At 33.6% G+C, this 70,411-nt stretch overlaps 9 protein-coding genes across 13 annotated transcripts in view; 5 read left to right on the top strand and 4 right to left on the bottom strand.

The window, feature by feature from the left end:
- The first annotated feature begins 10,405 nt into the window (after positions 1-10,405).
- LOC118034990 (ethylene-responsive transcription factor CRF1) lies at positions 10,406-12,531 on the top strand. Its single transcript, XM_035040472.2, has one exon. It carries the CDS (start codon positions 11,064-11,066, stop codon positions 12,096-12,098), a length of 1,035 nt encoding a protein of 344 aa, XP_034896363.1. The 5' UTR covers positions 10,406-11,063; the 3' UTR covers positions 12,099-12,531.
- Positions 12,532-19,886: 7,355 nt separating this feature from the next.
- On the bottom strand, positions 19,887-21,285 carry LOC118034999 (arabinogalactan protein 41). Its single transcript, XM_035040483.2, has 2 exons — positions 21,021-21,285; positions 19,887-20,185 (listed from the first exon to the last, which is right to left on the bottom strand). The coding sequence occupies exons 1-2, from the start codon at positions 21,130-21,132 to the stop codon at positions 20,088-20,090; spliced, it is 210 nt and encodes a 69-aa protein (XP_034896374.1). The 5' UTR covers positions 21,133-21,285; the 3' UTR covers positions 19,887-20,087.
- Positions 21,286-26,877: 5,592 nt separating this feature from the next.
- LOC118035008 (uncharacterized) lies at positions 26,878-27,455 on the bottom strand. Its single transcript, XM_035040494.2, has one exon. It carries the CDS (start codon positions 27,351-27,353, stop codon positions 27,075-27,077), a length of 279 nt encoding a protein of 92 aa, XP_034896385.1. The 5' UTR covers positions 27,354-27,455; the 3' UTR covers positions 26,878-27,074.
- A 3,632-nt stretch (positions 27,456-31,087) lies between these two features.
- LOC118035017 (CMP-sialic acid transporter 1) lies at positions 31,088-34,461 on the bottom strand. Its single transcript, XM_035040499.2, has 8 exons — positions 34,294-34,461; positions 33,814-33,897; positions 33,516-33,730; positions 33,305-33,383; positions 32,890-33,059; positions 32,446-32,632; positions 31,722-31,799; positions 31,088-31,612 (listed from the first exon to the last, which is right to left on the bottom strand). Exons 1-8 carry the CDS (start codon positions 34,342-34,344, stop codon positions 31,469-31,471), a joined length of 1,008 nt encoding a protein of 335 aa, XP_034896390.1. The 5' UTR covers positions 34,345-34,461; the 3' UTR covers positions 31,088-31,468.
- Positions 34,462-39,910: 5,449 nt separating this feature from the next.
- On the top strand, positions 39,911-43,398 carry LOC118035042 (uncharacterized). Of its 2 annotated transcripts, XM_073407902.1 has the most exons (5): positions 39,911-40,149; positions 40,234-40,267; positions 40,385-40,499; positions 40,696-42,796; positions 42,944-43,398. In XM_073407902.1, the coding sequence occupies exons 4-5, from the start codon at positions 40,807-40,809 to the stop codon at positions 43,093-43,095; spliced, it is 2,142 nt and encodes a 713-aa protein (XP_073264003.1). In that variant the 5' UTR covers positions 39,911-40,149; positions 40,234-40,267; positions 40,385-40,499; positions 40,696-40,806; the 3' UTR covers positions 43,096-43,398. The 2 variants fall into 2 exon arrangements, with proteins under 2 accessions (XP_073264003.1, XP_073264004.1); XM_073407903.1 differs by having other exon boundaries at positions 39,911-40,267; positions 40,456-40,499.
- Positions 43,399-43,531: 133 nt separating this feature from the next.
- On the bottom strand, positions 43,532-51,557 carry LOC118035024 (protein SPA1-RELATED 2). Of its 2 annotated transcripts, none has more exons than XM_035040514.2 (8): positions 51,242-51,557; positions 48,730-50,310; positions 48,002-48,159; positions 46,093-46,930; positions 45,514-45,660; positions 44,785-45,051; positions 44,617-44,676; positions 43,532-44,429 (listed from the first exon to the last, which is right to left on the bottom strand). In XM_035040514.2, the coding sequence occupies exons 2-8, from the start codon at positions 50,233-50,235 to the stop codon at positions 44,238-44,240; spliced, it is 3,168 nt and encodes a 1,055-aa protein (XP_034896405.1). In that variant the 5' UTR covers positions 50,236-50,310; positions 51,242-51,557; the 3' UTR covers positions 43,532-44,237. The 2 variants fall into 2 exon arrangements, with proteins under 2 accessions (XP_034896405.1, XP_034896395.1); XM_035040504.2 differs by having other exon boundaries at positions 44,785-45,102; positions 51,242-51,554.
- Positions 51,558-52,534: 977 nt separating this feature from the next.
- Positions 52,535-58,062, top strand: LOC118035055 (uncharacterized). Its single transcript, XM_035040543.2, has 7 exons — positions 52,535-53,822; positions 53,910-53,975; positions 54,767-54,911; positions 54,997-55,215; positions 56,573-56,735; positions 56,822-57,017; positions 57,597-58,062. Exons 1-7 carry the CDS (start codon positions 52,666-52,668, stop codon positions 57,712-57,714), a joined length of 2,064 nt encoding a protein of 687 aa, XP_034896434.1. The 5' UTR covers positions 52,535-52,665; the 3' UTR covers positions 57,715-58,062.
- A 6,963-nt stretch (positions 58,063-65,025) lies between these two features.
- Positions 65,026-68,667, top strand: LOC118035064 (uncharacterized). Its single transcript, XM_035040556.2, has 2 exons — positions 65,026-65,476; positions 65,932-68,667. Exons 1-2 carry the CDS (start codon positions 65,413-65,415, stop codon positions 68,244-68,246), a joined length of 2,379 nt encoding a protein of 792 aa, XP_034896447.1. The 5' UTR covers positions 65,026-65,412; the 3' UTR covers positions 68,247-68,667.
- A 1,625-nt stretch (positions 68,668-70,292) lies between these two features.
- The window catches only part of LOC118035073 (uncharacterized), a 7,305-nt gene continuing 7,186 nt past the window's right edge, over positions 70,293-70,411 (top strand). For 2 of the 3 annotated variants that reach the window (XM_035040563.2, XM_035040567.2), the window contains exon 1: positions 70,293-70,411. This exon is cut by the window's right edge and continues 24 nt beyond it. The gene's annotated coding sequence lies outside the window, so the exon portion shown is untranslated. The other variant, XM_073408198.1, reaches the window with a different exon arrangement.

Raw genomic sequence — 70,411 nt, forward strand, 5'->3', positions numbered from 1 at the left:
TGTTAATTTTTTTTTTTTTTTTTTAATGTTTTAATATAAAAAATAAATTTTAAAAAAATATATTATTTTAATATATTTTTAAACAAAAACACACCTTAAAAAACAACTTTACCCAAACTCATCAACCACCCAAGCATCCATATCACAGCAAGAAAAGAAAACACAATTCGAGCATCATCTTACTTCTTCGTTGTCCGGAAAGAATGGAGCCAAAACCTAAACCAAATATCTCATATATTTGCAAATGTTAACAATACACTAGAACACAATGAATAATTACTTTCCCCGCATGTTTTAATGTGGCAATAGTAAAAAAAACATTTCCCTTAATCGATGTTTTATTTTTTTATTTTTAATATTAATTTTTTTTAATTAAATTATCCTACTTTCATTATATGAATTGCAGATTTAATGGGTTGACCCAGTTAATTAATTTTTTTTTCTTATTTAACTTTTTTTTTTCCAATTTAATCCTTTAATAATGGATTAATTGGGAATTAGACCTCATGTTTTGTTTTATTTACTTTTTATTAGGTTATTCAAGTCTTATAATCCAAGAATAATGCTTAACAAGTTGAGTACTCAGGTTGTTCTTTGTGTTTTTTTAATTGAGTTTTTTTAAAAAAACTTTTGTCATTTAATATTAGATCAGTTAAGAGTTCAACTTTATAATCTATTTTAATTTGTTTTTTATATGGATATTCTGGTCTCGTGATCAGGGTCATAAGTTTTTGTATTTTAACTTCTATTAAATTAGGTTGTTTTTTTTTCTTTCTAAAAGGTTATCCCGATCTCATGTCCTTCAACGTTGGATTTGCTTTATGCTAGGTTGTTCTTGTCTCATGAACCAAATTGTTAGTTTGATAGGTTAATTTCATTGACTAAGTTTTTTTTAATTGACTTGTTTTTTTTTTTTAATTTTGTCATATAATATTGTGTTTAATTGAGAATTAAGTTTCATGATTTATATTAGATTGTTCATGTCTCCTAAACCAGATTGCAGGTTTGGTAGGATAATCGTTGACTCATTTTTTTTAATTGATTTTTTTTTAATTTCATCTTTTAATTTTGTGTTTGATTGAGAATTAAGCTTTATGATTTATTTTGGTTTTATTTTTATAAGGTTATCTCGACCTCATGACCCGGAAATAGTGCTTAACGGGTTAACCCATATTGACTTGGCTCATTTCTTGTGTCATTTTTTAATTAAATTTTTTACAAATTTTATTATTCAATATTGAGTCCGACAGGATTGATCAAAAATTGAGTTGTATAATTTATTTTGATATGTTCGTTAAGGGGTTATCTCAGTCTTATGACTAAAGTTACGGATTTAGCAAATTAATTTGGGTTAAATCATGTTATTTTTTTATTTTTTTTATGAGGTTATCTCGGTCTCATGACCTATGTTATAAGTTTGGCGGATTGACTTTGATTGTTTTTTATGTTTTTTTTATTAATGTATTTTTTAGTCTTATCTTTCGTCTGATTGAGAATTGAACTTCATAATTTATTTATTTTTTTATATAGTTATTTTGATCTTATAATTTAAATCATGAGTTTGAGAATTTAACCCAAATACTTTTTTTTTTAATAAGATGTTTTTTTTTCTTCCCCGTACAAACCAAAGAAAAGGTAAAATGAAGCTTAGTTGTATTTCCATGGGGCACCGCGACCCGTGTCTTTTTATGCGTAGCGTTGTTGTATCTGGAGATACATATTTTAAATCAAACTAAACTTGTTGGTATTTATTAACATTTCAAACATGGGAGACGTGCACATATAGCTTTCAATCTGATTCTTTTCGATCTGAAAATTGCACGTATAAACCCTAATGCATGAAAAAGAAATCAAATTAAGCCCCGGCAAAGGAATCGTGCTCACGATCGAGCTGGAAAGCCAGCCTAGCTTCCTAAATGATCCAGGGTCTCCAAACTCCTGGATTAATCAAAATGTTATGTGCTTAATTAGGGTTTGTCTCTGGTGAAGACAAGGGTGGCAAAAACAAGCTGACCCCCACTCAAATAACTCACTAGTGGATGATCGATGTGGCCTTTGTCGAGTCACCTCATGCTTGCAAATTATATGTGGAATTTATTGATTTTAAGTATTAATAAATATATTCTGGGACTAAAAGATACATCATTCTCTCATCATGCATCCTTCTAATCATTCGACGAGCGAAATATCTATGTTTTCTTGCTGAACATTTGCTAGTGGCGACCTTTAGAGGTTATGTTTGGGTGGGCAGCCATGTTCAATTGACTTCATTTACTCCTCTCACTTTATTGCACTTGATCAAGTCGGGATCATGGAATCTCAACAGCAAATTTTGGTTTAACAAGGAGGAGTCATCTTCTTAAAGATTGCTGGATTATTGATAATTACTCGTTTTTTAGTTTATTCTCAATTTTGTACTGTGATCTGATTAGATTAATGTATGTAATTAACTCTTTGTTTTAGGATTAATCTATTTATATGCTCCAGCTATTGGGAATGATATTCGTTATAATAATGTGTATTTGAACAGTGATATTATTAATAGATCTTGTACCGATAAAAATGTTTAGGTATTATGGAGTTTTATTTTTCTTCAACTTAATATCAATTTTTAAATTTCTTTTATTGATTTACGTTGAATATATACAATCTCTATCGTAAGCTAAAACTAAAAGATAATGATATTGTTAAGAAACTGAATTAGAATTTAGGTTCAGGTCTACATAATATATTTTATTAAACTTAGATATATAAACACACAAGTAATTTACATATCACAATCATAACACCACTTTGAATTACATCCATTTGGAGAATGTTACATGAACAATAAAAAAAAGAAGTGTTTTTGTCTATATATATATGTATATATATAAAAGGAGATGAGATGTTCACTTTTGATGCTTTTAAAGAAGAATGCTATAGTTTTACTGTATAAAATATAGATTAAAATGAGTATGAAATTATTCCTTGCATCTTGCATTGAAATCAAGATGCAGAGTCATCAATGCGACTACTAATTAATTTGAAGAAATAAATGAGAGCAATTGTGAATCGGGCAATGTCCTTGCATTTTAATAGTATAAAAACGGATTAATTGCTCTTTAATATATAGCCAAAGACTTTGTGGTAAGAGTTAAGAGCTCCCATTAATTATTTCTACCTCTGTCAAACATACCTTCAAGCACAACTTGACAATTTCACAACATTATTGATGTGCCTTATATATATATATATATATATATATAGCAATTGAAGAAAACTGTGTGCCTACAAATTAAGGATATATAATTAATTAAACCCAGAAGAAAACTTAGGGTTTTTTTTGCCTACCCGAACCCGGGGCTTGAGGGCTTGGTTCCCACTTTTCAACTACAATCCAACATTTAGCCTGCCACAAGAGATTCTTTATTCTGCTTCCCCTTTTCCTCTTATGAACTTGACTGGTATCTCTCGGGCAACGAGTACTCTGTCTATACATTACAGCTAAAATATATTGGAATTAAAGATATTAATTTCAATGCTTTTACTTATTCTTTTTTATAATATATACTCGTGAGTTTTAACCTTTAAGATTCTCGGAGGTAAATGATCCTACTCCCAACGCTCTCAATTGAGTGTCGGATCATAAAAAAGATTGCAACAAAGAAAATTCTCTTGGACTCAGTAGTTAAATAATCCATGCAAAAAAAGTATTCGAGAGATTTAGGGATTGTTTTGTGAAGCCATGGTTTTTGCTATAATTATCAGCTATGACTGTTATGATTATTAAAAAAAAGTAGTTGATAATGTGCACTGTTTAAATACTTTTATTGTGCAGCACCCTCACAAAGTATAAAACTTTCATTTTAACCTTTAAGATTCTAGGAGGTAAATGATCCTACTCCTAACGCTCTCAATTGCGTATTGGATCATAAAAAAGATTGCAACAAAGAAAATTGTGAAGTTATATATGACCATAAGTCAGGCTATGGACCTGTGTCAATATGCATCAGTTAATGCCTAGTCTATATTTAAGAAACTGGAAAACTGGGCTCGGTGTTTGTTTTTCACATCATTATTTGGACTTCAAATCCAATAACAGGCCATAATTAAGAAAAATGTTTATTATCAAATAAAACAGGAAACACGATACTCTCCCTCTCCCTCAAGTTTCACAAACGTTATGATTATGTAATAATAATCTTAGCTAGAAACAAAGGGTGTCTAGGTCACAGTGTTTCTTGAGTTGTTTAAGAACTTGTTGGGATGTGCTTAATTACTCTCGATGAAACCAGAAAACATCAGGATTAATGATATGGGATTTTTCTCTATTGTGTGGCTCGAAGGTTGCATTAGCATCTAGGAGATGAGGCGCCATTGACTTGAAAGGATCTCTTACTTGTTTTCGAGTCACCGTATAGAAGTTGCAATAAGAAAATGATGAGAGATTTCGGAGTTTGAGAAGGGAAACAAAACAAACATCAAGGTAATTTGTTATGGTAGCAGAAGATAAATTATTAATGAATTAACTGGACTCTCGAGGATTTTGTCGAATCCAATGAACTTGTTTTCTTTTGTTTGTTTATCAATGCCTTCATACGGCCTGTAAATGGACAAAGTCCAAGAAAGCTACAACTTTGTGCTGTGTTTGCGAACATATCCATTTACCTATTTCCCTTTTCTTCTCCTTTTTTTCTTTTTGTCGATTCTCTCGACTCCCTTCAATCCGAAAGCACTTGTAGACTTTTGGTTTTTTCACTTCTATATATTCAACCCTTCTCATTTTGCCTGGTGTCTGAGGGTTAAGTGACAGGAGTTCAAAAGGGGTTATAATAGTGGTCATAAACCATGCAAGACCTGAAAATTACACTGCTTTTTACCTTGAACTGTAGTTGCAGCTAGCCAGCAATACTGCTGCATTAATAATATATACACAAGCAAGTAAACTCCTCGTTGATCAAAACTTTTGTTTGTTTCCACAGCTCAAGCCTGTTCTAAAAGTGCTGATACCGTTACAAGACACTAGTTAGCTTTTGTCGATCCTTCCTATTTGAACTGGCACTGCCACCAGTTAGCTTGAGCCACCATTTTTATATTGCCACATATGAAAACATGGCACATTCAAGCTGCCATGATCACGACTGGTCTATGTGATGACTACTTGCCATTCATAGATAATTAATTAGCAACTGGCTAGTTCTTTTACAAGCTAATTTCAAAAACGTAGCTCTCCATCAAAGTTATGGAGAGAGTACACGAATATATGTCTAAAGAGCTAACCATTGGTGTATAATCCAAGATTTATTACAAAACAAAACGGCAATTGCTTGATTTTCTTCCTCCTCTTGGTCAAAGGCACTCTCTTTAACAAAAATCGTAGCTGTGACAGCGAGTGCTGACCATCCAATCAATTATTGACATCAAAGAGCAGTGTAAGAATATAATAAGCTTTTGAAAGCTTGGACTGTTGCTTACTTGATCGGAACAGAGAATACCTCACAGCACAGCTAATTAAACCATATGAACATGACAAAACTAGGAAAACTTACATTTTGTGATGAGGAGATCCTTTGCTCGTCCTGTTTTGTTTCGATAAATCCAAAAATTAATTTTAGACCACTAATTCCAAAATCACACTTTGTGAAAGATTGATTATTATTATTATTATTATTATTATTACACTCGTGTTTGAGGTTGGTGAACAATCTTCTCAGATTCGACTACATATATGGATTGTAAAATCATTAAGGTTCGTTGGGGATTGCTCGTCTCAGTACGTATAATTAATTCTTGCAAAGCATTTTTTGAGATATGTTAATCTCATGAGCAGACATGTATAATTAAATTGGATAAAAAGGATTTTATTGGATGAAAAAAAATATTTTTATATTATTTTTCCATTAATCAAAATTAAATCTTATCCTTAAATAGTTTTAAGAGGGCAGGCCAACCAATATTGTCTCAATAAAAATACTCCTCACTGTATTAAAAAAGATAATATTGTCAAAACAAAAGCAAGTAGCCTTATTCAGGTTATAAAATTCTAGTTTGATGTGTTTAAACTGGTCCAAAATACTTTATATATTAAAAAAAAAAATCCTCATTTGCTAACAAAAAAAATCTAGAACAACCGATTTAAACATTAAATTGAAGACTCCATTTATTTTATTTTTGCAATAGAAAACAAAAGTTGGAGGTGTTTTTTTTAATAAAAAAAAAAAAGAAGAAAGAAAGGTGAGTCAAGGAGAAGAAGAGGAAGGGAAAGAAAGACGCACAAAACTCTGCTAGAATTGGTGTCACTTGCTTCTGCAAGGTAGCGTTTAGCATAGGTATGTGTACTCAATAGAGAGCGTATACAAACTGTTTGAATTAAAATAATGAAACTTGATATTAAAAAAAAAAAAAAATGGCTGCTCAGAAACAATTGCTATAATAAACAAAGTGGACGAAGCCAATGAGAGGGGGGGGGCTTGGACGGCTTTTTTGTTTGACACTTCCTTCAATAAAATTATTGTTAGTCACATACCAATACGGTCTGGCCCATGGATCGAGGCCCAGTTTCTGGAGTGAGTGAATTACCATGTTGTCCTAGCAAGCAACTTTGTTGTAGTTCTTGAGTACGTGGAGAGAGAGAGAAAAAATTGCTATAAAACAGGTGTCAATCGGACACGTTCTGACCGTGAAAAGTTATAGACTCATGCACCTGTTAAGTTTTTTTATTTTAGATAGGCTAGTTGACTGATTTTCTCAAGTCCAAGCGTCTAAACTCTTTTTATATTGCACTTTTATTTTTAATTTTTAATAAAACTCATTATAATTAAGATAATTAACGTGATATTTAAATATTACTAATTTTTTCATAATTTTCAAATAAAATCATAGCTTTTATGGTAATATTAAGAATTACTTTATGAATTATATATATATATAAAATTATTTGCATAGTTTTCTCATTTTAATTATTCTTCTATATTTTTTAATTCTATCCCATATAAATTACCAAGTCATGATTTTGCATATTTTTAAAATTTTCTTTTTAGATTATGATAATTTTCTATTTAAAAAGATAATACTTTTTTTTATAAGAAAACACATTCTTTTTCAAAACAAAAAATAAATACATGAATAAGAAAAAGACAATTTTGATTGAAGAGATATATTTTTTTCATTCTTAATTCAAACTATTAAAAATTTTTATGAATGTTTATTTTAAATTCCTATAGTTTTTATTTGAATAACTTTCAACTAATAAAAAACAATGTTTTTTTTTTAAAAAAAAATACATGAATAAGAAACTAAAATTTTGCCTAACAAAATATATTTTTTCCGATAATTTAAGTTGTTTTCTTTCTTATAAAAAATCTATTTAAATTGCAACATAACTAAATCAAAATAGATTTTTAAAATTGCCTCATGATATTGCACAAAAATAATATAATTTTACATGAGTTTGGTGAGTTGGCTTAAATATTATATTAAATTTATCGACATGATAGTTGTTGTTATTTTACTAGAAGTACATTCTAAACTTTTTAGCTTAACTAGTTATGCTAGCTAATGGTCTTTAATTTTCAGAAAACATTGAGATAAAAAAACCCTTCATACATAAATAAAGATATGCTAAAAAATGATTGATAAAATAAACAATCCATACAATCCATTAGGTAAATTTTCCATATAAATTTTTCAATAATAACATATGTATTAATTAAATTCACATAGCATCCATATCAACATTTGATGACGGCTCTGAAAACTTTACAAAGATTACGTTTTTTTCAAGGTTATTATGCGTTGGAAAGAGTAGATGGTTGGGTTAGAAAAAAATACATGCGAAACAATTCTTATTTATAGATTTAAGTTTAAGTTAACATTGATGATGGAGGAAAATATATAGTTTCAGGAGATTATGTTGCGTGTTCGCAAAACTTAGAGAGGAGCAAGATGATTTATTTTTATGAAGAAATAAATGACTTGCCTTGGGTTGGTGATGAATGGACCAGATTTGACTATAGATAATGTACGTATATGAGTGTAGCAATTAATTCTATTAGAGCTTTCGTGACTGTTTGGCATTGCGGCCAAACCAGCTTTTCAAAAAAATTTAATTTTTTTTTTGCTAAAATTAAGTGCGGTTTATATTTTTTGGATCGTTTTGATGTGCTGATGTCAAAAATAATTTTTAAAAAATGAAAAAACATTATTAGCATGCTTTTCGGCACGAAAAGCTATTTGAAAAGCAACCGCTACCACACTCCCAAACACCCTCTTCAAAGGGTTCAGATGAATATGAGCTTTTAAGGGTTCAAATAATCATACAAAAACATGATTAGCGTCGAATCAACTCTTGAGAACTTGTCAACAGCTATGAATGGAGAAGCATGCTGGCTGTTTACCACGCTAATGACTGGCTGTGAAGACCTAAAAATTGTTGACTTATAAAGAGAGGCCACGTACGGATGTGCTTTAAACTTTAATAACCAGTTCAGATATTTAATGCTGCAGACTTTAGAAAAAATAATAGTGAAACAAAAAAGAATCTTCTCATGCTAATTTTCCGGGTTCTTCAAATGAAAATTATCAAAAAAATAAAAATTTAATTTTCCTCAACGTTACTGTTAATTACCACTTAATTATATCGACAGCTATATGTTCAGATTTAGACTCGTTTGCACCGCTATTATGAGCGGAAAATAGAAAAAATATTTTTAAATTACCAGTAGCACATCAAAAATATAACTATATGAAAATTAAATAAAATTAATTTAAAATAAAAAGATTATTTTTTTTCAAAACAATCCACTAGCAAGAACATGCATTGAAAGTAGATCTTTACCATCACATCACTCCACTCGCTTTATTCACCCAGTTAGCTAATGGAACGGAAACATTAAAATCATGGAAATAAAATCATCACGTTCCCATTAAGAAAAATCAAGATGCATAGACCAGTAGATGCAAGGCACTTCTCAAGCCGAATGAATTGAAGCCAGCTAATACGACACTGGATTTCCATGGCTATACCCAGCAAAACCATCAAACCAAAACCATGGTTAAGGAAACAAAGAACAGTGACAACCACACATTAATGAGAGTTTAGCAAAACAAATTTACAGGCATCTCCCGAGCTCGATGACCTGAAGCCAGCTAAGATAAAAACATTGGATTGCCATACATGGTCAAGATTAGCCAAAAAAACACTAGGAACCCATAAAAATTAAGAAAAAAAAAAGAGAGATAGAGTTATAAAAAGGCCCCAAATTCAAGGTTGCCTGCCACGTTGATCCTAGCTGTAAAATTTCAAAGGGATAAGAATATATGGTAAGAACAAGTAAAAAACCACACTGAAGCAATGAGCCAGCACTGAGTGTAACGGCAACTAGATCCTCTAATCGCAAAAGACAAGAACATCCCATGAAGGTTTAACACTTTATGAACAGTAATTAAGGGCCATTAAACGGGGTTATTAAAACATTGCTAATATTCTTAGTCAAACGAAAGACTGAACTGTGTGTCTGGTCTCACGTGACCGAGAATCCTCAATTCCAAGACTCTTTAGCCGAGCCTGCAGTGAAAAACACAGCCTGCTATTGGTTGAGCGGCTTGAGCCCTCTCCCCCCGGGCCGACCTTTCCACGTGTAGGAATCCTGCTTCCCCATTTACGTAGCTCCTCGTTCAAAAAATCTTGCCTTCTCATCCGGGTTTCTCTCTACACGACCTGTCGTTCAGTCAGCATCTCATTACTCACTAGACACTCACTCCACCCCTGCGAGGAAACACAAACAGCACAAATCTTAATTTAGACCCTGAACTTTATAGAGACTCCCAGATAAGTCTTGAGCTCTGAAAGGATGAGCTTCTGATTTTGTAGCCATCCAAAAGTATTTTGAAATGTTTTTCAATGGTTTTGAATTTTGAAAGATGATGTAACAGATAAACTCTTGAATCAGATTTTGAATATTTTTAAACACTTATAATCAAATATATAAACCCGCAACAGAAATGAATTGTGGTAGGAACAGATTTTTTATTTCAATTGGAGTCTTAAAAGTTCAAGAACAGTATCAATTGAATCCACTTCCATATACCTTTTAATTTATCTCAACCAAATTGTATGCTTACGAATGAAAAATTATTTTATTTTATAAGTTAATTACTAGGTCTTGTTAAAAATTGTCAAGGACTTTGTAGCAAAGTCATTTGAAAATATCCACAAGCTCAGCCGGACATAAAAAAACAATAGACTGAATTGAAATTTAGTTTATCAAGCGAGGACTAACATGAAGCAAGCCCAGACAAAAATTTTGGAAATTAAAGATTAAAAAATTAAATAGGGATAGCGGACCGGGTTAATGGGTGTTACGGATTAATTGGGATCCTATATAAAAGAGCTGTTTTGGTATCCACCCACAAACTCGACTGTGCTGGCTCTCTTATCTCTCCCTCTCCCTCTCCCTCTCTCTCGTTTCTTGAATCCTCCCATTTCCTTTCTAGTACCAAGAAAAACACTTTGTGTTCCTCTGATTCCTTAACAAAATCTCCTCTTCACTTCCTTCTCTGAGTGATTGTGTGCAAAAGCAGTTTGTCTGTACAACAACGGCGGCGGCGGCAGAAGAAGGCAGTACCGCTGGTGATTCTAAACATTTTATTCCTTTATTATTCCCTTTCTTTTTCTCTCCGGTAAAGCTACCAACTTTCTTTCAAAGAGACTTTCACTTTTGCTTCTTTCTATTACTGCCGTAGTTCTTGGTGTCTCCTCTGTCTTTCCCTTTCAGTATCACTCCCTCACTCGCCATATGTTCTCATTTCTCTACTCTTATAGCTCTTCCCGGTTTAGTGTCTTTAAACAATCCTCTTGTAACTTTCCTTGAAGCTTCTCTTCCTTCAATAACCACAACAGGGTCTCTTTATATCCATCTCCTACCTATCTTTCTCTTTATTCTCCTCGTGTCCAGTCTCAAAAAGAATCTCTCAATCTTCTTTTGGGTCTTTCTTGTATTCTTGCACCCGTCCTTCCTGTATACTCCCGGCTTCATTTTCCGTGCTTTGCCACGCGATAAAAAAAGAAACCCATCAAGAAAATGGATCATCCAGTCAAGTTTACTGAGCATAGAAACCAAACCAAACTTACAGCCCCATTTTTGTCAAACCCGGTCCAATACTCAAAACCACCAAAGATTGTGCGGATATCAGTAACTGACACATACGCAACTGACTCTTCAAGTGACGAAGAAAACGAGGTTTCAAGAGTCTCTTCTCGTAAGCGACATGCGACAAGAGTCAAGAAGTTTGTCAATGAAATTACGATAGAGCCATCAGCACCCCCATCAAGAACCGCTGATTGTGTCACAAGCGACACCGGTTTGAGGGCCAGACCGTCGAGGAGTGCTAGGAAGAAGGTTCGCGTTGATGTGTCTCAGGCGAGACGGTTGCCGGCGACGGGGGTGGTGGGGAAGAAGTTTAGAGGGGTGAGGCAAAGGCCTTGGGGGAAATGGGCGGCCGAGATTAGAGATCCTTTGAGACGTGTACGGCTGTGGCTAGGTACTTACGATACTGCTGAAGAAGCTGCTATGGTTTATGACAATGCGGCTATTCAGTTGCGTGGAGCTGACGCGCTCACTAACTTTGTCACTCCTCCGGCGAGATGTTCACCGGCTGCAGCCACGTCCGGGTACATATCCGGTGATGAGTCAAATAGCAACCACAATGTTAACAATGACAATGTTAATGTTAGCTCTCCAATTTCAGTGCTCCGGTTTAGTGAAGAAGCCGAGTCTCAAAGTTTCGGTTCAAGCAGAGAAACTCGAAAGACCGGAAATGAAGTCCGGGAAGTAAAGGAGGGTTCCTGTGTATCGGAAAACTTTTCCGACTTTTCGGAGCATAATTCCTCTATCGACAGTCTGTTTCCTCCAACAACCGACATTTATGAATGCCAGGGTTCAGTGAGGGGTATTTTTGAGGAAACAACATTTTTTGCTGATGGTGGGTTTTTAAAAGATGATGATTTTAGGGACATGGATTTGGATTTCGGGTTCGGGTTATCTAGCTGGAACGTTCAAGACCATTTTCAAGATATTGGTGATTTGTTCTGGTCGGATTCTCTTATAGCCATTTGAAGATGGCAATAACAACATATGAACGGCATTTCTCGTATCGGCATTGCTTTTTCCGGCACCGTCAGTTTTGTTTCGGCGAGAAGCATATATCGGTCGTGTTTTTTCCCATGTAGCAGCTGTACCAATTTTGTTTGTTTTTTGTTTTTATTTCCCTTTTGTTTTATGTAAGAGTTTATTATGTGAAATATGAGTATTAGTAATATAAAAATTAACTCCGTCACAGTAACGGTGATGGTAGAGTTTGGCTACGTGTGCCTTTTGTGACGTTTTATTGACCTTTGAGAAGGCACATGTCCAGTGCACGTGACTGGTCACCATTGTTTTTGAAAAGAGAAAACATGTTATAAGCTAGTGGAAGACAATCTTGCCAAAATAATGTAAGGTACAATTCGAATAAAGTCATGAAGGCCTCGTGTGATTTTTATTTTTTTTATATCACTTTGCTGTGTTAGTTTTTGTTGGCTTCTAGATTTCCTTTCTTTTCTGTCCAGTGAGGACATTTGGACGAATAAATATTTAGCGATGCATCGAATTAGCGAAGTATTATTTAAGAAAGTAATAAATTTTCTTTATATTTTTAAATTATTGTAATATGTTAATGCTAAAAATATTTTTTTAAAAAATTAAAATTATTATTTTGATATATTTCTAGTATTTTTTTAAAAAGTAATAATTAACTAGAAATTATATCACGCTTTCTTCTTCTTTTGTTTTAGTAAAATTGTAATGTTTCTTGTTAAAAAAACATAGCTGATATCAGTAATTGATTTTATTAGAGTTTAAATCAACCACTTCAGCATGCATAATTGAATTTTAGAGTAGACAACAAGAAAAATAATTTTTCATGAACTTAATAATTTAAAAATAGATGAAATGTTTAAAAATTAATTGAAATGAACTTAATTTGAATACAAGAAACTCTAACTACATGGTATGATTTGGGGTTAAAAATATCTTAATAATCCAATATAATTTATTCTCATGTTACCTTTCACTGTAATCTAATTGAACTTTGACACGTGGGACATGTTCATTTTTTTAAAAGAAGAATTATTCAAATGGGTATCTTGAAGAAACATTAATAAATGGAAAATAAAAAAAAGCTATAGGATTTTGGCGAGAATCGACGGCATCTAGGATACAGTTAAAGGTAAGGAATGGCAGCAGCTGCAGCCTACCAGATAGCTAGCGGAGTAGTGATCAGTCAAGCACAGTAAGGCTAGTGGTCGTGTCTCTAGTGACTCAGATTTTTGCCATGGCAGCAGTAACCAAAAAAGGGGTTAGGTCAGAGTAGACTTATGTTTCTTATTACTACACCGCATGTTTATTTTCATGATAAAATAAATGTTCGTTGCAGAGTGATAAAAGATGATGACGTTGTTAATAATTTTTATATTTTAGTATATTATAATAGAATAATTTTAATAAAAAATAGCATATATATATAAGTGATATATATTACCGTTTCTTTGAGAATTTTAATCTCATGAATTCAAAAATTAAACTAAAAAAAAATATTTAAATAGAAAATTATGTAAATATTGTTATTTTAATTTATATAAAAAAATTGAATAATTTAAAATATAATGTTCACCTCTTAACCGAGTAAAGCTTTTATATATATAAACTTAGATTTTTAAAAAAAATATATATAAAAAATTATTGAATACGTAGGAGGAGGTCACGTCAGATCCATTGTTGAATAGATTTGGCTACAAATAAATCCAAACTTTGCCGATTCACACAAAAAGAAAACAATCTGAGAGGATCTTCTTATATGTCTGGTTAACGGTTTTGTTTCTTGTATCACCTCGTTCAGTGCAGCAAGATGGCAACAAGGTTAATATTACATTTCAAAATATATTTTATTTAAAAATATATTAAATTAATTTTTTATTTTATTTTTTACATCTACGATTTAAAAATAAAAAAAATAATATTTTTTTTTTAAAAAAAATAACAGTACATCAAATTCAATATGTCCGCTAATCCATCACAGCTGTTATGGTACAGTTTTGAATGTTGTGGCCCTACTGGCACAGTACCACATTTTGTGCTTATTTGGACCCTCCATTTTGGATAAGAGTAACCCTTCTCTCCCTTTTACTAGTCCATCGAAACTGGGCCTCTTAATCTTCCATGTCCCAAAAATTGTTGTTATTTTATTTCACAAGCTAGTAGGTTGCTTTTGGAGCCACCTTGCACTCTGCCTATATATATATTATTTATTTTTTTGTCGAAAAATGGACTAACTAAACACATTTAGTGGTAAAATAGGTGTGTATGGAGAATAATAATAATTATACCTTAAAGAAGGAATGTCATAGTTCTTAAGTTTATAGACATATCAAGGGATTTCCATCATAAATTGAATGTGTTGAACCAAACCAAACTCTAAAAAGTGAACAGACAAGAATCTGTAAATATTAAGGAGCGAAACACGATAGCATCAAGGATTTTTAAACTCTGAAAAATAAATCTTAATTAACAAGGAGAGAAACACGATCGCATGCATGATGGATTTGTAAATAAGTTTTCAAAGATAGCCATTTTATTTTATTAGTAAAACCATGAATCCAACACATGAAAACCCAGATGCTACGTGCACTCTCTCATGAAAGAACACGCCTTGCTAATTTTTTTTTTTTTGGATTCAAGGAAACCTTATCTTTTAAAAAACACATTTTGTGAGTCCAACTAAACGAGTAAAATCTTGGTTGTCCCAAGTTTTTATAATAAATGCAAGCCCTGATTCGAATTCAAGATCTATTATGTAGATCTCAAGCCCTTTAATATCACACTATATCTCTTGAGGACACTTTTAAAATCCTGCTTGTCCTAGGTTTTTACAAGAAGTGTATATCCTGACTCGAACTTGAGATCTGCACAAGCTTTTTATCATCACGTTACGCCCGTCCTTGGGGACACCTTGCTAATTAAATTGCTATAAAAAGGGTCTAAGAATTCCCTTCATCATGTATCGGCCTGGGTTACACATGTAGCTCTGTTGTATAACTAATATTGTCCATCACATTCCCTCTTGTAACATCCCCTTTAAAGATGAGCAAACAAGGGGGCAAAGCTGCATTCAACTAGCGAGTCGTGCTCGGTGGTCACGTGAGATTTTTATGGGTTTTTTTTCTTAATTTCTGCATAAAAATCGCAGCGTTCCCTTTCCTCCAGCAGTACAGGCACCCAGTTGGGTATAAGCGTGGCAGTCAAGTTTCTCAAATTGAAATAAAAGAAGCCAAGACGCATTATCGTGGGTGGAAAAGTAGGGCAAGAGGTGTCAAATTCAAGGGAAGAGAACAAATATGTGTGGAAATGAAATTAAGATGGATATGCAAGTGGTAGATAGATAGTAATTTATGGTATCTCATGAAGTGTGCTGGATGATATAAATGCATGCACTCTTCTCGAGCACGCACTTCTTGTGCCACTTACCAAGTACCCATGCAGGCCTCTGGAATTTCATGAACTCAACAACTATGATCATAAGATAATGTTTCCAACAACCTTTCAACAGGAAATAAATTATTGCTATTCTTTTGTTTCAGCCAAGAATGACTTCTTTTATTCTTGATTATTAGAGGTGTTTGTAAGTGTGATAATAGTTGTTTTTTAAAGTATTTTTTTCTTATTTTTTTAAAATTATTTTATCATACCAGTATATCAAACAAAGCTAAAAACATAAACAAATAATTATAAATAATTTTTTTTTCAAAATTTGTCCATCCCTTGTTTGTAATACAATACCAAATAGAAGCATATGAAAAAATGGTACCAGGGAGTATACTTGATATACAAGAAAATCAATTAGTGAGACACCTGCAAACCCGTTGACTTTTATTTTTTTTGTTTTTTTTACTAAAACGATGTTGTTTTATTTTTTTTAAAAAAAAATGACCTAATAACCCGGTTAAAATCTGAAATCCGGACCTTGGATCAGGCGGATCTTAAAACTATGACAATAAAACATCACAACTAATGATAAGTATGTACTGTTCCATCTCTCCATTAATGAACACAACGTTTAACAACTTTTTTTTTTTTCCAACTCACCACGATGTGATTTTCAATCATTACTTCACTCCTTATATGATAACTTGATATAATTAAAGTCTACAAATAGCTCAAATCACTTAGCATTAATAGCTATACAACGCAAAAACAAGTCTACGTAACGAGACTTAATACACTAAGCCCATTAACCTACCATGCAAGCCACATAGCTGCATTGCGAATCTTATCTTTGTGCTTCTCTCACCTACTGTATTGCTCATCTTCTCTTTTATATTTACTAATTTAAGCTTAGGAAGGTCTTATATTTTGATAGGGGTTTTTGCAAGAAAGTTTGTGTAAATTATCTTAGTATTTCACCAACTAGTGATGAAGCTTAGTCACTCTATTTTTTTTTTTTTTTAAATCTATTCAGAAATTTCAAAAAAGATTGATTATTTTTTCACACAACAACCTTTTAAAATTTAAATATTATGTTCCAACCCGCCAATCGTCCCATTATTGCTGGTTCAAGTGGTAAAAATAAGATGAGTTTAAGATACAGGACAGGTGCCCCGTGCACATCTAGAAATCAATTCTTCAACAATTTTAAATATAAAGCATTATTTGGACCATCTGTTTGGATTTGGGCCGTGATTTTTGTCCCCAGCTCACTAATCCAAAGATTACTCAAAAAAGAAAGAATAAAAAAAAAAAAAAAAAAAAAAAAACAGGGTTCCATACTAGGTTCCCCAATCCTTCCCATCAATATACGATAATCGTGTTGTTGGGCTAGTGAACTAGCCTTATCTGATGCAATATTCAGTGATGGGCCTATTTTTGGATTCATTTTGTAAAAGCAATATTGGGGCTGTTTTCCTTCTCCTAATCAGAGGGACATTTTAAAGATTTAAAGCCCATTATAAAATCCCATTCGATTATAGGAATCAAAACTTAAGACCCCATAGGCCCATCAAAAAACACCTCGACTTGGCCTCTGCATTATAAGCCTGTTTTCTGCAACATTCGAGAAACCAGCTGTTTTCTTGAAGCCGCGGCGGGAGCCTGTCCCAAAGTGGTTTTTTTCCTTAAAAAAAGAAAAAAGTCTTCTCGAGAACAAAGCTACGGTTCAAAGTCCAAAAAGAGGAAAATTAACCTTGACAGGGTTTATCCTACTTCACCAAAAACCTCAATTTTTTTATAAAGAAAACAGGAAATGGAGGAAGCGCGTGCAAAGCCCGTGTGTGCAGAGGAAGCACTGAATCTGTTAAACTGTGTAGCTCAGTCGCCTTATGATCAAGACAAATGTGTCCGTCTCTTGCAAACTTTGAGAGAGTGTGTTCTCAATAAGGTGTGTTTTAGCTCTTATTTCTGTGATGTTATTTATTATTATTATTTTATTTTACATATGGGTTTTGGATGTGAAGAATTGTGTCCATCATTGTCAGTATAGTTTTTGGTATTGGGTCAATTATCAGATTGATTATCCTTTCATAGAAAAGACTCGAGATTTTTGGTGATTTTATTTCGTGGAGAAATTGGTATATAAATTTTTGATAGAAATGAGGCAGATTTGAAGATGTATTCTTCAAAGGTGAAAAAACATTGTAACTTTGGAGTTGTTTGGAGCTTTATTTTTGTGGGATTTTGAGTTGATGATTTTATTTTGGAACTGAGGATTAAACTGTGAGCAGCACACTTGGTTTTGAAGCTTTCTTGCCATGAATTTGGCCTCTCTGATGTCAAAACTATATGCTATTGTGTTGTGCAATTAGCTTTTCTCTATGTCAAGCTTGCTACTGATGATACTTCCCTTTCACTGAGTCTTGCATTATATCTTCTTTCATTCTTCAATTTCTTATATGGATTTGAACTCTTTTTTCACAAATCGTCGCGTTACTTCTGCTATCCTGGTCTGTTAATAGCAGAAGGGTGGAAATGTGGCCTCTGATTGGTCTTGAGAGCATTGGGTTTGCTTTCCTGGTTCAAATGCTAGGATCTGTGTGATTTCCCCTATTCTCTCTGGGTATGATACTTGGATATCTTAAAAGGGCGGGGGCAGATGAAAAATTCATTGATCTTTAAATTTTCCCTGGATTTATCACTATAAGGTTGGAGATTTCACTTCTTAAAGAAATTCCATGGGAATAATGGTAGCGTGATTCGAATTTGCCATGATGAGATGTTCCTCTTCTTGATTTGGCATCTGGTGAGGTGCCAGAAAAGATGCTATATAGCTTCAGGGCCTAACAAAATATCATAGAAGTTACTAATGAAACTGGGTATTACAGTATAGATAACCAAATATAACTTAGTGACCGTGAATTCTTGCTTCAAGAATATCATGCTCAAATGTTGATGAAGCCTTCAAAAGTACTTGAAAATCAAGCTCTGAGCTGGTTAAAGCTCCTTCATAAAAATGCTCAACCTGGGACTTATAGAAGCAATTTACTCATAAACAATCACATGTCTTTGGCACAACTCCTTCTGGTCAGTGACCTTATTTTATGACTGTTCAAATGGTTTACGGGATTATAAAGATTTCTTGTACATTTATGTGCTAAAGTCTTTCCTTCTTAAACTGTTCTTCATGAGTGATACTTTTGTACAGAAAGTGAAGAAGTTCTCGCTAGCTGACCAGGACCAACAGGAAGCAAATTCAGTCTTCAAGAAATCTTAATTGAGATTCTGTGCTGGTGGCCTGGTGGGATTTTTGTCTGAGGTCTTTTCAGATATTTAGTGTTGAGATACCTGTTCTCTCCCCTTCAATTGTGAAGGCCTGATGGCTATCTTCTAGTTTTACTGTTACAAAACGTTATAACCTATCAAAAACGCTTACCTTCACTTGATTTGGACTGGGAATCCATTTGGACGTTAGAAAGCCGACTTGTAATTTTCTGGATGCTGCAGATTAATGCAAAACCCTATTTTCTGCATTTTTTTTGCTATTAAGATTGGTGGAGAATGAAGGGCAACAAAGGGAATTAATATTTATTTATTTATTTATTTTGGAATTTTGATGCTGGATGGCTATCCTAGATTTTGTTACACAGGAATATCAGTATTTATTATTTAGCAGTTAAATTAGAAACTTCTTTATTCAATTAAAGACCTGCTAGGTTTTTCTATTTCATTTGGATTGAGTCTCTCTTCGTTTGGTCTTTTCAAGATCGAGTGTGTTTCTTTTAACTTGAACAAAATTCAAAAAAATATTTTTTAACTGTAATGCTAAAAAAAAATGGTAATGCTAAACAAGTGAAGGTATTTTTTTTTAAAAGTATATTAAAAAATATATTTTTTTAACAAATATTTTTTATATTAAAATATTAAAATGATTTTAAAATATAAAAAAAAAATTAAAAAATTTTTAAAAACACAGGTCCAATAGCAATGGTCCTTGGTATAAATAGATGGCAAAAGAATAGACAGCCTAAAAAGTCTCCATCTGCTCTGTTTAACCCAAAACTAAGAGATGAGGGAGGGCCACCATCAATTTTCTACCTTACTATAGCTACCTTTCACCAGCAACTATTCTCTCCCACAAAAATGCAACGGCTAGCATGCATGAATGATCATTGTCATGTCACGCATACACAGTAGTTGAAGCAGGCTGTAATTCTGTAGCCTGCTTGATTTTTTTTAGACGCTGGTGGACATGCATGCTATGTTTACAGAATCCCTCACATGCGAAATTGCAATGAAGCATTTTCTGGAATAAGAAATGTGAAAAAGCAAGAAATTGAATCATCTTTCGGGGTAAATGGAAACAAAGGAAGACATGAGCTAGGGTGCCTCCGAACAAGAAGATGACATTAGCAACAACCACAAATCCCAATAACAACAAATTCGTCGTCACAAGTCAGAAACACTCTGTTCATACAAAACAAGACCCTTGATCACAGAAGAAAATAAAAGATATATTCACACCATTCCCAACATCTAACCCGCCCCAACCTCTCCCTATTCTACCTCCTCCAAATTTGAACCAATTCAGAAGCTGTGGGATAAGTCTGCCGCGTGAATGAGGTACGTGAGTGCTAGTGCCACCAACATCAGCACGTACGCAATGCCTTGGTCAATTGATGTCCCTGATTAAAAACAAAAGCTCCCATTAATTCTTGGACAAAGCCATAGATCGACTCCATGTTCCTCCATATCATTTTATTTTTTAAAACAATTTTTCTCCTTTTAAGGCAAGATTCAAGAAGAAATGCACTGGCACCTTGATACAGTGTAGAGACATTTTAATTTTGTTGTGAGTTTTGTTCGAGAACAATTTTTTTTTAAAAACAATTTTTTTCCTATCAACCATGACCATAAATCATTGTTGCTAAACAACTTCAATGCAAGAGCCAAATGCATCATAATTCAATCTCATTTTCCTTAACACGTACAGATGCTTGCAACCAACAAATAGTACTAATTAATTCCAACAATTTTTTTAAAAAAAAAACAATTGGTTACAATAACTTCCTGTACCATTTATTCACCTAAATCACCCAACAAATAAATTCCTACAAGCCCAAAACTGAATCACACTTTCAAGAAAATATCCACAGCACTCCTGTAGTAAAAGAAATTGACAATCCCATTTCCCAAAACCTACAAAATTTTTGCTTTGACAATTCTGAAACTAAGTCTCCATTTCATCTCTATCTCAATCTATCAGCTTCCTATGAGCTTACTTTTCCTTTTCTTCTGGACACGGGACCACAACAGCTTTTATTAAGAGAATAATTAACATAAAAACTAAATTGCAGCATTATAAGCCAAACATTACCAAGAACTAGATCTATAAACATTGTGTGTGTGTGTGTGTGTGTGTAAAGAAAACCGGGTTCTCATGGATCCGAGATTTACCATCTTAAAAGGCTAAAAAATACATATAAACAAGAACGTAGAAAGAGAGTTTTGAATCTTTACCATCACTGGTAGGGGCAGGGGCAGGAGCTTGGGCCTGAACAATGGGCAAAACGATGGCAAAAACAACAAGAAGAGCAACTCCAGCTGCAACAACCCTGGAAACACCTGCCATTTTTCTTTTTCTTTTGATTTCTCTTACTGCAACCTCTCAAAAGTCTGCGGTTATGAAGAGCAGGCGCAGAGAGAGAGAGAGAGAGAGTTAGTGCCTTTTTTAGGGCAGGAATAAAATGGATGAATGATTTGATGATGTTTCCGTTGCTGATTCGATCCTGACTAGGCTTATATAGTGGGCACGAAACCGGTTAAACCGGTAAGACGGTAAGCAAAGGAGTGTGGGGTCCAGGCGCATGTTTCGGTAGGAGAAAGAGGATTGCCATGTGTATGTGTAGAGACGTTAGTTTCCAGCGACAAATAGATAGCCGCCCAAACGATTTGAACAAGGCTATTTCTTCACAATCAACACAGATGATTTAAAGAAAAAAAAAAATAGCACGAGCAAAACTTTTTTTTAAAACAATAACACTTTTCAACAGTATTTTCTCTTGAAATATCTAAAATCTAAGATAATAAACCTAGATCATGTTTCATGAAAATTAATTTTTTAAAATTATTTTCCAAACTTTTATATATTTATTATTATTAGATAAGCTTTCAATGCCAGCAATAACAATCTTGAATAATTTATATATTCTATGATCAGAAAAATAACATACAAAATGTTGAAAAAATAGCTAAAACTAACCTAGTAAATGAAATTTAAACTGAATAAAATTTTAAAATTTTAATTTTTAAAAAAATCTAAAAATAATTAGAAAATTTTTAAAAATAATCTAAAACAACATATTCTTAGTTTAATTTGAGCATAATCATGATCATAGCCGGCTATAACAAGATAATTTTACTATAGAATTTGACTTGTAAAATGCATTGACAAAATATTCCAGCCACATCCAGCACCAATTGAATTAAAAATTATGTATGATTTTGTAAAAAAAACTTAATAGACATGTTCAATTTTATTTTTTTATAGTTTGATTTATTAATATGATTCATTCGACTTGACAAGTCAAAAAATAAATTAAATAACTAGTAAATCTCTATAATGTTTAAATTTTTTTATTAGAAAAATATTAGTAGCACCTAGATATTTTTTTAAGTTAAAAAATAAATTCATATGACCTGCAAACAATAAAATAAAATAAACTATATTTTGCTATATTTTGGATATAGCCTGTGTTGTATGCATACAATATTGAGAAATATTATTGCGCTCAACCTATAACTATGCAGTAAGATCTTATAAATTACACTTTATATTATTAACTAGCATGCATGCCTGGTTAATTTTAAATGAATTTGTCTATTAAGATATTCTTTTATTACTGCTCAATAGGACTCTTCTCCTAGCTGACATAGATTTTATTTAAAAATTAATTAAAAATAAATAAATTAATAATGAGAGGTGTAGTTCAACTAATCAGATTTTAGGTTTGCTTTCCAGAAATCACCAGTTCGAGTCTCATAAACCACAAGGCCGCTAAAGATTTACATAGTCGTTGACTTTCAAAACTCGTGAAATTAATCAAGATACATGTAAACTAACTTGGACATCACATTAATAATAATAATAATAATAATAATAACTATCATTCTATACCATGTTGGAATTAATCCAACTTATTGCATATTGCAATACAGCCTTTAAATTAAAACTGGTTCATTAAAAAAAAATTAGCAATTTTTTTATTTCTAAGTAATAATTGCGGGATCGCTATGATTACTTTAATTAAAAAAAAAATAACAATTACAATAATTTGCTTCTCTGAAAAGTGACTGCTTCCGTTTGATTTTCTTCATATTTCTACATAGAAAGTTGGACAAAATTAATGATTTTTATTTATTTATTGACATCATATGATGACACGACACATTAATTAATAACTCAATAATTAACTTAAAAATACCGCTAGTCTACAAGTTACAGCTTAGCAGCATAAAAGTTTTTGCAATGAAATGCCATGTTGATATTAATTAAATATTTGACAAAAATATAGTGGGAGCGGTTGCAATTTCGGTTAACATGGTGGCATTTAGAATCCCGTAGGGCAACTTTCCTCCTGTAACGGCACAAGTTAGTTTACACCTTGAGCCAGCAATTGCCAACGAAGATTCTGATTTTGGAGCAACTTTGGAAATCACGACAGCCAATGCCAACTAGAATTCCTATATTTAAAGTACCTTAACAAATGAATTAATTGGATAAACACACGCCACTTCTCCATTAAGCTAATAATTAACAAGACTCAAATATTAGATCACGAACATGTTTGCATTTGTAATTATGTTTCATTAAATTTTGAATTTTTTTTTACTTCATTTTTTGAATCGTTTTGATGTGCTGATGTCAAAAAATAATTAACATCACACGAAAAGTTATTTAAAAGCAATCGAACCGCCGGTCGCTCCTTTTACCGTGAAAGGGAAAGTACGATCGGGCCATGGGAAGACCAAAGAGCCGAGGCACTCGACAATAGCTAGCTAAACCAAGCCTATACTTTGGGCCACAACGAAACTTGTACTAGAAGCCCTTAGCACATCGAGGTTCATTTCTGTACCAGAAGCCCCTTATATCAATATATATAAGCAAATCAAAACTTTCCAGCTCTGGATCATGAAACCCTAGGAGAAAAGAAACCCAAAGTCACAACATTGCGCGACCAAGATGACAGACATGTATTTATCTGTTTGGATGGTGTAATGTTTTGGATATATATAATAGTGAGTCTCTTGTAAGATTGGTTTTATCCATATGGCATGTTGCAATAAGAAGGTTTTCCAGATTGGCTCCTAATTGGTGTCTGAAATATTGCAGTGCTGTTCAAGGCTAGCTCATGGCGGCCATGACTCACAGCTCCCTTTACCAGCTAAGATCATTGGTTGCTTGCTGATAAGAGACTAAGTAAGTTTGCATCGATCACCATGTGAACGAACGGACCTCCTATAAATCAATCAGCAATAATGCATCGATCCAAATTCAAGATCATCAGCACTGGTCCTTCTCAACAATTAATATAACCCAGCGCGGCAGCTAAAGGTACAACACATCCATTGTCAATATTCATAGAGTTCTTATATGAAGTACTACTAATCATGGCCGTTCGTGCCTGGCAACCTTAATCAATTTTATATATATATATATATAGTTTGCTAGGTAATGCTTAACCTTTAAGTCTTTTTCAAGAATTTTGAAAGCGGGGATTGAATCAACAAAGAGGAGAGATGATAGACCACACATATATATTACCTGCAAATCCAGCAAGGAAAGGCGACTTCCAATGTTAAAAAGTTACCCGTCTCTTGAATGCATGATCAGGCTTAATTAGTGAATCACAAAATCAACATTATGGTATTATAATTAATATGAATTCTTAAAAATAATAAACAAATGTGTTTGCTTAACCAATTTGATATAAAAGATTAGGTTGTTGGGAAAAACTTAATAAATAGTTTTCTATTACCCTTTAGTATAATTTCTTCAAGTAAAAACATTTTAAGTTTTAAATTTTCACAAACTAACTATCATTTCACATTGAAATATTTAATTAATTTAAAGAATAGGATAGTAGAAATTAAACTCGTAACAATATCAATACTCTAATACATATCATGTTAAAAAATTAATTCTACCCAAAAAAACTTAAAATAGTAGACAAAACTCAATGAGTGATTTTATATTACGTTGGTTTCAGGAATGATTTTATATTACTATCCAATATATATATTCTCTTAATTTAAAACTTTTTTGGTTTAAAATTTATACTTGACCCATTGATCTTGTTCTTGTTTTTATTAATTTTATTAGATAAGATGCTTTTTTTAACTTCAAACTATAGTTTAATTAGAGAGAATAAAAAGATGGTGAGATTAAAATCTCTTATCACTTGATTATTAAAATCTTAATAACATATAAAAAACCTATCTTTAACTCAAAAGATTTCATGGGTTCACATAGAATAGTAAAGTTTCACGTCAATATTACAACGTCTTGCATTGGAGCCCCACCATGCAAGTGGACTTCAATCAAGGAACAGTTAATCAACTTGATTTTAATTTGTCTTGAATTACTTCATCCTATTAATCACAATATTGATCAGACAAAAATAAAAAGTAAGATAATCTAGCTAGTGCCTGATTGCTTGCTTGGATATATAGCAAGAGAATTCAGACAGCAAAAACATCATGGAAAATGACAGATGCATGAAATTCGAGTCAGCATCTGCGGGAAGGATACATTTTCTAGAAGAAAACTATTTATTAAATTGCATATTTGTCCATTCCAATGCCATGTTCCTGTCGTGGAGCTGAGGGCACTAGTTATTGCCACATTCAATTAGGAACCTACTTTAACCAAATTGCACACGTAGTACTGTATATCATTCAATATGACAACTTTCATCGGAAGATTCTTCTTCCCTGTTGTTTCATCGGAAACTAGTTATCTCATGAATAATGGAATCTAGCATCTAATTCAGATTATTATTTTTGTTTGATTTAACAATAAAAGAATTGCATGAGAATTATAATTAAATATTGTTGGTTATATATGCTACTATTAAGAAAATATATAGCATAGTGCGTACTAAACAGAGTAAAGTTTCAATAATCATTATATATATTGATTGCAATCTTAGAATTTCAGATTATACAAAGTATAATCCTAAATTAACATAAACTAAATATGTTCTAGCAAAAATATAAGTTTGTTGAACAATTCTATAATCATAAGGTCAAACTGAAACATTTAAACATAATTAATAAGCATGCTTGAAAAAAAAATGGCATAAACAAAATCTAAACTAGATTGTTAAAAAAACTTGCTTAAGCATTTAGAATTTGATTTAAATGAAGATTTGTTGTTGTCAATGATCAATTATATGTTCTTAATGTTTTATTTCTTTTTCTTAGTGTAAACAAAATGTTTAAAATTAGTTTCTCATCAAGATTCTAATTAATATCGTCACTTTATTTAGTTGTACTACAAAACAAGTTTCATAAATGACTCAAAATCTTTTTATAAAATAACAGACCCCAAGTTTGAGAGTAGAAGGAAAACTATACTTTCAAATGGGAAAAATTGCTCGCCCAACTTCCAAATTTACCCCGAGACAAACAACACAAAATTGATGGTTTATATATCAAATTTAAGGAACGTTCAAATATAGGATATGTGCCAAGCTATCATATTAAAATCGCAATATTGCAATGGTTCTTAGTTTACTATTGAGGGAAAAATCACAATAAATATTGATAATCTACCATATTAATTAGTCTTGATGTTGACTGTATCAAATTTGAAAAATAATTTATCAATCTACATTATTAGTCTAGCAATCTTCTGAGCTTGTCACCTCAAGAGTAAGAATTTAATATTTAATATATATATATATATATATATTGACCTATGAACTGCATAATAACGTCGTGTCTATAATTAATTTTATTAGTTAACCACATAATACAATTATTATTACATGTGGTATTTTTTAATACAATGACCCCCTTTATTATCGCGAGACGAGGAGGTTCGATGATGCCTTGCGGATGCTATTCTTTGAGTTTCTCCCGTGCTTCAACAGGGTCAACCTTTCAGCGAGATGCTCACCCTGGTGAACCTCTAGGATTTAGCAGAACAAAGCCTCTAGAGCTTGCTAGGTCAATTTTAGAGACTGCGAGTTGGATTTGTCCTCTCTCTCTCTCTCTCTCTCTCTCTCTATATATATATATATATATATATATATATATATATATATATTGTTACAAGGAAGAAGGAAGAATGAGACATGAATACCAGTTGATCTATCAAACTTACCGGCAATCTTCAATATATTTAATAGGAAAAAAACACAGTAATTAAAACTAAGATATGGATTTCATAAACATGCTAATAATTATTTAATACATGGTTTTCTTAATACAATACATTACATAGACTGAGTTACGTACAACATGATAGTATGTGCAGAAATTTGATGATCACCATCAAATTGAGGACTTTCACTCATTCTCTGAAGGCCAAAGGAAGGCTCCCATGGCAAACTTCCTCTTCTGGTTAGCATCTCCAATAGCAGGCAGTCCGTACTCTTTCAACAAGCAGTCCAATCTCCACTCAGGCATGGTCTCGTAGTCAGACTTCCTGTACCTTGGGTAATGCAGTGGCATCTGGAAGCAAGAGCAGGTGCCTCTTTTGCTTGCTTGATGCTGGTTATACCCATTAGGCCTCAAGTCTTTAGGCATCGCCGAGCTGACACTGCTTGGGCAGCTAACTCCACTCATCTCAACTATCAACTCTCTATCTTTTGAGCATAATCAGGGCTAGCAACTGGCCTCTTATAGACAGCCTAGAGAGCAAGGTTGAACATTCGAGCACGTCCTGGAGCCTAAAAACCACAATTTAATTTGATGGCATTAATGACATGAGAGTGAAGCTTTTTTTTATTTTTTTTCATGGTTATATACTTGTATTGTACGCATGCTATGATGTTAATGAGGGCTGAGTTCCATTATGCAATCTATATCTTCTTGCAATCACAGCTACACATATCACAGTCCAAATTAAATGCATGAAAAAAGAACGTATGGCTACAATTCCTTTACCATTTGAATTATAATCATACATCATCTATCTAGGTATTTTGAAATGTTCAATGAGAAACTATATTTAATGCACTTGCCAACCAACCCATTACTCATTACCTCAAAAAGTATAATAGCTCTGAGAATTATAGTTCAATTGATTAGGTTTTAAATTTATTTTTTAGAAATCACCAATTCGAGTTCCATAAATTTTAGAGTCACTGAAGGCTTATATGGTCGTTAACTTAAGGGCCCGTGAGATTAGTCGAGGTACGCACAAGCTGACCCGAACATCCACGTTAATAAAAAGAAAATAAATAAATAAATAATTACAATCATGTTATTTGATCTATGTACTTAGACGTGGATGCTTTTTTTTTTTTTTTTTTTTGATGTCCTATATATTGGCCTTCATGTAACCAAAAGCCTTGACATATAGAGTTTAACTTAGATGGTAGATCCCTGATATAAGAATTGCTTAATTGGAAATATGAAAAGTTAGATGATCTGTGCTATCCAAGGGCACCCTCTTCCTCCACCACATTAATTTAAGCATTCAAGGGTTCTTCAAAAATACATGAGAGACTTGTTTTTGCAGGTGACACCAGACCAATTCATTTCAGCCATTCCAATTTGTCATTCATTTAGTCTAGTGTTAGCTTTGTGAAGCCCTAATCTCTTTAAAGTTTCGGCGACTTCACCAAAACCCATGCTATTCAACTTGATGATGTCCCAACTGCCGCCCCTCTGTTTTTCTTGTAGAGAACAATTAGATCAGCGTCTCGTGCTCTCGTGGGTCAACTCAAATTTCTTCTAGTGTAAAAAAAAAAATGTGTGTAAGTGATGGTAATATTTCTAAAAAAATATAAATTTTAAAACTAAAAAATCTATAAAAAAAATATTATATGAGGTGATGGCGAGTCAAAGCACCACCTCTTTTATTTATTTTTTTTTGTTAATTAATAATAATTATTTGATATGTTTACATCCTCCTTCGCCATTTTTTTTTTAATATTATTGTTGTTTATGATTGTGTATGAGAGTGCTAGGGCAGAAGGATGCTTAGGAGGAGTTACTACAGCTTGATCAAGCCCTGATCAACACCTGGTTCTGTGCTAGCCATTCATGGTGAACGGGATGGCCGCATGCTATAAATTAATGGGCTCCACCGAATGGGGAAAAATCTGTATCCCTTCGTTTTTCAAATAGCCTGAAGTGTGGTAATTGCTTTTTAAATAGTTTTTCATGTTAAAAAGTATGTTAATAATATTTTTTTATTTTTTTAAAAATTTTTTTTTAATATCAACACATCAAAACGCTCCAAAAAATACAAACTGCACTTAATTTTAATAAAAAAAAATGAAATTTTTTAAAAAGTAGGTTAAACCACAGTGTCAAATTGGCAATTTATCTGATGAACCCAATTCAGATCCAATCATTTTAATATCGAGCATAATCAAAGGCTGCATGACTCAGCAATATTATTAAATGTGGGATTTCTTATGCAAGGACTCCTCCTTGTGTCGAGAGGAGCAGCCTCTCATGCAATTCCTTGCCTTCTTCGATGGGTTGTTCCTCTTCTTCACTAGGGCTGCTTGCTCGATTCACCAACTGACCTCTTCTAAAATGGAAAGAATGGGTTTCAATTTTCAAGCTAGCATCCTATATGATAATCCACATCATGTGGTGAAATGTCTTCTCTAATCTTAATAGAAATATATGCAAAATATTGAATAGTTCAGAGCTGAAGGCATGGAAGAAAAGATGGATCAAACATACAAGAGTAATGAGTGGTGAGTGTTTAAGCTTGTTTGAAAACACAATTGGTGGCACGTTTTTAAAATTATTATATTTTAAATTATTTTAATATATTGATATTAAAATTAATTTTTTTATATAAAAAATATTATATAAATATATTTCCTAGAAAAAAATATAATTAGAGAAACGCGCTATGCTCTTTCCTTGATAGAATCTTTCATTTCAGAATATATTGAGATTCATGAAATAGTAATCAATTAAAAAGAAAAAAAACTTATCGACGTCTGTAATGAGTCATGATAGTGATGCTTGGAAACTGCGTATAATATGCCAATCAGCACAGCTTCATCGATTGGAAAAGCCATTACTTGTCCTGATACATTGGTCCTATCCATGGAAGAGGAGTTATTCAATTAGGAAATACATAAAGAAACTTGATGTACTAAAAGACTTCCAGATGCTTTCAATCAGGTCCTACCAATCATATCTGTTCATGTCGTGGATGAGAAGGCATATTATATGTGATTTTCATATTCAATTAGTAACCAAATTGTTAGCGCTAATTAATAATATATTTAATAAAAGGACAAGCAGATTATTGTCAACACTAATATATGGATTTCATGTAGGCACACTTATTAATAATCACTGCCTACTAAATGATTGTAATTAACATTTCCAACAGCAACAGCCCAATCTCTATTCAGGCATGGCTACAGTCCCTCTTCTTGTACCTGGAATACTGCCTGCAATGGCATCTGGAAGGAAGAACAGTTGTTTCCTTTTGATGGCTTGATGACGGAAGAGGCAGTGCTGGGCCAGCTTCTCAACTCTCTTTTGCGAGTAAGCATGCCTGGTAATTGACATCTATAGGCATCCGAGAGACTAAGGGAGAACATTTGATCATGTACTGCAACTTTAAAAACTTCAAGTGGATTTCCATGGATAGGCATTAATAGTTCTATGTGGGCATGTTAAAGAACACAAAGCTACACGTGACACTCCAAATCAAATGCTCAAGGAATCGTGTGGCTAGAATTTCTTTACTAGATGAACCATAATCATAAAATAGCATATAATATAGCTTTTTTTCGAGACCGAGGTGCGTCTTTCAAGCTAATTTCCAGAAATGAAGAGTAATTTTATGTTTTCTTGAACAATTCATTCATCAAAAGGTCATTATTCTACACCTTCCTTTGGATTTCAACATAAAATGAGAATAAGTTTAGGTGATTACTCTACACCTTCTTTATGCGAGGATTCTCTTTCTTAGGGCGAGGTGAGGAGAACATGTCTTGCCTAGGCTAGTCTTTGTCCTAACTCTATTGTTTTGATGAGTCGTCTCTTTCTTCACCAGGTTTAATCGATTGATCGGAAGATCTAAATTTGATTTGAATGGAAGGAATTGATTTCAAGCTCTACAGGCTAGCCTTCTTTATTCTTTTGCTGAATTCTAGAGATCATCTCGAATACAGGCTGACCATTTGCTAAATAATCTGCATCATGTGGCGAGATTTTCTAAGCCTGCCGAAGTAATACTTTTAATAGATAGAAGCACGGAGCTGTCGGCATAAAAGAAGCGATGGGGTCAAGATCAGACACTAGAAAACCCAACGTTCATCCAACCAAAGGAAGTCTCATGAGTCTTAAATGGAAAATTTGAAGAAAAGAGCTGACAAATATCTCATCCCTTGATAGCATCTGTCATCTGCAAGTACAACAATGTTTCTGGATGATAGTAATCAATGAAAAAAATGGACATACGAGGAATTACATTACAAGAATCTCATGATTGATAATGAATCTGAATTCTACTTTGAACTTGCATAATCAGCTGATACTGCAAATAATTAGACAAAATTGACCTTTTTTTCTTTCGAAACCAGAGCCAAAATCTTAATAGATGGGTTATATAGCATTTGTTAACGGTGGAGAAGAATTCAGTTGTTTGTAGAATGGGTTCTGATTAAAGGATATCATGCTTCTTCATGCCTGCTGTGCAGAACAATTGCTTTCATGCCACTTTCAATAAGCAATTGGCAGAGGCTAAAACATCAGGAATCTGTTCTTCGCTCAACTGCTACTTCTTTCAGGTTCTCAGGAGCAGCTCTGACTTGTGGAGGCAAATCCACAAGCATGTTTGGAGGGGCAAAATACATGTGCAGTGACATCATACAGATGATTGTACCCAATAAAAGCTACAGCATGACAAGGAAAATAAAACATCATTGATGGTATCGAAATCAACCAGCATATGCTATAGGCAGAAAGGATTTTATATTTGATAACCTGTGAGTGCATGAGTACCTGCAAAGTAGGCTTGAGGTTAAAGAGGTACACAGACAAAACCATTGTTAGAAGCATTGCCAGTGATGTAGAATACACCTGAAACAGGGAGAAACAAAGTATAATATTTTAATATAGGCACTTGAGGCTAAAGGGCCTAAATTACAAGTAAAAAGACTCTAAAGACTTTCGTACATCCTCTAACACTGGTGGCATGTAAAGATATTTTGTCAAAAACCTGGAGCCTTGTCTTTTACCAGCAGTCTTATGAGCATGACTATAGCAGACTTTGAGTTCAAAATGGAAAATTACAATTTATAAAGCTTGAGCATCCTATACATAGTGAGGAAATGGCTTTGCATATGATGCCAAAAGAATGAAGTTCTCATAAAGCTCTCTTCCGTCATGGTTTCAGGCAGATTCATGAACAAACAGATAGTATGGAATGATGGCAAGGAAGGGTAGCTTTGTGGCAACCACCCCTGACTGGATCCAGAGAGATCCTGGGTCTTAGTCCTCCCTTGCCCTCTTCAGCTTGAAAAGATGGAGATATTATAGAACGATACTACAGTATAAAAATGAAAAATCAAGGGAGCATTCTAGTTTCTACAAATCCTTTCACAACATTGTCATTGAAATTTTCTCATCATCTGCATCTATAGGACACACAGCACCGAGGGATATTGTCATGCTTGTGTGCATCCTCTGAGAAAGATTTATTTCGAGCCATAAAAAAAGAATTTACCTTCACAATATTATCAGCATACTTCATCAACCATGAAACCAACAAGCCAGTGGATCCAAGATTCAAAACAACCATCCAAGTTGTAATACTGTAGCCATTGAAAAGGCGTTGCCACCAAGATCCGTTCTCGTAGCCACCTCTGTAATCATCCAGGACGAGCCGAGCCATGTTGAATATTGAGCCAAATCTGAAATGGAAGGAAATACCTACATCATCATCGTAATGAATATAATAATATATTTTACCAAGGAATGACTCCACATTCTCCATTGCAAATAGCATGTGCATAGAGCAGGGTCAGGAATATATAAAGAAGTGAAAGACAGGTCCAAGAGCTTGGAAGAAGATACCAGATCAAGATTTCTACCATGACTACTTGTATGCAACATTACTAAAATACTATATGTGAAGGAAAAAGTCATTGAGTGGAGAAAAGATACCTACGTATATAATTGTACATTTTGCCAGTACAAGCTATCATTGTTCTTCTTCATAAGAAACTCTGTGTAGACACCTGCTAATGCGGATAGACAAGCAGATAGTACCCCCAACATATAGCCTTGGATTGGAGCAGCAAACAAAGAATCACAGGTTGCTTCTCCACAACCATTGACCTACAATAAAAGAAAAGGCATAAATAGTTTTTTTTTCTTTTTTTGGTGGTTATAGATAAATGTTAATCAAAAGAGAATTGGGATCATGAAAAAACTCATTAAAACAAAGACAATGATCATGTCGTTAAGACTTTAATCTCGATATGAACTTCCAGTACACAAGTACAAAAAACCAAAGAACTAAACAGAGCATGGAGAGGAAAAACAATAGCTTAAATAACAGCACAGACAATTCAAATAATCACCTGGCTCGTGGTTGTTCCAACAGCTAATAGAACAATTGCCATCCACTGCAGATTAGAGAGTCTCCTCCTCAAGAATAACCTGAAGAATGAAGTTTAGAGGGAGGGGGGGTAGTCAATGGATCAACTGCAACGATGCTAAATTCATACTAAAAGACATGCAACTTTAAAGATCAAAGGGCATAGTTTCATAATCATAGTACAAACTAGGCACCTGAATAATATCGCAGTGGAAACAATCTTCAAATTACCCATTATCTGATACGTGGACGTATCCACATAAGTCAATGTAGCAAACTGAACATTGTTATGAATTAGATATATGATTGAAGGAATAACATATAAGCGCACACTCTTCCATTCTGTAGTCACCCTGGTAGATGGTGATATCCGACATTCTCTCCAAAGAAGTAAAGTAGAAAGCAGCAGCTGCATTTTTTAAATAAACAGGAACGTCAAATTACATGGACAAAACCGGTTAAACAATCATGATCAAAAAAAAAAAAAAGTACCTTGAAAACTTCAGCAAGAAAGGGTACAGTGGCATAGTCGTACAAATACTTTCCATTGCTCTGAGATAGAGTCGTCAAAATGCCCTACCAGCATAATATAAAAGGAGGAGGATAGGTTAATTATTAATAATTTAACATCTTCAGAAAAACAAGCATAAAAATTACTCTTCTAAATACAATCTAACTTCCTCGGATGCTCTCCACGTCCTCCAACCATCACAGCACTCGAAATCAATTCACTCGTCTTATTCGATCAATCGTCCGGTTTTTCTATTATTCATCTTTTCTTTCTCAAAACAGAAATGCCTGATCTCTCTCTTTTCTCATGTTCTTATAATTATTAACTCTTGATTACATTTTCATAATCAAGAAATCAATAGCAGTGGCTAAAAGGAATTGTAGATTCAAAACTTAAACAAAAAAATCAAAGAGATGTATCGAGATTTTAAGGAAATAGTTAGGGATTTGGAAGTAATTGACCTGGGAGCTGGTGAGAATTGTGAGAAGTGCGGCAACGAAGTACCACTGCATCCTCGTCTTCCTCGATTCCCTCGCAACTCTACTACTACTACTATTCTCTCTTGACTTCTTTTCTTTCCTTTCTCAACTCCTTCCACCGTGCAGCAGCTTATAGTTATTTTTGTTCTTGGATGATATATTAATATTTTTAGTATAGTCTTTATATAATTACAATTACGTCCTCTCCTCGATACCAAAAGTATCTGCTAGATAACTGACATTTCGGATTAAATATTTTTAAACATAAAAAAATATTTAGTAAATTATAACTTATTTTTAATTTTTTTTTTTAAGGACTATCACATGTAAATGTTCAATTAGTCTACAACTTAAAAGTAAAGGAAAAATTACATCTTTGCATCCGTGTTTTAGGAAATTGCAATTTACATTCTTGGAGGCTGTTTGGTACCGAGATTGTGTTATGTACTTTAAACAAAACATAAATGCCCACAATATTTTTGTATTTGAAACAAAAGAAAAAAAAAAAAAGTAAGCAAATGCTGGCACATTGTTTATGCTAATTAGTTAGCATGAATTGTGGAGCATGGTCATATAAACAGTGTTCACATGCTATAGTGTTTTGGCCGGATCGGTTCTGGTTCAAAGCATTTTGTGTTTTATTTAAAAATTTTTTCAATGACACTGTAAGTAACATTTGTAGAATTTGAATCGCTTAATGATCATGATCTTCACAAAAGAAATCATATAATTCACATGATGAACAACATTAAAAAACTATTAACATGATGCACGTTTTTATGTACCAAGCTTTTTTTCGTAGTTGAAAATGTATGTAAAGTAGAAGAAGAAAAGGAAAAGGAAAATAATGGCTTCGATTATTTCTCGTGAGTTCGCTGAAAATTGAAAAAAAAAGGGGGGAGAAAAACATGAAGAAAAAATAATGGTCTCCAAAATTTTTTGTGGGCTTATTGGAGATTGAAAATTGAAAAAAAAAAGTTATTTATGGTGGTTAGGGTTTTTTTTTCGTTCAATGACAAAATTACAATGTTAATATATTACAAGCGTTATAATTTAGCCATTAAATAAATTAAATAAAATATAATGATAATTTTATAAATAATCTGATATTTTTTGTTTTTTTTTTTTGTACAGGAAGTTACGTGTTATAATATTATTAAAGTTTAGGATATAAAATATAATATTTAAAAATAAATAAAACAAAAAAAATCGAATTATAGTAACCTCAATGTAATTTTCCCTTAACTAAAACTAATCTTCCTTCATTGATCATAATCGTTGGCCGTAGCACATTGAAACCTGCTATTGCTGTTAATAGATTGTTGAAGGCCCTCTAGCCTACTTTTTGTACACAGATAAAATATTTTTGTAAAATTTCCGTTTTTGAAGTTTTTAGAGAGAGATTTCCTCCAATTACTCCCAAAATTTTTTACAGCTCGTCACATTCATAGGTCCGGTGCCTTTAAGCGGGGTTGGGTTGTTATCGGATATGTTTGACTAATTTATTTATTTATAAAAACTCTGTTTAATTTGTTTAATATTCAATAATATAAATTAAGTTTTTAAGATGTTTGATTCCAAAACATTTAATTAAGTTGTTATTTTAAAAAAAAAGTCTAATTGCACAATATAAATGCGTATTATATATCGACAAACACTACTTTAATTAAGTGTGTTTTAAGCAAATGAAGAGTAGAGCTTTAAAATTAGCAATGTTGCCGTTTGGTTTTTCTTCATTCAATACAAGTCCTTGCTTATATAGCCCATCTGTCTTGGAGTTCGGTGGCAGCTTGTTTTTCTCTTAAGAAACTTGATGAGAATTTCTCAACATCGTGCAGAACCTTCCACCCGGGAAATCGAAATTACGAAGATCAGTACAGATGAAACATTGCACCGATAGCTAGAGCTTGTTAACTTCATGGAATAGCAGGCTCAGGTCACTCATTGATTGCAAGTTTTTCTAGGTTAATATAAACCCGTCTCTTGTCTGTGACCACTCGGTAAAACGCACCCCCGTCTAAGATGTTTCTCCCATGCTTAGGGAACCAGAAAGGAAGTTCGTCATCATCGGAAAACTCAGGATATTTCACTTTACATTTTTACTTTTAGTATCCCTGCAGGTGTGCTTAGATGTTCTCTTGTTAGTGACTAAAAAGAGGAACTTGTTTACTTGATGCCCACATATATGCCAATATTCAAGTCGGGTGGATAGAAGGCAGTTTTTGCTTGGGATGCCATGGTTTGAGTAGGGATCGATGTGGTGGGGTCCAAGTTGATTAATTTTTGCCAAGTTCATGATCTTTCTTCCCATTAGGATGCCTCTTCCGAGCCTTCATCTATGGTAGCTAATTGTGATCCTTGCCGGAGGGAGTACATGGCCTGTTGCCTGATGTTTCATGGTGTTGCTGTGCCCAATGAGGACGTTAATGTTGCTGTTGCCAACATCAAGACCAAGGGCACTGTTCAATTTGTCCCCGCTAGATTCAAGTGCGGTATCATCTACCAGCCACCCTCTATTGTTCTTGTTCTTGGTTGTGATCTTGCCAGGGTGCAGAGGGCTGTGTGCATGATCTCCCTCCTCCACCAGTATTGCGACTTAATTGCGAGGTGCCTCTCTCACGTCGACCACAAATCTGGCCTTACGTATGCAAAACGTGCTTTTCGTGCACTGGTGACGGTGCGTACGGAAAAAAATAAGTTTGGAAGGTTTTAGAATTAATATACTCGATCAGATTTAATAATATATATAATTGTAAAATTTTTATATTTTTTATATGTTAAAAAATTAATTTGATTCGCAACGCAATAAAATAAAATATACTAGTTTCTATTATATTGGGTGTGGCCTGCACTTCCATGCAAATCTCTTTATTCTTTACCTATAAACACGCTCACTCAATTAATTATCTGTCTATTTAACTCTCCTACATAAAACAGAGTTAACTTAGAAAGAATATATGCGTACCAATAGCACAGGTATGAATGTGCTTCTAACTTTGTTTATACCACTGGCAAATAGTTTTTTATAATAGTAATAACTAATAATAATTGATTGTATTTTTATAGCAATATTTTTTCACGACGAGAAGTATTTTTTTTTCCCAATTAATTCTACAAATAAATATTTTATATCATATGAATTCAAATAAATGGTTTTTCAAAAAGATTGATTGAAATACTCAAATTCAAAAGGTAAATCTTTTTAACCTTCTAACCAATTATTTTTAATAGCAAAATTCCCAACTCGTAGCCATTGTGAAGCAACGAGCCCTTGCGTTCATAAAGTATTTTTTTTTTTTTTTTTCAGAAAATTATAACGCAGGCGTTAGGCATGAAGCAAACACAGCGACCTGCCATTATTATTATTATTATTATTATTAACAATAATAATATCTAACATCGTGGCCCCACGCCGTCACGTCTAGGCGGACGTGCCAGGCAATATCATTCCATTACGCGCCATGTGGCAGACAACACGTACTTTACGCTGGTAGGACGGTCAAGCACCTGATGACCGTTACGAACTTCAACCCCCTGTAGTCTACAGTCTGCTCCTCCCATCGAACAATAATAATGACCAGATAGGTGGCTACGTTTCCCGCCGGTCACGGACAATTTCCTTGTTTTTTTAAACATAGAAAAAGGCGATGCTAGAGCAATATAAATATATTTTAAAAAATTTTATGCCCGGTAATTCTTAAAAATTTAAATATAAAAAGACAAAATTAAAAAACATCAATAAATAAATAAAAAGTCTAAAGAACTTGTTAATTTAAGTGAGGTCACCAAAACTTATGAGCATGATCATATGAATGAGATAACCCGATAAACAAAAAAAACAAAAATTAATTTTAAAAAGAATTGGATTTTGAAAGACAAAACCATAAAAAATTAAAAAAAAATGACCTCAAAAAATATATGGACCACTCGATCAAACTTGTTGTCTAGATCATTAAATGGAGATAACATGATTTGAAGGAAACTGAAGAAAATAACAAAGTTTATTTTTTAAAATGAAGAGCTTTGAAGAATGTAATCGAGAAAAAAGTGATACTAACTTGTGTTAACTTTTTAAACTTAAAAACCCTAGCTAGTGATTAAATTGAAAGAACCCTATTTGGAAAATCACCATTTTAAAACTCAACTTGACATGATGGGTTGACCCATGACCAAGAGTTTAATTTGGATTGACTTTTAAAATATTTTTATTTTTATTTTGGGGGTGTGTGAAATGATCAAAACTCGTTGACTATTTTTATTTATTTTAACTTTTTTATAAAATAAATCGACTAGGGTTAATCCACATGATTCATGACCTTGCACTTGTCTTGAGTCGGGTTTTAAAATTATGGAAAACACTACAAAGACCAGCTCCCATTAAATCAAATGTCAATATTGAAAAAAAAAATCAATTAATAAAATAAAGACCTAATTTAAAAATAATAACAATGAGAAGAAAATCTAAATTTTGAATTAAATGGCAAAATTAAAAAGAAAAATCATATTATTAAAAAAAATCCAAAAAATATCAAGAGAATGAGGGTTATTTGTTTTTGAAAAAAAAAACCAAAATTATAGATTCAAGGATAAAATTAAAAATAAATTAAAATTTGATAAAAGGGTTAAGAATGAAAATCAAAATTCAAAATAACAGCCCGCGCGTTGTTTTAAAGATGCATAGCTTCACCACACATTAACCCGTGCATAATAAGCACCAACATCTTTTTTCCTCTAATAATTTTTAAAAATGAAAAAAAAATTGGATTGCCCCCAACTCAACTTAATAATAACAAAAAAAAAAGAGCATAGGAAATGATAAAAAAACACCCTTGGATGCAAGGCTTAGAAAAAAATAATTTTAGAAAGCAATTTAGTCAACCCAATTTTTAAAATAAAGTTTAAGCCAAAATTGCCCTTTTACTATGAATTTAATGAAAATAACTTTTTAGAGCAATTAATAATTTTACTATGCAATAAAAATATAAACCGACCATAATGCCTCTTGTGAACTTGGCAATGAGATTTGTATCATGTAAAAAATAATAAAAAAAAACTGAATTACCCTTCTAACCAAGCTTTTTTTTTGTCTAGCAAGGGTAAAATAGTAAATTTAATGTGCTAATCCATAATAAATTAGAAGTTCGTATACAATGCTTAACTGATCCCTGTTATTTTTTTTTTTTTTTTGATGATGATGATCAATAAAAAATAAAAAATAATATCAATAAAAAGCTATTTTTTTCTAAAAAAAAATATATGCATAATTATATTCTAAATAATATTTAACCATTTGATGGATGGTAGTCTACAGGGACCAAATAGTTGAATTCACCTCATCACATCCGTGATTTTTGTTATTCGAAAGACTAATTTATTAGATCAATATTAAAAACATATGAGCATTAACAAATAATAACTTCAACATCAGCTAGTAATCGATGGGTTATTTTATTTGTAATTCGGAAACTAATTGGAAAAATCCACCATGTATTGTATTAGTCCACAAGAAAAATAAAGCTTTTTTTTTTATATATATATATATATATATATGAAAAATCAAAAGCGAAAGTCGCGGGAAGCTATAAATATGGGAGAAAGGAAAACAAGGGAGACTTGTCTCCATAGAAACCGGGACTAGTTCAACGGTCAAGCCTTCTTGGTTCTTGCTCTCCCTCCCCCCCCCCCCCCCCTCTTCTTCAGTTTTGTAAAGAAAGGCAGAAAAACTAAGAGGGAAAAATTAAAAGAAGAAGAAGAAGAAGAAGAAGAAGCGGTTTTTGCTTATATTTGGGGAGTTGAGAAATTAGACAAGTCAAAGCAGTTTTTGCTTATATTTGGGGAGTTGAGAAATTAGACAAGTCACCTTGAACTTTCCGTTTCTTTTTTTTTTTCTTCTTCTTTTATAACTGTTTTTGTATCCTTCAGGTGCTTTTTGGGCAGCTTTTTGGTTCCTTAACCGGTCAGTTTGCTTGTGTTTTTTTCTATTTGCTTGATTGTCTTTTGTTTTGTGTGTGTTTTTTCTTTCGGTTTGCCTTTTGGGATAGCATATAGAGATGGGTTATTCATCTTTGATCAGATTGGAGAAAGGGCCTTCGGATTCTTTGTTGATTTGGCAGAATTTGATTGCAGTGTTCATTTTCTTGACAGCTGATTTGGTTAAAGGTCAAGAAAGAAGAAGGTTTTGGCTTCAGGTATGGATTTAATCAGGTCCTTTCTTATATATTTCTTCAATTCATTTCTTGTATTCAAAACATGTTGTAAGAATATAATATATGTTGTCCGAACTCTGATGTTACATAGTCTTTAATCTATTTCTTTTAATGTTTCTGCTTTGATTTGCAACATGGTCTGATGGGTTCTTAATGTGATGAATCTTTTTTGTTGCAGGCCCTGGTTTCTTAGTGCTGTTTGTTGAATTTTAAAACTTGACAGGAAAAAATATTTTTTTTCATTGCTTCATCTGGGGTTAATTACCTTTCCTTCCATTTGGAGATTCGGATGGAACAGTTCAGGCAGACAGGGGAAGTGTTGGGAAGTTTGAAGGCTCTGATGGTATTGCAAGATGATATTCAGATCAATCAGAAGCAGTGCTGTTTGCTGGTTAATATCTTTTGTTTGGCCTTTAAAACGATAGCGGAGGAGATCAAGCAGAACCTAAAACTAGAAGAGAAGAACACCAAGTGGAGGCCTCTTGAAGAGCCTTTGAAAGAGGTGTACAGGGTATTCAAAGAAGGGGAACTTTATGTTAGGCGTTGCTTGGATAACAAAGATTGGTGGGGAAAAGCTATTAGCCTTCATCAGAATAAGGACCCTGTTGAGTTTCACATCCACAACTTGCTTAGCTGCTTTCCTGCTGTTATCGAGGCGGTTGAGATTGCTGGAGAAATCTCTGGACTTGACCAGGAAGAGATGACAAAGAAGAGGACAATGCTGGTAAAAAAGTATGATAGGGGTTGGAGTGATCCGAAACTTTTCCAATGGAATTTTGGGAAGCAGTATTTGGTCCCTCGGGAAATTTGTAGGCAGATGGAGAGGGCCATGAGAGAAGATAGATGGCTTCTTATTGATACAATCAAGGAGAAGAGAAGGGCATTGCCACCAGGAAAGAGTGAGCATCGACTTGGAGAACTTTTGCTGAAGAAACTAAATGTACTAGCACCAGCTAATGGCAAACTCCCACCAAGTTCAATTTTGTTAGAAGCAGAAGATTACCAAGTGAGGAGAAGGTTAGGTGGAAATCAGCACAAGGAAATTCAATGGCTAGGGGAGAATTTTGCTTTGAGACATTTCTTTCACGATTTTGAACCGTTGAATTCCGAAATTTCTATGCTGTTGTCCCTTTCCCATCCCAACATAGTGCAGTACCTCTGTGGCTTTTATGATGAACACAAGAAGGAATGTTTCCTTGTAATGGAATTGATGACCAAAGATTTCTATTCTTACATAAAAGAGAACAGCAGTCCGAAGAAGCGGGTTTTGTTCCCTCTTCCAACTGTAGTTGATATTATGCTTCAGATTGCAAGAGGAATGGAATTTCTCCACTCACGGAAGATCTACGTGGGAGATTTTAATCCTAGTAATGTCCTTCTCAAACCCAGGAAATCTACAGAAGGTTATTTTCATGTGAAAGTCTCAGGGTTTGGCTTAACATCTGTCAAAAATCATTCTTCTCGACATTCATCGCCAGAGCCAAGTCCAGTCGATACTTGCATTTGGCATGCCCCAGAAGTTCTGGCAGAGCAAGAACAGGCAAGAAATGCCAGCAGTAGAAAGTACACAGAGAAAGCAGATGTTTATAGCTTTGGGATGCTTTGTTTCCAGCTCTTGACAGGGAAACTTCCCTTTGAGGATGGGCATCTTCAAGGAGACCAAATGATCAATAATATAAGAGCAGGAGAACGGCCATTATTCCCATCCCTTTCACCAAAATACCTTGTAAGCTTAACCAAGAAATGCTGGCATACGGAGCCAAGTTATCGCCCTACTTTCTCGTCTATTTGTAGGGTTCTGAGATACATCAAGAAGTTCCTTGTGATGAACCCCAATGACGGTCAGCCGTATATACAGTCGCCGCCTGTAGATTTTTGTGACTTGGAGGCGGGGTTTCTAAAGAAGTGTCAAGGGGAGGCGACTGGTGATCTGCCTTCAGTGTCACAAATTCCATTTCAAATGTTTTCTTATAGGCTTATAGAGAAAGAAAAAACTTGTGTACAAATTAAATTTAAGAATTCTGAAGCAGTAAGTGAAGCAGCCTCAAATGGCTGGGATGAGAGTAACTCTGTAGTGGAGGATCATCACGTACCAGCAATTGATGCCAGGTCGTTTACATCTGACGTGAAGTCTGTTGGTTTTGATATGAAGTCGACTTTCACTGAAGTTCCAGACAGGAAAATCCCATCTGACTTGAGGTCAGTTCGTTCCGAGCCCGCTGATAAGAAACAACTGTTGATAAAGAAAACTACCAGCGTGAAGGTCAGAAAAGTTCCAGGTAAGGTTTACCTTTTCTCACAATGTAGGTTTCAAATTTATCTTAATCGTCCTTTTAATTAGGTTTACTCTGTTTTTAAAGATTTACAAGTAGCATTGCACTTGAACTGAAATGATGAAATTTAAGAATGTTGGCCTTGTGATGCAGGAAAGCCGAAACCCCTGCCACCATCGAAATCATTGCCATGGACGCCACCAGGGCACAGCATGAAGATGAGATGCGAGAGTCCGAAACCATTATCCAAGAGCAGTATGAGCCCAATCAGACGCAGATCACCTGGACAAGCTTCAAACCCTTAGAAATCTTACTTTCTGTCACCTTCCCAAAATTAGTTGACAGCATACGGAATCAGATTTCTTTCTCCGTGAAATTATTGTAGATTTGGTTTGAGTTTAGAACTTTTTTAAACTTTCTTATAAGTTTGTGTCTTAGCAATTCAGAAAACAAAAAAATAAAAGTAAAAAATGAACAAGAAGAAAGTTGCGTGTTAGGATTGGAGCCTTTGTACTTCTGCTCAAGCTGATTTTTGATAATCTCCTAGTCTGATACTTTCAGGAGATGTTAAGTATGAATACTTTCCTCGTGGGGAAATCTTCCATTGTTTTTCTTTTTCCTTTACAAGACTTGCATAAATGTTACCATGGGAGTCCATGAAGTACTTCATTGTGACGCCTAAAATGCAATTTTGAACAAGACAATATGTACAAATAATATCTCCAAATTGAACTAGCGACATTACAATTAAAATAATCTTTTAAAACAATATTGTCATATACACAGTTTGTATTCTATGAAATTTACAAGATAAAGCTTTTACACTTCCAAAATTTAATCCGTAAATACAAGGAAATTGATGGAATTGGTCTAAATTTCCACTTTGCTTCAAATCTGCCTCGTTATTAAACAGGACTTCAAAACTCGAGTGCATACGGAGGTCCTTGCCAAAACTTTCAAGGGCTGCAAACCAATTCCCAGATGCCGAAATTGGTCAGACACCTTGTCACCAACGTAACTTGTAGCATCTCAATGCCTGATGTTGGCTTTGAGAATTTTATCTCAATCCAGCTCATCTTGATACCACGTTGATCTCAATCAATTTTGTTTTATATTTACAGCCAATGTCCCCTCTTAAACAATACGATAGTCAGGTGCTTTCACCTGCAAATATCTCAGAGCTTGTATCTGATCTTTCTTATCTGGAGATCTGGAATCGGAATTTGCTGCTCTAGGTCAGGTGCAGTTCAGCCAACTGAAACCCTATGTCACTCAGCAAGTAGAGACTGTAGAGCAGATGACACATTTGTGTGCTCAAAGATATTGCCAAGCAAATTTTGCGGTTTCAGTTTATGAATATGCCTTCCAGAAAAGGCTCTGATCCCCATGCAACAAGGAAGTCACACGAATGCAGTTTCTTGATTGACCCCAGATGGCTACCTTTGCTTCAAACCATCTGCAATACTTTTATACACCCACTTGAATTGGCAGCAACAACCATGTCAGATTTCCCTCTCCAGCAGACACTTGAAACAAACAGCCCATTGTCATCATCTGTCTCCTTTCCAGAAATAGGATCGATTGAGCCAAACTTGTAAGAAGTGATTGGCATAGGTAGAGATCTATGGTAAGCAAAAACCTGAAAGGAGACAACATCACTTCAAGAAGTTAAAGTGGCTGTATTTTGGCAAAAATGGTTGACTTGTTGTATATAAAAGCTGGGAACTCTATTCTTTTCCCTTTCATTTTACCCCTTTTCAGTGATGAATTCTCATCCTCACCGGTTATCAAGCAAATCAACGTGACACGAGGAACTGAAGCCATACCTCATTTGTTTCTGAACCACATGTTATGTAATCATTGGCAACAGATAGACCCACAAAGTTCTACAGGAGCAAGAGATGCAAAGTTAAGGCCAACACACAGGGGAAAATGAAAAAATAGAAAAATAAAAGCAGCGCAAGAACAAACTGGCTAGCTCCTCCAACACCAACCTTCTCATTAGTGTGCCCACCAAGGGTTATGCTACAAGCACTGGCAGATGAACTACTAGAGCTGGTTTTATTGAGATCCCAAATCTTTAATGAATTGTCAGTGGATGCAGTAACAAGAGTTTCAGAGTCCAAGAACTTAACATAGCTCACAGCTTTGTCATGGCCAGCCAACACACACCAGGGGGCTCTGGTGTTCCGAAGATCATAGCAATAGGTTCTGTAATCCGCAGATCCAAAGGCCAGTAAATGAGTAGAGTGAGAAGAGAACTGCACACAGCAAACATTTGCAATATTCCTGATTGTGCTTATACTATTTTTCTGCAAAAAAGTTTGAAGTGCATTAAGCAAATTGCAGCAAGAAAAACCATGCAGCACTATGACATTTTAACACAAATGGTGCTAAATTGTGACCATTAATTCCACCATGTGCACATCATGCACAGAGACATTTATGAGGAAAGTGCCATCTTGTTGTCCTAGATAACTTCCATCAATAGAGCATATCTTGAATGCAAGTTTATGCATTAGAAAAAGAAGCATAATTCAATGTGGTAATAAAACTGTAATTGATATTTTTTATGGCTTTCTATATATCAATAATAATAGCAATTCTGCACTAATAATTTCTTTGGGGGGGGGGGGTGGATTAAATAGTGGAAACATTCTTCCAAGTCTGGTTTTAGGAATCCCAAACTATTACAAAATAAAAAGGAGACAAGGAGAACATGCCTCATTAATGCTCCATAGCTTCATAGAACAATCATCACTACCACTGGCTAATTTTGTTGGGCATACTTGAGAAAAGTCCACGGACCAAGCTCTCTTTTCATGCTCATTGTATTGAAAAACCCCTTGACCAGTACTCACATCCCATAGCTGGAGCATCAAAGCAAATCAGGTAAAGAGCAACATAAGGAATTTAAGAATACGACTGAAAAATCTAAAATGCATTATGGAAAAAAATAAGCAGGAAAATCTGAAAAGGTCAGGAAAAAATAGCAATTACAGCATGTAAGAGAAGGGACCAGTGTGCTTCAAGAGGTGGAGAAACCTCACAAACATAGACATATAGATTAGCAACAATGTGATTTTCTTTTTTAAGCTGTCATTTGAAAATTTAGGTGGCGATGGTATTTTGGACATGACCCTGACATCCTTTTATAACCCACAAGATATTCAGAAGCTGATGTAGAAAACTCGATATCCATGCCAGAAGTATGACAAGGTTGTCCCATATCAGGTCAACCATTGATAATCACAGAAAGGTGTTTCTTCGGTAAAAAGTCTAGCATGCAAAGATATACACACCTTCACAACACCATCATATCCAGTTGAAGCCAGATAGTTCTTGATGTAGCTGTTCCAGCAAATGCAGCTGAGCCTTGACCCATTTGACATTTCAATAACTGGATAATGAATATCAACAGGGTCATTAAAGAGTGAATTAAAATCAAATATCTTTATTTTCTTTGATACTCCACCAGCAGCAAAATAGTCTGCATCATGGTCAAAACTCAAAGAACAAATAACATTTGCAGAATTGCTAAAGTCCCCAGTTCTTAGTAGCCCACGTACTTCAAACTTACTATAACGAGCATATTTACACAAACCATCAAAAAAGGATCCAAGGCAATCAGTGGTGTTCTGTGTTTCTTCACTCTCTTGTTCTATATACCAGTTCTCATGAATTCTCAGTAAATCATTATCTTGGCGAATGGTAGCATCAGTCTCAGCAAGCTGGACTTCGGATCTCATGGAGAAATAAGCACTTTCAAGCTGACTGATATTGCTCATCAACCTCATATCCTTTGTCTTAAAATGAGGTGATACTTGAGAAAATGCCTCCAACCTGTAAGGTTCTTTATGCTCAGAGGTAGGTTGCCTTGCATTTAGAAAGTCATTCTCTAAGCAAGAATGGAGCAAGTGTTTCTTTGAGCAGTTTCTCCTAACAACCTCTTCAATATCAGTATCCAAGCACCTGATATCTTCCACTAACTTACTGGCGTGGTTCTGCTTCTGTTCCTTCAATGAAACAAGGAAATGAAACAATAGTTCTGATTCAGCACCATCTTGGTCGATAGAGGATGATAATTCTTCTGCGGACACCTCCTGCAATCCATTAATCAATTCAGATTGTAGGATTTCCCTGCCACATGCATACAAAATAGAATGTCACATGAGTATTAGTTTAAAGTTTAAACAACTTGCACCTCAGCTATTGCATGAGTTAGCTGACAACCATCCGGGTAAAAAAGCTTGAACATCTCACCATCAACTAAATGCACTAGTTTGGGAAGAAAAGAAAAACCTGAAATGCATTTTTTATGAGAAAAATAATGATTTCTCCAGTGCAAAATTCTATCGCATTTATGGACCCACTTACACAAAAACTGATGCATGTGCAATTTAATCCCATAGTTCAGCCAAAATCTTGATAAGGTCCTCAATCTCTATAAAAGGGGCAGTTTTAATATCTCAACCTATTATAAGTGGTTCAACATGCCTGTTCCATCTACTTCCATTAGTAATATCATGATGGACACAAGTCAAAATAATCCAGCCTTCCTTTCATTTCCCTTTCACTGACCAGGTTGAACAAAAATTTCCACAGTTCACTAAGGTCCATGAGACATACTCCATTAGATGTGCACTAAAACTTCATGCCTTTAACACCACCAACAAGATGAAAGGGTAGACTACATATGTATAAGTTGGATCAGGTGAGAGAGTGAATTAAAACAAATAATTGGGAGACCTAATGTTGGTGAGAAGGTGTGAGATAGGATCTTCAATGATTTAGTCCCCCATTCATTTGTAGAAGCACAACTTATGGTATTGAGGATTTTTTTTGGCAATAGGCTAGCTTTCCTTGGATGTAAATATTCTGTTTATGAAGAGGTGAACACAAATTAAAAAGAAATGAAATTAAAAAAAAAAAAAAAAAACAGAAGGGAGCACAATTAACTACTTGAAAAATTATAAGGTTGGTACTGACACTTCCAAAGTGCTTGGATCACATTGAGTTCAAGGAAAACTCTCACAACCAGATTAACATCTTGGAAAAAATTAACAACTCTTGTGACTCAATTTAAGTTTAGTCCTCTAATGATTTAAAGGTCAAGACTATTGATTAATGTAATGTCATGCTCATGCTCCTAAGGTCTTCATATCCAATAAAATTCAAGGTTTTACAAAATTTAAAACAAGCTAGGATTGCCTTGTTGATGGGCGTGATGAAGGTTCAGGATGAAGTAGCCAAAGGCAGAATCCAGCTTCCCTTGGATTTTCAGATAGAAATTGAGGAGGAAGAATCCTGTGACGAAGGTCTGACATTACTGTCACTTGTGCTCTGTCAGAGTCAAAACGACCAAGCAACTGAAAGAAACAACTTAATTAATCATATATATATATAAAATTCAATCCAGACTCATATATCTAAACAGAATAAAAGGGAATGACAAACAAAAATAAGCATGATGCATAGCTGATAGGCTTATCTAGCCGACAAAAGAATAGTACTGGTGCCAAACTTGGATAATGGCAGCAATTTTATGGCTGTAATTTCTACTACATATGGCAGCAAAATCTTCTCAGCTTGTGAATCACCAGCTTTTAGAAAGCCCAATAATCAAATTTGTTATGGACAAGTAGCAGTTGGGAAAAGCGACAGAGCAGCAAACAAATGAGTTTTTTTTATTACACAGAACAATGTGCCACCTTTCAAGACTCATGAAACGTGAATTTATAAGAAATAAAATGCTCTTCGAAAACATTTATTTATGGAAATAAATTCTGCACCATGGTAAACCAGAGTAACAATCAGAGTTATCTCACGGATGAAGATGTTTCATTAATAGCATTTATCAAATAATTAAACATTGAGCAATATCATAGAAGTTGAGTGAGAGTGCCCAACAGACAAGACAACAAAAAACATCTTCGAACCTCAAATAGTAGAATTCCAAGACCATAAATATTTGATGCAATCGTGCAGATGCCATCATTGAACTCCTCGGGACATGTATACCATTTCTCTTCCAGCCGGTCAACAATAGAGGTCAACTGTCGTTGACCTGTTTTAGACAGCTCATGGCTGCTGGACTTGGCCTGAATCCCATATCCTGCGTCATGGTTACGTTCAGGAGCTTCATTTTGTGAATCTTGTGAGACATTTGTATTGACACCCCCATCACTTGTAGATTCAAGTTTCAAGCCATGTTTTGTAGAGAACTGAGGCCAGCTACTTATATAGTTCATGCTCTCACTAAACTTCTGCTTCTTGGCAAATGCAGTAACAAAAGAAAACATTCCTTGTTCCAATGGCCTTCTCCTGACCACATGATTGTCGGAGCAGGGTGTATCTTGATCCATGGAACTTTCTAACATGTCTCTTGGGACAGCTGAACCAAGGTATTTAACCTGATTTGATTGCAACAACTTGAAGCTGGATGGCCGCAAGTCAGACAAGGCAACTCCTTGAGAGTGAGAATAATCCACTAGATCAACAATCTGTCTAAATATTTGCATTCTCTCAACTTTATTTGCTTTCAGCTGTCCAGCATTCAGCCATTTCCTCAAACTCAGTCCATCATGATCAGAACCACTAGGGCTCGGCCCAGTGATACCATATGAATAAGTCATTGTTACAGTTTTAGCACTCAAGTTCAAAGGAGTATCAGAAGCTGCCAAAGTGCCACCCGCGGACCTTTCATTATTCTGGTCTCTTGGCCCAAGTTTCAAGCTATCATGTGGCAGCCCTCTATAAATAATCCCCTTACCTTTCAAGGTGTTTTTGACAAAAAACTCAGAAAATCCTGATTTTGAAAGAATCTTTGTCCGTAAACTACCATGTGAACTCACATTGCCTGACAACCCTTTAAAGTCAGTATGCACCAATTGTTCTGAGACTTCATTTCTTTCATTGCTCAAGGTTTTTTGAACCAAAATGTCAGATGAAGATGGGTGCTGCACATCTAGCAATGCTTGACCACTGTCCCTATACAAGGTATTACTACAAGAAATCCCAGTTACTGATCCCCCTCCAATTTGATAAAGATGTGGCCACTGGCTCTGCCTGGCTTGCATCCTTTCCCTATTGTTTGATGTACCAACAACAGCTAAGTTTGAACCATCATAATTTCTCACCATTAATTCTTCAACCATATTCCCAGCATCATCCATAGAGCGAGGGCTAGAACATGGCTGTTTGGATGCATCCATAGGAGGGCTTGCACTCCTATTTCCATTCTTGCCCTCCAACACATCAGCAAGTACATGAAATGAACTCTCAGGGTAATCACCAGCACTGGCTATAACTGTTTCACGAGATTCCAACAAGTTGGAGCTTTCAGGTGGTTTCATAGAATACTCGCTCTCTTTACCTTGGAGGTGTGCCTCCTCTGCCATGTCCATCAAAGCCACTTCATCACCCAAATCCTTCATCCATACCATCCAAAAACAGACAACTCTATCATGTATTCATCTATCATGTTACATTTTGTAATCACATTCCCATCATCAATCCTCCTAAAATTAACAAGATAAAAAGCAATGACATCAATTCACTACACTTAAAAGTGCACAACTTTGAGCATAAATCACCCAATAATTTCAAGCCCACAAAACTTTTAGCCATAATCTTCACTTCTTCATTAAAAGAAAAAAGATAATCAAGAAATGTTTCTCTAGAATAATCAATACTTAGAAATTCTAAAGCAACACATAATCCAAAAGTTTCAAAACTTCAACTAAATGAAAGTTCTAGCAAAGCTCTCTATCTGGAGGCTAAAAATCTAAACGCAAAGAATTACTAAAATAATCAAAATTACTAAATTCCAACACGAACCCAGAATCTAAAAAGTTCCCAGCTTAAAGAAAATGCAAGCCTAGCAAAGCTCTAATTCAAAGTTAAGAATCATAAAATGCAAGATACGAGAAATTAAAAAAAAAAAAAAAAACAATCAAAATTACAAAATTCTAACAGCAACCAGAATCCAAAAGGTCCAAAAATCTCAAAAGATGGAAACCAGCAACAGTCATCAAACAAGCTAGTAAAAACCCTTTGGCAGCTAAGAACTGGTAAGCGCAAGAAATGAAACAAACTTAACCAAATAATTCTTTCTCCGCAAAACTTAGCTATATACAATTTCACTTCCTCACCAAAACAAATGATTAAGAAACCTTTTATTAAACAATAAAAAAATTTAAATTCTAACGGCAACCCAGAATCCAAAAAACATCCCCTTCAACAAAATGAATGACTGGCAAAATTTGATCCTCGACTAAGAATCAGAGATGGCGATGAAAGATATAAATTTAAAGGGATAATTACTTCTCCACAACACAAAAAACCCTCAAAATGTAGTCTTTGATATCTCTTAATTTTCTTAGCAACCAAACTCATACTAAACTGAAAAGGACAACCAAATGCAAAATCCAATAAAAAAAAAATACTTACCTCCATCAAATTTGGAGTGAAATGGAGCACTTAATTTCTTTCAAGTAACGAATTTGAAACGGCAAAACTGGAAATTTGTAGACCTTGAAATAAACCCTAGAAGGAGGTGACAAGTGATAGTAGATGAGACTCTCTTGCGTGGAATGGAAGTGAAATATATCTCTTTCTCTCTCTAGTTTTGCAGCTTCAAATTTTGGATAAACTATTTTTGTTATATTTAGTTCTTTTTTTTTTTTGGTGAGTTAGTTTAATAATTGTGTTTTTATTTATACTGTCATTGGATCTAACGAAAGAAAGGTTCCAAATAGTCAGGAGAGAGGGTGGCCTGATATTTTTCTTCAGGGAATTATTTAATTTTATTGATAATTCTAGTTATTTAAAAGAGCATCATGAATTGTTGTATTCACTAAAATGTTTTTTTTTAATTACTTTTTTGTGTTTATAAATTATTTTGATATATTAATATAAAAAAATAAATTTTAAAAATAAAAAAATATATATTTATTTGATAGCTCTGTTGCCTCACAATTTCACCGCGGCGCGCGCGGGCTCTAAGCGTCTTTCGAGCAGTGTGTTTATTGGCGCACCCCGGCGCCAAGACCCCTAACAGCTTGCTTGTCTGCTCTGGCTCTTGTTTTCTATTCTTTTTATCTTGAAGTTTGTTCCTAACTGAACTCAACTGCTTAATTGTAGTTTTGAATGCCTGAAATTGTTAAGCTACTGGTTAAACTATTTTTTTTTAATATAAAAAAATATGCAAACATTATTAATGTGTTGCAAATTAAAAATTTAATGAGCTTATAAATATTTAAAAAATTCAAATTAATCATCTGATATGCTTATAAATTTTGAAAAAAGCTGTTAATCCTAACCAAATATTAAATCATTAAATTAAAAAATATACACATATTATTACATGCTGAGGGAACCTTTCATTATTTTTATTTAATTATATGGAAATAATATTTATCATAAGAAGCATTGTAATTAAATTTCATTGAAATAGATTATTTTGTTATTTTAATTACCAAGTAAAGGAATTAAAAAAACATTTAACAGTAATTTGAAGTCATATTTTCCCAAATAAAAAAAAAGTTTTGAATGAACAGTGCTTGATTCGGTCAAAATTTAAAAATGATTTTGACTCAGTACGAGGGAAATGTTACTGCATTTAAAATAGAAGATGATTTTATTTTTTTTGTAATTTCCCCGAAATAAATAAAGAACATCCGCCCTTGTAGAAAATAATACTTCAGTTACTAGTTACTACATCGTTTATATAGTCTTTAAAATCTCCTTCCACCTCTCTCTCACTCTCTCTCTCTCTCTCCCTCGCTCGCTCGCTCGCTCGCTCATTCACAGACCACAAAACAGATAAACCCTAACCCCCAAATTCTTTGTATTCAAACCCTAATTCTACAATCATGGCTTCCAATAAAGACGGCGATCCTTCTCTTGGCTACCTAACACGAAAAGATACCGAGGTAAAGCTCCCCCGCCCAACCCGAGTCAAGAACAAAACCCCCGCCCCGGTACAAATAACAGCGGAACAAATCCTCCGCGAAGCACGAGAACGACAAGAAGCCGACATCCGACCGCCCAAACAGAAAATCACAGACTCAACTGAACTCGGCGATTACCGTCTCCGTAAGAGGAAGGAATTCGAGGACTTAATTCGACGCGTGAGGTGGAATATAAGCGTTTGGATAAAGTACGCGCAATGGGAGGAGTCTCAGAAGGATTTTAATCGCGCGCGTTCAGTTTGGGAACGTGCGCTCGAGGTGGATTACCGGAATCATACTTTATGGCTGAAATACGCGGAGGTGGAAATGAAAAACAAGTTCATAAATCATGCAAGGAATGTGTGGGACCGGGCTGTTACCCTTCTCCCGAGGGTTGATCAGCTCTGGTATAAGTACATTCACATGGAGGAGATGCTGGGGAATATTGCGGGAGCTAGGCAGATTTTTGAGAGATGGATGGGGTGGATGCCGGACCAGCAAGGTTGGCTTTCATATATAAAGTTTGAATTGAGGTATAATGAAGTGGAACGTGCCAGAGGAATTTTTGAGAGGTTTGTTCAGTGTCATCCAAAGGTGAGTGCGTGGATTAGGTTTGCAAAGTTTGAGATGAAGAATGGCGAAGTTGCAAGGGCGAGAAATGTGTATGAAAAGGCGGTTCAGAAGTTAGCTGATGATGAGGAGGCTGAGATGTTGTTTGTTGCATTTGCGGAGTTTGAAGAGAGGTGTAAGGAAACGGAGAGGGCTAGGTGCATTTATAAGTTTGCTTTGGATCATATACCAAAAGGGAGGGCGGAGGATTTATATAGGAAGTTTGTTGCGTTTGAGAAACAGTATGGTGATAAAGAAGGGATTGAGGATGCGATTGTGGGGAAGAGGAGGTTTCAGTATGAAGATGAAGTGAGGAAGAATCCTTTGAATTATGATGCGTGGTTTGACTACATTAGGTTGGAGGAGAGTGTGACAAATAAGGTGAGGATTAGGGAGGTGTATGAACGAGCAATTGCTAATGTCCCACCTGCTCAAGAGAAGAGATACTGGCAAAGATATATCTATCTATGGTAATTTTTGGATTTGAAATTCATATTGCATTGTGGTATTTGTTGTGGTCGAGTGCTGATTATAATTCCTGCATTTGTGTGGTTTAGGATAAATTATGCCCTTTATGAAGAGCTCGATGCAGAAGATATAGAGCGAACGAGGGAGGTATATAGGTAATCTTGCTTTTTCTGAAATGATTATATTGGTTTCTCTTTTTTTGATGTTGATGGTGGTCGGTACAATGCTCTTTAGTTTCCCTTTATTAAACAAGGAACTGGCTGATGCGTAATGTCTTAGCTGTCAAAAGAGTTGCCAGCAGAGGATAGGTCTTACAGGAGTCTGTGTTTTCAAGAGCTTTGTATATTGATAAGAATCTGTTGTAGTATCATTGATTTTTTTGAGGGGATCGAGAGAAAATATGGATCAAATATTAATTGAAGTGCTCCTAATTATATTTAATTGTTGTTCTTTTCTAATCATCTATTCTGAAAATGTGATGATTTTGTGTTCATGCTGCTGCTCTTTGATAGATCTATGAGAGCTTTCCAGTGCTCAACCATCTTAATGGCGCACACTGACTATGTGACAGCATTCTTATCTGAAAAAAAAAAAAAATGTGGCAGCACAAGCAAAGTGATTTTTTTTTTGTCTCTAATATGGTGTACAAGTGTGCCTTTGTTAGCATACAATGCTGTGTGATTTTGATTTGCACATTAACTTCTCCCCTCATGACCTCCTCATCTCTTCCTTTTATACTCCATACTTTCTCACAGACATATTGCATGCTCATTTATATCATACTCTGACTGTCTTATGATCATAAATTTGCAACTTATTGTCAATAATGAAAAAAATAAAAATAGGGGTTCCAGAACAATAACAATAAAACAAGGGGATTGGTGCATTGACAAGTCAATCCAACTGACTTTGAAGAGTTTTCTAATTCACTTTTAAATTTCAACAGGGAATGCTTGAACCTGATTCCACATGAGAAATTCTCATTTGCGAAAATCTGGCTTTTAGCAGCCCAATTTGAGATCCGACACTTGAATCTGAATGGAGCTCGGCAAGTTTTAGGTAATGCTATTGGAAAAGCTCCTAAAGATAAGGTAAAATGTTGGCTGATAATACAATCTTTATGTTTTTATTACACTATGTTGATCTGTTCTGACACCTTTGCTTGCTGACAAACAGGTATTTAAGAAATATATTGAGATTGAGCTGCAGCTTGGTAATATTGACCGTTGCCGAAAACTCTATGAGAAATATTTAGAGTGGTCGCCTGAGAATTGTTATGCATGGAGCAAGTATGCTGAACTGGAGAGGTCCTTGAGTGAAACCGAACGGGCACGATCTATTTTTGAGCTTGCTATAGCACAGCCAGCCTTGGACATGCCAGAGTTGTTGTGGAAGGTAATTTATATGCTGTCCCCATTTTAGTTAATTACATATTTGTAATTCATGTCCTTTGTTGACTGTAATCCTGAACTTAGCATTTATATGTTCTGCAAGTGTATTGCGGGGCCGATAATCATAACTCTACAGTGCAAAAATGGTCGCACTTCCTTGATTTTAAATCAAGGTGTCTTTGTGTCCTGTAATGGTAAATTTTCCTATTTGTTTGATTTCATGTTTGAATCTAATAGTCTATGTATGTCTTGAAGACCTTTTCACAAAGAATGCAATTATCATACATTGTGATACATGGTGTCCCAAACTTTTATTTTTCATATATAAAATGGTTAAAGCTATTTGTCAGGTTAATGACAACTGTAGCAAATCACGTTGTTCTTTGAGTCATATCTGTGCTCTGTTTTCTCTTTCATTAATTTTTGTTTTACCTGTCTCCTGTCCATTATATCATCTGTATCTTTTTGGGCTGAGTGATTTTTGTCGCTAAAGGTTGTGGAATGACATGCTGATAAAAGGAATCATCAATCAGACATTCCTGACAATAGGAACCATCAATCAGACATGCTGATAATCATCTGTATCTTTTTGTTTTACCTGTCTCCTGTCCATTATATCATCTGTATCTTTTTGGGCTGAGTGATTTTTGTCGCTAAAGGTTGTGGAATGACATGCTGATAATAGGAATCATCAATCAGACATTCCTGACAATATCAATCAGACCCCTTCTGCACGCACGCATTGATTTCTTTGAAGTCTCATTGCCAGTTTTTTACATAAGAAGCTGTGGTGTTTGTAGAGCCGGGAATTTGTTATTTGCCCACAAACTTAGCCTGGGTGCAATTCCATATACCCTTCATCAATTATAGGAATTAACTATATGTCCCTGGCTCACCAAACATTCTTGATCTCCTCATTATCATACTACTTTAACTTCTTTGAATTCTTATCGCTGGCTTTCCTTGCATGGAGCTGTTGTCTCTTTAGGTCATGGACTTTGCTATTTGCGAAGGAACTTACCTTAGGTTCAATGCCATACCTTTTTCTAATCAATTTATTTCTTTTGAATCCTATTAGTTTTTTTTCTTTGTTATGCTGTTCATCTGCTCTCTTTTCTCATTACACTGTGTCAGTTAGGTTTCCTCTTGTAGTATATTGTTTAATGGAAGGAATCTGGATGTGTTCATATAGGACATGATTTTTGGAAACTGTGGTAAAGGAGAATCATTGTTGTCATTCTAAAACTCTAAGCTGCCTGATTTGATAACTTTTCTTGTTTAAAGTAAGTATTATTGTTTATTGGTTAGAGGGTCGGAGGGTATGAAATGTACTGGGTGATGAGTTTTTCCTCTGCCTGCAGGCATATATTGATTTTGAAATCTCTGAGGGTGAATATGATAGAACTCGGGAACTTTATGAGAGGCTCCTGGATCGCACAAAACATCTAAAAGTTTGGATCAGCTATGCTAAATTTGAGGCATCTGCCATGGAAGAACAGAAGTTGTGCATTCAAAATGCAAGAAGTAAGGAATCCTGATCTTTTTAACCAGTGCATTCTTTAATTATTATATACTTTCAGTTAGATTCTTACCGTTAAATTTTTCATTAGGAGTTTTTGAGAAAGCTTTAAACTACTTCAGAATGTCCGCCCCTGAACTGAAAGAAGAAAGAGCTATGCTCTTAGATGAATGGTTGGATATGGAGAAAAGTTTTGGCCAGCTTGGTGATGTCAGCCTTGTCGAGCCTAAGCTGCCTAAGAAACTGAAAAAGAGAAAGCAGATTGCTTCTGAAGACGGCCTGGCTGGGTATGTAATCTACTTGTGTTTTATCTTCCATCTGCTGACAACATTGTTGCAATCATGTTCTCTTGCATGATGCCAAAGGCTGCTTAATTCATCATTTATGGTCTGGGGACCTTAATATATTCTAGGGGAATCGAGATGGTAGTTCAGATACAAGTTTGGAGCCTCACATTGTGGTTGAATGTATTTGTTTGATGATGCCAAAAGCATTTAAAAAAAGAACTCCAAAAGGCATCAACTTGGTGTTTTATAGCCTGAAAGCACATTGCACAAGCAAGTTAAACTAAAATGGCCATATTTCTCTCTTAATAAAGTTTTAATGGGTTTAGTTTGGATTCTGAAATTTTCCTGTAGTCACTTAAATTTTTGGGAGAAGTGCTATTGATAAAACTCACTTCTTAAATTGGGTGCCACATGCATCCATCTGTACTAAAGAACTGAGTGTTAACATGCCCGCTTAGCTTGGTCCTTAGACATGTCAATGAACTGACACTCCGTTGTTTCGATGCTACTGATTTTACAGATTCAGTTTTCTATGTTTTCCCCCTGTCCTTATCAGTTCCACTAACCATTTTCTTGCAGGTACGAGGAATACATAGATTATGTGTTTCCAGAAGAAGCTCATGCCCACAATCTCAAAATCTTGGAAAAAGCACGCGAATGGAAGAGGCAAAAGCTTGCTTCTGGTGCTGACGATTAGTGGATCTTTCGATTTTGTACCATTTTGGTTTTCCTGATCTGTACATATCCAAACTGCTTGTGGCACGTTGGTAAAAGCAATACGTTGGCTACACATTTGATGAAAGAGGGAAAGGGAAGAGGAGAATGCTCTCAAGGGTTAAGACAGGAAGAGTATATTTCAAGGCACGGAGACTTTCTAAGTACATCGTTTGTGTTGGCAGATCAGTTTATCTAAGCATGAAATTGGCAAATCCTTGTAATACAGTTTTGAAGCAAACTGCTCTTTGTAGCCTTTGATCTTTGATTTTTGGAACAGTAAAATGGGGAAAAACTGGATGGTCGATAATGTTCATTGTTTTTCTGATCATGTCACAATCTTTTAAAGCATCAACTTGTAATTACCCGCACTATTTTGCTAGGAGGACTCCAAGTTGGATTTCAAGTTGATTTCTAATACAAGAAAAAAAAAATGCCAGTGTTATGAATAGTGTGTGTGTGTTTTGTTAATTGATAAATTATGAACAAATAAGTGGTTTTTGTTTTTATTAATGCATTATGCAAATATAATTTATTTATATAAAATATAAGAGAAAAAATTTAAGATAAATTATAATAATTTTTTGAAGTATTATAAAATTAAAAAATATTAATCACTATTTTAAAAAAAACTAAACTGAATAATTTTTTAAAAATAAAATAGAATGTATTAATGAAGAGTAAGAAATAAAAGGTCAGGCTTTATTGGGCTTATCAAGCTTAGCCTTATTAGCTTGGTCAGAATTAAAAAGCCTAGGCCTGCATACTTGATTTATTGCTTTTTTTAAAAAAAAAATAATATGTTATTTGCTCAGGTGTTTTTTTAACAAAAAAAACAATTTTATTTATTGTGATATGTTATAGATAACTTGTCATTTTTAAATAATTTTTAATTATTTTCTATGATTGGAAAATTGGATTTCAAGTTTTAAAACTTTAAAAACTCATTTTTAATTTATTTTTACATGAAAATATCTTAAAATTACCAGTAGTAATTTCAATAAACTCAATTCAAACCCCAAAACAGCCTCAAATCACTCTTAAAAATAAAAATTAAACCAATAAAAAAAAGCTTTATAGGACATAGATCTACTATTTTCTAGTATGATTAAAAGTCAGCATAATCTCTATTAAATTCTCTTTATAAAAAAAATTTGTTGAAAAAAAATTCGTTAAGACCAAGATTGACTTTTATGAACAAATTATATTTTACAATATCAGGTTTTAATTTATCATCAAAATATATCTTAAAATCCATATATGATAAGATTATGTAAATTAAAACAAATCTCAACACATAGACCATACTAATATAAATATGATAAGATTATGTAAATTAAAAGAAATCTCAACACATAGACCATACTAATATAAATTGGAATGATGAAATTATGAATAAATAAAGTTGGAAGACCGAAATAAAAAAAAAATGGCACTTTAAAAATGAATAATGTAATCCATAGAATATTAAGTCTGAATGAATAATGAATAGTGCAATTCATTTCCCCAAATCTTTTTAGCGTAATGTATAATTATAGGCATCGGTCCTGGTTTAAATTTGATGGTTGCCTCGCATAAAAAGGCACTATCTGCAAAATGTTTTGGTCACACAAACAATTTATAGACTTTTGACGCTAGAAGATCCAAGTTTATATTTGAGGATTTGAGTGGGGTTTATCATATTTGGTCATCTTGGAGCTCAAAAAAGATGAAGCTATATTAGGGCCTTCACACATTTTCTTTACTACAATTCACGTATTTTAAAGGTCCTTTATCATTGTGGATTCACAAGGTGTTTTTATTTTTATTTTTCTGTTTTTATTTTATTTTTCACTTTAATCATTGAATACATCATTTCTTATTATGTTGAATAGAAATTAGTTTTGATAATTTATTTTTTTTATTTTTTATTAATTATTATGGTGTCAAAAAAATTTTTATATTACAACTAATCCTTGATTTTATAAAAAATAAATTCATTTTGTTGGTTAAAAAAGTAAAAGTTTAAGCATTTAAATTGATATAAAAAATGCAATGAGTTTTTTTTTTTCAACCTACTATTCACTTGCCTTTTTGAGAATTTTTTTTATTCATAATTCTTTCACTATCTTTTTTGATCCTTTAGTTTGGAACTTTTATATTTTGATCCAAACATTCATTTTCTTTATATTCTAGTTAAAATGGTAAAGAGCTAATATTGGTGTTATTTTATATTCTCAACTATCTACAAATGAATAAAAATCAATTGATCACATTCTGAAAATAAAAAAAAGTCAATCTTGATGTCAATAGATTCCATTCAACAAAAAAACCCCATTGAAATATTTTTAAACTTTTATCTTGCTAAAAAAAAGAGATCGAACTTGAGAAAATAAATATCTTTGATTTGATTTTGTATTTTTTGGTTGTTTTAAGGGGTTTCATGCTTATAAATTAGTTTTTTGGAGGATCTAATGGTGTTTTTTAAATGTTTTTAAATGAAAAGAGTTGAAAAATAAATTTTTAGCTCAAAAGAACACCTTAATGATTTCCCGGCCATCTCTACAGTGACTGAAATTTAGGCAGGAAGATAATGCGTCATTTTCATCATCTTCTTCTTCTTTTAAAAAAAGAAAAAAGACACATGACATATTATAGCAGAAATTTAAAAGAGAAATGAAAAAAGCTTAGACACGTAGGCTCAAGCTTGTATTTTAAAGGCCTGAGTGAGCTAGGCAGGCTCGGGTGCCTAGCTTTTTTTATATCTTTTTCTAATAATTTAAATGTGTACATAAGGGTTCTTAAAAACTAATTAATTAAAAATATATTAGATATATTATTTTATTATATTCGTTGAGAATCTACTTAAATATTATTTTATTTAATAGTATTTAATTTTACTATGTTTTCAAATAAGATTATGAATTTTTTTTTAATATTAGCAAGTGATCTATTTATACAGCTCATATATATATATATTATCATAAAAATTTTTAAAATCATAAGGTTTTTAATTTTAAAAAAAGTTGTGAATGTTAATTAAAGATCAAAGCAAAAGGCTGATTTTTCTTGTAAAAAATAAGAGATAAACAAACATGCAAATATTTTATCTCGACTGTCTTTCTCATTTTATTTTCTTTCTCTTATTTTTTTTGGATGACAATTCTAATTGCTAAGTTCATATGATTTTTGTTCTTATAAACATATTATGCAATTATAACTCGTATATTTAAGATTTAAAAGGAACAAATCCCTTAAATTATCTTGCAATAATTAAAATAAAAAATCATAAAAACTCTAATGATTTAAACTCCCAGAAAAAAAAGTATTTTTCTTGTCAAAATTCTTTTTTTTGTTATTTATGTTTTTTCTTAAATAACAATGATTTTCTTATCACCAACACAATTATTTAAACAAAAACTCGAAACAATTAAAATAAATATTTATCAAAACTCACATGATTTTAATTAAGTAAAAAAAAATACATTTCTTTAGTCAAAACTTCATTTTTCTTATTCTTTAATTTCTTTTTTACTTTGGAGTGAATATATTTTTGTTTTATCAAAAGCACTGTTATATAAATAAAAACCTATCATGGAATGCAAAGCAATTATAAAGCAAAGAACAAAAGATAACGTTTTTATTATTTTCATGCAACTTTATAAAAAGCTAAAAGAATAATGAATTGGAGAAAATAATATAAAAAATGATAATAATAAAATATATATTTTATTCTCATTAAATACTTATGCCAATTCATTAAACTTATGCACATTATTTTCCTATCTAATTATAAAAAATATTACAAAAAAAAATCCATATATCATTTAAAAAACATGGAATAATTGAATATAATAGGGAAAATGCAGTAAATCAAAATCAAAACCATCGAGTTGGCATGCCCCAAGGTCTAAGGGTAAGACGTAAAATAATAATAATAATAATAAAATAACAATCTTGTTTTCGGGCTACCAAGATTATTTCTCAAACCTCCGGCCAGTGGCAGAGGCTGGAAAGGAAAAAAATAATTTATGACTTTCCCTTGAATGATTCAAGATTTAAGGGATAAAATTAATAATATTTAAATTTTAACCCTTCCCAGAATTTATTTTTTTAATCTTGACCCTATTTTTTTGCTCCGCCCCTATCTCCGGCAATGATAAGGAAATCACTATTTTTTTCTTCATTTTTCTCTCCGTTTTGTTAGAACCGTTTACTTAAGTCGTAGTAGATGGGCTTGGTGGACTTTGTAGTTTGCTGCGAGTCAGGCTTAATGGGCCTTTCCTTTTTAAGATTAAAAAAAAAAAAGAAAAAAGAAAAGAAAATGTAATGGTAAGAATGATAGGAAAACAAGTTTTTAGAAAAGAGTCGGCAATCCTGCTTGTGCTCCACCTAACCCGTCTTGAGTTTCACTGTAACGGTCAAAAGATAGATTGTTTCGCTATTATCTGATAGCTTCCAATTTTAGCAATTTGATCTACTTGTGTCACTGTTATCTTCTAGCTTCCAATTTTAGTAATTTGTTTAGATTAGGCGCACTGCATTGTTGGTCGAATCAGTTTTCTTTTTTAAAAAAAAAACATAAAAAACTATAAAAAAATTGCAAATGTGTATTTTAGAACCATCCAGGTTAACTTGTCAAATCCATAGCCCGTTTCACGAGACTATGATAATCTCATATAAAACAAATCAAAATAAATTATAAAATGAATCAACTCAAAAATTGAAGAATGGAATCAAAAAAATTAATTAAAAAATAACAAAAACATTTGACATGAGTTAACTTGCTAAACTCATGACGCGGGTCATGAGATCAGAATATAATGAAATTAAAATAACCTTATAGAAAGTAAACATAAAAATTATATGAGTCAACCAGGTTTAACTTTTCAAACTTTTGATCAAGGATATGAATATGATAACCTTATATAAATTAAATAAAAATAAATTATGAAACTTAATTTTCAATAAACTCATTGTTAAAGGTTGAAATTGAAAAAAAATAATAATTTAAAAATAAAAAATGATGAAACGGCCTAAGTCTGCCAAAGTTAATCTGCAAAACATATGATCCGAGTTATAATAATAAGATAATCTCATAGAAATCAAATCAAAATAAATCAATCATAATTCATAATCAACTCTATGTTGGAGGATAAAAATAAAATAAAAAAAGCTAATTTAAAAAAGATAAAAAAAAATTCGAGTCAACTGGGTTAACTTATCCAAACACACAATCCGAGTCTTCAAACCGAGATAACCTCATGGAAAGTAAATCAAAATAAACTATGAAGTCTAATTTTTAATTAATCCAATGTTAAAAGATAAAATTAAAAAAAATAACAATTTTTTCATGCAAAAAGACAGCAAGACTTGCCGTCATCTAGTGCTTAGGTTCATCCTCTTCTTACCCTCATTATATTATTTATTTTGTTGTTTATTCTAATAAAAAAGTACTCTTTCATTTGCATTTTTTATTTGGTTCATAATTTATGCTTTTTATGATACTCTTGCAAATCTTCTCCTTTTAATTTGCACACAAATTGTTTCTAACCATAGTATGCTCTCACCTTGATTACTTTTGTAAACATCAAGAGCTCATGACTTAACCTTTTATAAAAAACTGATTTGCTCTTCGATCTTCACAATTATTAATGTACTTTTTTATAAGGCTTCTTCCGCTGTCAATGCCTTCTTGTAAGCTTATATGCTTTCCAGCATCCCCGGCATTCAAGAACTTCGATCTTGCATGTTTATTTCTTTTGTATGGGCTATTAAAAAATCACAAGAAAAAACAGTATCTTATTAGCTAGGTTACAAGTTAGAATATCATTAAAAAAAAAAAAACATTAATAAGATCCCGTGGAATTTATTGATGTTTAAGTGTTATTTTTAATTTTAAACAGTGAAAACATTTCTTTAATAATTTTATGGAAAGAGTAATTTTTCCAGGGTGGGAAGTGGCACACTTATCGGTAGATTGTTGGTGCCAAATAATTTGCACCGCAGAAGAAACAAATATCGCGATAGCTTGTTTTGATGACACGGCGAGAATTCGCGGTGCTTTCGTTGGTTTGAATTGTAATAAAATAAAAATCGAAGGGTATTAGTTTCAGAAGAAGCGCCAAAATTTCCTTCTCCTGGCAAGCGGCAAGGACAAAAAAGGGGAATTAAAAAGAAGTCATGTACAAATTTTCTTCTTTATTTATCTTTTATTTTTTGGCTTAATCTCTCTCTTAATGACATTTAACTTTTTGACTCTTGTTTGGATTCAGATCTGCAGTCAAAAAATCCCCTTCCCATCACAGGTATTTTCTTTTTTCTTCTTACAGTTCGATTGGTTTCCAGGGAAATACAAAAAGATTGAAAAGAAAGGATGCCATTTTTTTAATCCACGGGAAAGGGACAGGAACATGAAAAGAATAATAACACCTAAAAGTCTCAAATCTTCCCATCTGGGTGTGTTTTTTTTGTCTTTATCGCATCAGTCCTTGGGTTTGATTGATTGCTTGATCATTAGATCCATTTATCCAATAATGTGCTTGTCTTCTTGATTGGTTTTAATGGAACAATGCCTCTTTCTTCTCCTTCTCCTTCTTCTTTGATAAAAGAGAGGGCATAGCCTTCGAGGGCACAAGGAGAGTTCAAACTCATGTAGCCTACGATACAAGCTGCGGTGCTAACGATCTGCGCAAACCCGTTTAGATGGTGTGTGTTTTCGTGATCAAATCATGTTTTTAAAAATTCTGAAATTCATTCTAGATTTAATTTGTTAATATTTTTATATTGTTTTAATGTGTTTATATTAAAAATAAATTTTAAAAAATATTATTTTAATATATTTATAAATAAAAAAAAATACTTTAAAAACCAATTGGATACTTTACTCATTGAAGCCTTCTGCAAAATTCTTATTTTCAATATTAAAAAAGCCTTCACATCTAAACTGTTTGTCACTTTCATCTTGTTTAAGCAAGCTCACATTGCCTCAATTCTATTATATATAAACAATGAAATAAAATGGTTTGTTTTGTGGTGGATCCCAGGTGTGTGTGTGTGTTGAGCATAAAATAGTAATTCGAGTAACGAGTTTCAAAATGTCAGGGGGCTGGTGGCCCAAATGTTGTCTATGAAATTGAGATAACAATATTTTGCTGACCAACTTTCCACGTCTAGAGATGTAATTCACTCTCTTTTTTATGTCGACTGGAAGTATTGTTTTCTCGGTGGACCATGTTTTGTCATAGTCAAGTGTGGATCGAAGCCCTCTATGCTTGATGTAGAGGGTTAGAGAAATTAAAATTATCTGATAACATTAATTTATCTATGGCTATTGTCAATTGGTCTGCTGCAATTCCTTTGACTAAGCTTCTCCAGGTTTTAGATTCAACACCCTCCTTTCTTTTAAATTAATATCAAGGAACCTTAGACTCGAAGGCAATGAAATTAATACATTCTACCGCAATTCCATGCACATATACTGAACTGTGAATGATCTTTTCAGAACTTAATGAGGGTTTAATAAGTTGTGTGCACGTTTCATTCTTCAACCAGCACTGCTTCTTTTATTTCAATGGATGATGGTGGTGGTGTTATGCCTTTTATCGTATAGGATCTTCAGCTGATATGCTTCAGATGAAGAGAGCATTTCATTAATTTGTTTGAGTTGGCTGTAAATTCCCGATTATAAATCAAGAAGGTGATGGAGTTCGTCGGCAGCCATGAAGATCCTGAAAACATCGAACAAATCGAAGAGACTACAAGAGGTGCAGTATCTCTTATGTATAAACTCAAATTTCCTAAAATCTGCACTACTGCAGGTTATGATACTCAAGAACTGAGGCCAAAAAGAACGCATTTTCAGTATCTATAAGCGTCCAAGTTCAAAAGAGAAATTTCCTGCTAAAACTGAATATCCTCGTTTTACCAGTTATGTCAGCATTTGGCTCTCTATTTAGAGTTTAGACTGAAGGCAATTATGCAAAAATATTACAATTTGAATCTCGCAAGAATTGCTGAAGTTTGATTACATTTCTTAACAGGCCTTTCCCTATACTTCTCACCAGTTATCTGTTCTTCATAGAATCTTGAGCTTTGTGGTTTCATTCCCAAAGATGTTTAGTTTCTTGCTTTAAAGAATAGAGTGCAGATATACTAGTTATAGCCAGTTGTTGAAGGTTTAGATATTGAATTCCATATTTTCGTCTTATTTAATTTGCAGACATTGAACATAAAGTGGGAAAGATCTTGAAGCTTATACAGAACAATGGCCCAGCCAAGAAGGGTAAGATCCCGGAAGATTCAAAGAAAAGATCAGAACTTGTTGAACTTGTCGAGGATTTTCACAAACAGTACCAGTCTCTCTACGCACAATATGATTATCTCAGAGCAGAGATGGGGAAAAAGGCTCCAGGCAGGAAAGAGAAGGAAAGTACTTCCTCTTCATCCTTCTCCGATTCAGAGTATTATTCTCCAGACATAGGCAGTGGCCTCCTCATAGATATGCATCTTGAAGCATCAGAGTACGGCTCTGCTGGAGAACTTGATGCTGCAAGCTTAGAAGCAACTGGGCTGAAGCATAGGTTGACCTCTGCTACTGCTGAAAACGAAGCTTTACGCACCAAATACAGCGCAGAATTACAAGAAGCAGACACCGTCAACAAGCAAAATAGGGAACTTTCAGCTCTTGTGAAGGTACATGAGCTTCATGACAGTCAAGCATCAGCTCAGATAAAGGAGCTGGAGGGACAGTTAGCAACACTGAAAACTGAGATGGATTCCTTGCACACCCTGAAGAAAGATTTCGAGGCACAGATTGAAAACAAAGCAGCTGAAGCTAAACATCTTCAAGAGAAAAACTCACAGCTGCTTTCACGTGTTTCGGAACTTAAACTGATGTCAAAAGAGAAAGGGGATGAGATATCTACAATCCAGAAGCAACTGAAGGATGGTGAGAAGAATTTCACATCTAGAATTGAAGATCTAATGGCACAGGTCAACAATCTGCAATTGGAGACGGTTTCTTTACGTTCTCAGAATGCTAAACTGGAAGCAAGTAAGCGGAAGGAAGTATCAGCTCAAGCCAAGGGCTTAAAGAACCGAATTAATATTTTGCAGAAGGAATTGGAATCCTTTCGAGGTGAGAAATCTCAACTGGAAGCTCAACTGAACATGAAAACCAAAGAAGTTGCGGAAAACCTGCTCCGGACAGAGACTTTGGAAGGTGAAATAGCAAAGAAGGCTATAACTGAACAGGAACTGCTAAAAGAGAAAGAAACCTTTCTTGTGCAAAGAGAGGACCTGGAACTAGAAGCGAACTCTATCCGAAACCAAAAGAACAGACTGGAAGAGCTGATAAGAAGTAAGAACCAAGAGACAGATCAGTTGCGAGAAGAAGGGGAGAGGATGCACGCTAGAATATTAGAACTGGAGGGGATCTTATTAGATAGAGGGGATTCCTTTTCTCCTTGTCAGAAAGAATATGACAGCAGAGAGAATGAAACTTCTACTCAGATTATGGCCTTGAAATCACAGGTTTTTAGCTTACAACAGGATTTGGATTCCTTGCTGAGTGAGAAGAGTTTAGTGGAGACACAAAACGAGAGACTAAGGCGAGATGTTATGCAAATCCAGTTTCAGATGGAAAATGAAGTTCACAATTTAACGAGCAAGGTTGGAGAGCAGCAGAAAATCCTGAAAGACAAGGAGGATACTATAAAAAAGCTAACCGAGGAGACTAAAGTAGTCAGACATCATTTGCTGGATTCTCCAAAATATCGGTCATTGGATTCTCCAAAATATCGGTCGCTGGATTCCCCAAGGACAAATCCTCAGTCTTTAGAAAGGAAGATAGAAGAACTAGCAGGGAGCTTCCACATGAAAATGGAAAATCATATTCGAATCTTGTATCAGAGGATTTTAGTTGCCGAACAAATTCATGCTGAAACCAAAGATAGCTACAAGAAGATGAAAGACAGACTTGATCAAGAAAACATAGAGCTTAATGAAAAAACAAAAGCATTTGAAGGTGAATTGAGGAAGATAAGGGAGATGTTCTTGGATGCAGGAGAGGTATTTTCAGGAGCGGAAACAATGCTCAAGAAATTCTACGAGGACAATGAAATTCTCTCCGACCCCATTTGCCGAATCTCAAACGAGCTTCAGTTTGCGAAGAGATGGATCACAGAAACAAAGGATGAGATAAAAAAGCTGAAACATAACGTGGATAGTTTGACATTGCAACTCAACGGCAAGGAAGAGAAGGAGCTCTTGTTAAGAGAAAAGGTGTGGAAACTAGAAGCAAAGCTGAGCAAGGAAGGAGGAGAAAAGCTGAATTCTGTTAGTCAGCTTGAGAGAATGGTAGTAAATTTAGAGCAGCAGGTAAAACATAAGGAAGATATTTTTCTGGGTGTCAGTGAGGAGAAGAGGGAGGCCATAAGGCAGCTTTGTATCTTGGTCGATTACCATCGCAGCCGCTATGATCATCTCAGAGAAGCAATATCAAAGAAGACTGTTCATATCAAGAGAGTGGCTTAGAAGAGATTTGCAGACATTTTCTTCTTTTGTTTATTAATGCTGTTATTCTGGTTTTAACAACATTAATTCTTTCATTAAACAAACAGCTTGTAAACTAGTTCCAATATTTGTTCAATAATCAAATATGGCATCGTCCTTCTTTGGAGCCTGTTTTGCTTTCTGCTAATTTGTTCAACCTTTTCTTGCCATGGAGATTGCACATGGTGTCAAACAACCATCTCTGCTATAAAAACATTTTTAAAACAGAGGTGCACATGTCCACTGAAATCTTATACTTAGTTTTGTTTGATAAAATAGTTTAATTTCATTATATAGAATTAGGATGATAAAATAGTTTAAACTCATTAGATAGAATTAGGATGATAAAATTTGCTCATGATCGCACTATTCTCCAACATATGAAAGATAGGTTTTTAGCTGAAACACAGATAAATTATCAAATAAGAAAAGGAAAAATTATAACAAATATTAATTGAGGAGAGGAATTCACTATTCCCCGCATAGTGATATGTGATTTCTTTAGTTTTTTTTTTTAATTATCAATCTTATCTTTTTGACATTAAGTTTAAACTTGATAGTTTTAAGTTAATTTAATTTTTATTAAGTTACCTTAAAATCATGACCCTGTTGTTAAATATTTTGTCAAGTGTGGATTTCCTTTTTGTTGACATCTCACTATTTATTATATTTTTATTTCTATTTTCTATTTTAATAATTATTTCCTCTTTATTGTTAGCTTTAATTTTCCTATCATAATATTTATTTTTTCTATAGTAAAAGAAAGAAAATAATAATAATAATAGTTTTTTTTTCTATTTCAAGTGTAGATTTTCATTTAGAAATATTAGGATTTACTTCTCATTCTTTTTTAAAGCCAGAGAAAATCATTAATACGCCAATGTTAATAGAATAAATTAGGGGTGAGTAAAAAAATTAAAAAAATTGATTAAATTGAGAAAATAAAAAAAATAATTAAAAAAATCAAACAGTGAAAAAAACTGATTGATTTAGTTTGGTTCGATTTATAAGCCTGAAATTGAAAAAACCGAACTAAACAAAAAAAAACCCAAGTCAAACTAAATTTTAAAAAACGAGTTAAAACCAGTTTGAACTAGTTTTTATCCTAAAAAAACTAAACGAACCGAAACCGGTCGGTTTGAACTAATTTCAATTTTAAAAAAAAAAAAAATTGAATTTGATTAATTTTTTATAAAAACTGAATTAAATAAAAAATAATCACTCTTAGAATAAATAACATTCTTAGCTTAATAGTTGAAGATGATAACCGGAAATGAAATGGAAAAGGAATGGAAAGAAGGAAACAAGAAAAAATATATATAAAATCAACATTTATATTTATAAGAGAAAATAATTTGGGTATTTGCTAAAGAAAATATGAAAACATGATATTATGTGGAGATAAGAGATCATAGATGATAATAAAGAGAAAATTAAATAAGATGAGGTTTATAATATTAAAAAGTATCATTCATTATATCTAAATAAAATTGAGAGTTAATAACAAGTGTGAAATTATTTAAAAAATAAATCATATCCATTGAATGAAAGAATATCTTTTTTTTTTTTTTTTTATCTCTATTTCTATTCAGATAAATAGAAAGGACATCTTTGTGAAAATGGGTATAATTGTCATTTACTTATGTCATCACGAAGGCTATATATTGAGTATTATTGGTTTAATGAAATTTAGTGACCGAGAAATGATTTTCCTATTTTTCTCTCCACTCGAAATTAAAAACCAAATGAACCATTCAAAAAAGGCATGATTGGTGGAGAATATACATGCAGGAGCACAGTGACTAAAAACTCAAATCCAGACAAGATATCCAACTAGGCGCGGGAAACAACTCATACAAATGGGCCCCACAAACTACCAATCATTTCTTTATTTCCGAGAAAATAAAATCTCCCGTTTTCCGCAGCAAAAACTCACGATATTTCTCTTCACATTCAGTGACATCTCAGTGGCTTTATTGTAATAAAAAGTAAAGCACGAGGATGATTAGATCAAGAGAGAAGGTTCCAAAGATTCCATCCTCCCCCTGAAATTGAAAAGCTAGAAAATGCTGTACCGGTCGTTTTGAACCTCTCTCTCTGTCTCTCTCTCTTCAGTTTCAAATTTTAGAGCGTTTCGTTTTTCTTAA

Source organism: Populus alba, chromosome 3 (assembly GCF_005239225.2).
Source record: "Populus alba chromosome 3, ASM523922v2, whole genome shotgun sequence".
Classification (NCBI taxonomy): domain Eukaryota; kingdom Viridiplantae; phylum Streptophyta; class Magnoliopsida; order Malpighiales; family Salicaceae; genus Populus; species Populus alba.

What these genes read in the sequence shown, in the direction of transcription:
- LOC118035008 (XM_035040494.2), bottom strand. Translation starts at nt 27,353, where the DNA reads ATGAGTGGAGTTAGCTGCCCAAGCAGTGTCAGCTCGGCGATGCCTAAA.
- LOC118035064 (XM_035040556.2), top strand. Translation starts at nt 65,413, where the DNA reads ATGGAGTTCGTCGGCAGCCATGAAGATCCTGAAAACATCGAACAAATC. An exon ending in AATCGAAGAGACTACAAGAG is followed by an intron (nt 65,477 to 65,931) that starts GTGCAGTATCTC and finishes TTTAATTTGCAG; the next exon opens with ACATTGAACATAAAGTGGGA.
- LOC118035055 (XM_035040543.2), top strand. Translation starts at nt 52,666, where the DNA reads ATGGCTTCCAATAAAGACGGCGATCCTTCTCTTGGCTACCTAACACGA. An exon ending in CAAAGATATATCTATCTATG is followed by an intron (nt 53,823 to 53,909) that starts GTAATTTTTGGA and finishes TGTGTGGTTTAG; the next exon opens with GATAAATTATGCCCTTTATG. An exon ending in GAAAAGCTCCTAAAGATAAG is followed by an intron (nt 54,912 to 54,996) that starts GTAAAATGTTGG and finishes GCTGACAAACAG; the next exon opens with GTATTTAAGAAATATATTGA.
- LOC118034990 (XM_035040472.2), top strand. Translation starts at nt 11,064, where the DNA reads ATGGATCATCCAGTCAAGTTTACTGAGCATAGAAACCAAACCAAACTT.
- LOC118034999 (XM_035040483.2), bottom strand. Translation starts at nt 21,132, where the DNA reads ATGGCAGGTGTTTCCAGGGTTGTTGCAGCTGGAGTTGCTCTTCTTGTT. An exon ending in CCCTGCCCCTACCAGTGATG is followed by an intron (nt 20,186 to 21,020) that starts GTAAAGATTCAA and finishes GTTTTTAATCAG; the next exon opens with GGACATCAATTGACCAAGGC.
- LOC118035024 (XM_035040504.2), bottom strand. Translation starts at nt 50,235, where the DNA reads ATGGTATGGATGAAGGATTTGGGTGATGAAGTGGCTTTGATGGACATG. An exon ending in TTGGAATTCTACTATTTGAG is followed by an intron (nt 48,160 to 48,729) that starts GTTCGAAGATGT and finishes TGTTTCTTTCAG; the next exon opens with TTGCTTGGTCGTTTTGACTC. An exon ending in TCATCACGCCCATCAACAAG is followed by an intron (nt 46,931 to 48,001) that starts GCAATCCTAGCT and finishes TGCATGTGGCAG; the next exon opens with GGAAATCCTACAATCTGAAT.
- LOC118035017 (XM_035040499.2), bottom strand. Translation starts at nt 34,344, where the DNA reads ATGCAGTGGTACTTCGTTGCCGCACTTCTCACAATTCTCACCAGCTCC. An exon ending in TTCTTGCTGAAGTTTTCAAG is followed by an intron (nt 33,731 to 33,813) that starts GTACTTTTTTTT and finishes TAAAAAATGCAG; the next exon opens with CTGCTGCTTTCTACTTTACT. An exon ending in TCCACTGCGATATTATTCAG is followed by an intron (nt 33,384 to 33,515) that starts GTGCCTAGTTTG and finishes TTCATTCTTCAG; the next exon opens with GTTATTCTTGAGGAGGAGAC.
- LOC118035042 (XM_073407903.1), top strand. Translation starts at nt 40,807, where the DNA reads ATGGAACAGTTCAGGCAGACAGGGGAAGTGTTGGGAAGTTTGAAGGCT. An exon ending in GAAGGTCAGAAAAGTTCCAG is followed by an intron (nt 42,797 to 42,943) that starts GTAAGGTTTACC and finishes CTTGTGATGCAG; the next exon opens with GAAAGCCGAAACCCCTGCCA.